Source organism: Protopterus annectens, chromosome 11.part0 (genome assembly GCF_019279795.1).
Source record: "Protopterus annectens isolate FY-2018-M chromosome 11.part0, PAN1.0, whole genome shotgun sequence".
NCBI classification, from domain to species: domain Eukaryota; kingdom Metazoa; phylum Chordata; order Ceratodontiformes; family Protopteridae; genus Protopterus; species Protopterus annectens.
The window spans coordinates 1,003,520,304-1,003,592,392 of NC_056745.1; the positions used below are offsets into that span (position 1 = coordinate 1,003,520,304).

The window sequence follows — 72,089 nt, forward strand, 5'->3', positions numbered from 1 at the left end:
CAAACACTCTAGCCCAAAGGTTCCTGGAGTTCATAAACTCAAATGCCATGGAACAACTAGTCACCATCCCCACAAGAGGAGAAAACATACTTGATCTCATCATCACGAACATGGGATCACAATGTTCAACACCGGAAGTATACCCCTCACTGGTGAGATCAGATCATAAACTAATCTCGCTGGAGGTCCTCATCCCACCCCACCTGAAATAAAAAGACCACAGTGAAAAACTTCTCAAAAGCCGACTTCACACTTCTAAAAACTAGTGTGGTCTCCTTTAAGGCCCCTGAGCCAGTGGTAAACATTGCTCAAACCGCTGAATCACTTACAAATGCCTTCTAACAGCACCTACAGGACTGCATGGATCAGGCAATCCCAAACAAAACTAAGACTCTTTGTACCAAAGGCAAGCGTCCAGTCTGGTGGACCCCAGCCATAAACAAGCTCTACAACAAAAGGAGGAAGCTACTACAAGATAGAGCAAAATCCTGGAAAGGTAAGACACCTTTGATCATTATAAGTAAAAAACTAAGAGCTCTCATAAAATCATCCAAGGCAAATTTTGAGAGAAAAATCGCCAAGGACTCAAAAGACAATCATAAGGCCTTCTTTAGCTATGTTAGAAACCTAGGAGGAAACTCCCAGATATGCTCAGAATTAGTTCAAAATGATGTGAAGATTACTGAACCTACACACATTGCCAACATACTGGCTGACAGGTTCAGTGCAAACTCCCCAAAAGGAGAGATATCTATACCAGAGGATTGTAGCCCCAAACATCTCCAACGCCCAGGTGAGAACTGCTCTCTCCAAAGCAAAAACACAGCATCCATGGGACCGGATGGTGTCCCGGCTGTGTGCTCCACGAACTCAATGAGGAATTAAACCCGCAGTTAGGACAGCTGTTTAATCTTAGCCTCACCTCAGGATACGTACCCAAGGAGTGGCGCCGCGACTGTGGTCCCACTTCACAAGGCGGTGCCTCCACCGACCCTGGTAATTACCGTCCCATTAACTTGACAAGCCTTATCTGCAAAGCCATGGAGAGGATCATAATGGAACTCATAAATAAAGACATAGGGAACTTGCAGACTTTGGATCCAACCCAGTTTGGCTTTGTCAAAGGCAGATCATGCCTTTTAAACTTGGTTGACTTTTTGAGACAGTCACCAAGGCCATTGATGAGGAAAGGCAGTCCATACAGCCTACCTTGACCTGGCAAAGGCCTTCGACACAATACCCCACTCAGGTATCATCGAAAAACTCATCAGCTTGAATGTAAACCCATACATCACAAGATGGGTTGCAAACTGGCTAAGTGACAGAACCCACAGGGTCAGAGTTGCTGGAGCCATGTCAGACTCAAAGCCTGTCACAAGTGGTGTCCCACAGGGCTCAGTCCTGGGTCCACTCTTGTTCAGCATCTACTTTTCTGAAGTACAAGCAAAGGGTTATGTCTGACAAAGTTTGCAGATGACTGCAAACTCCATAGTTGAAAACACATCTGACACAGATATCCTTCAGAAGGGCCTCACAGAAATGGATAACTGGTGCCAGAGCCATGGCCTAAAGTTAAATGCCAAGAAATGCATAGTTATACCCTTCGGGAAAAACAAGGTTACCCCTAGCTACCATATAGGTGGCAATCCACTGAGCACAGAAGAAGTCATTAGGGATCTGGGGACCCAGGTTGACAGTAGCCTTTCGTTTGACACTCATGTTGCTAAAGTAGTTAGGAAAACCTTCTACATTGCCCACCTGATCATGAAGGGATTCACATCTAGATCAAGGGAGGTCATCGTCCCCCTGTACTCATCACTCATTAGACCTATGATTGAGTACAATGTCCCATTCGGAATGTATCTGACCCGACACCTGCAGCAGCTGGAAAGGCCCCAAAAGTTCCTCACCAAAAGGATAAAGGGTCTCAAAAATATGTCTTATGCTGCCCGACTGAAAGAACTCCAGCTCTATTCAGTCTCATACCGCTTGCTCAGAGGTGACCTGTGCCTGACATATAAGGCCATGTCAAACCCTGATTTGATGAATATGCTTCACCTCAAAAAATCTAGATCCCTCAGAACCACAAGGGCGGGAGACTTGACACGGTTATTAATAGAACGTGCTGGAGAGACAGATTCATCACCCAGAGACTCCCTATGCTGTGGAACAAAATCCCGGTACATGTGAGGCAGAGCACCTCACTGGCTTGTTCAAGAGGAATCTTGACCAATGGATGGGAGATCGCAGATATACCCCAGGGATTACTTCAGTGTCACTGCTTGACAGAGGCACAGCAAAATAATAGGCATAGTTTTATTCAAACTAAAGGGGTGGCGAAAGCCAAATAACTATGGGCTAGGCTTATAAATGCCCTTGGGCAGATAGCCTAGTATGAACCTATGAACCTATGAACCTATGAGTCTGCTAATTGTCGAACAATCAAGTTTTGTGACAATGTGAAGAGGACACCAGCAGAGTTATGTTTCACCTCTAGCAGTTTCCATAGTTCACTGGCAACCTGATGTGCTGTTGCAACTGTCTGTGAGGTATGTTGAATGTTGTGATCTATGTACAAGGATTTGTTGCACAATGTTAAGTTTAGTAGTCATTTTCCAAAATGTTAACAAAGATCCATCTGATGTACAGTGTGTCATTCGTTTGTTAATTATGTATGTGCTGCAGCATGAGCTAATACACATGCAATGCGTACTTACATGCATGTGCCTTCTATTCTCCACTGGCATACTTTGAAGCAGTCCATGTAGCAGCAGTTAATACACAAAACTGCATTAATGCACACATCATGATTACTTCTCCTTGCAAGAAACTTCCATAGGTGGTCTCTTTATCACATTTTTAATTATGGCCATATTCAAATACAGACATATATAAAGTTGTTAATGAATTCTCTAAATATCACTGTTTTCTGGCAATATTTCAATCTTAGTACAGGTTTCCTGAAATGCCCCCCCATGTTCCATGTACATACATCTCACCTGTTATGGTTTACACATCTTTAGCAATTTTATGAATCCTAATAATTTATTTTCTGCTCCACATAGCATTTATTTTTCTGTGGCACTTATGATTTGGATGTACTCTGTTCTTCTTACCCTTCACTATTATTGTATCCACTTTTAGTACTTGTAGGTGCAGTATGTTCAGGTGCTCCTTTTTTTTTTTTGGCATTTCTTTACACATTTTTATACTTGTTTTTAAGCTTTCCTGCATTGGTAGTGTGATACTTGTGTAGCCTTTGGAAGTTCTAACCTTTTGTTGATTCATGTCTTTTCCTTCTGAAGATTTACTGACTGTTTTTTTTATTTATTTATTTTAACGTGAATGACAGAAGCGTAGCTGGTTCAACCAGTGCCCTGGGCTGGTAATATGAAACAGGGCCCTACCCCCCCCCCTAGCTTTTCAACTGAAGAGGAAAAAAAAGTACTTTATTCACCATAATAAGCCAACTGCTAAGCAATTGGCTTATTACTGTTAAATCTACCCCCCCATGCAACTCTTATATTCAAAAGCAAAAAACAAACAAACACCAACCAGGTGGCCAGATACATGACAAGCCCCACCCCTTCAAATCTAGCCATTCAGGTCCAGGTTATGTGTCCCTGCCCAAAACCCTCCTTTAACATCACCTGCCTTGTACAGAGTGCTACATAACTCATTCTTTAGTTAAAACAAATTCTCATTTTTATCTGTAGCAAACTGCTTGCTATAAATGTAGCAAACAGCTGCTATAGTTTATAGCCTGCCTGTACAAAGCACTATAGCACTCATACTTTACTTTCAAAAAAAAATCTCCTTTTAAAACTGTAGCAAACTGCTTGCTACAACTGTAGCAAACAGTTGCTACATAGGTTCATAAGTTCATCGCTGATTAATAGGCTAATAGCACAAGAGCCTTTATGAGCCTAGCCAATAATACCCAGGATATGAGAGTATTATATCTTAATTCCACAGATATAGGATGGGGAGGTATCAGAGCAGGGGGTCTTTTGGTATTGGAGACAAGAGTAATTTTTGCAGACTGCCTCTGTCCATAAGGGGCATAGGCAGCACTCCAGGAGTTAATTTTATTGTTCCCAATCCATTTATCAAAATCATTTTTGAAAGGAGTGAGGAACACAGTTTGTTTTATGAAGATGGAAAGTTTATTCCATAGATGAGGCATCATTTAGGTTGACAATCTGTCTCTCCAGCAAGTTCTGTCAGAGTCAGAAATAAGGTTCAGGTCCATGGAATGCATTACTCTTGTATAATTTGTCTTGTGAATATGTTACATTTTCATCAAGGCTGGATCAGAGAATGCCTTGTAGGTCAGGCATAAGTCCCATCTCTGTAAACGATATGAGATGGAATAAAGTGATAGGACCTTTAGTTGGTCTACATAAGAAATGTGTCTTACACTTCATATGTTTTAGTGAAAAACCTCCGAGGCTGCTCCAGTTGGTGTAAGTGCCTGGTTAGGTACTTGCAGAAGGGAACATTGTAATCGATTTTTGGGCCTGATGTGGGCCAAGTACAATGGCCCTATAACTTCCTTTGATCTCAATGCCATGCCTTTACTTATAAGTTGAGCCACACAGAAGGATTTCCTTACTACTGTAACTACATGGTGGATAAAGATTAGGTTAAAGATTAGGTTACTGTCTATCTAAGTTCCTAAGTCTCTCACCACTGGGTCTACTTTTAGAGGTGTGCTATCAATATTATTATTATTATTATTACTTTCAAATCTAGGTGCTTAGGATTTCCCTCTCTCTTCCCCCCTTGGCTGACCTAGTGTGACTCAGATTGAACTCTACAGTTCCCTACAAAACGGTGTCTACAGGACTGCAATCAGTTTCTCTCATCATTTAAACAGATTGAACTCTATGGTTCTTTACAAAACGGTGTATACAGGACTGCAATCAGTTTCTCTCATCATTTAAACAGATTGAACTCTACAGTTCCCTACAAAACGGTGTCTACAGGACTGCAATCAGTTTTTCTAATCATTTAAACAGAGTAGGTTGCACACACAAAAAGCATTTGTTAAGCTTTCACTTACAGTGCTGTGTAATTAAGCAGGTCACCATACTGGTCAGCCATAGGGCTCTTTTTTTCTACTTGAGTGTTTGCCTCCTTCCCCTGTAACTTAAGTAAATTAACTCTTACATAAAGAGCTATAATACTTACCTTATAGCTTTAGAACACCTTTGGAAACCTTGTAAACTGCAATAGCCCCGCTACGTTCACCCTCGCTACGCTTGGGCTCTCTTCGCTACCCTCCCTGTCCCCAATTACCTCCTGCCCCCAGAACCTCTAAATTTATAGTAATATAGCCACTCCTCCACTTTCTAGATCCTATCTGCTTTCATCTGGGATAATTCCACCCACCCCCATTCATCTAGCTACATTTTAATAGCACCTATTAGCTTTCATCTGGCATTCTCCCATCCCCCTTCCAGTACCTTTACCTCACCACTCTATCTTCTGGTGTTGCATCACCAGGTAAAACAGTTCCTTAACTCACTAGCTGAATCACAGATAATGATATACTCCTCTTTACTACCCCTCTTGTTCGCACCATACCTCCTTACCTTGTATGAAAACCAGTTTCTCACAGGATTTCAGGTCCCAAAAGGCCATACTATCACCCCAGCTGTAAATCCTTCCACCTTCAGCCATACTTACAGTACCAGATCCTATCCAACATCTTGTTCAGTCTATCAACATCTCAACCCCAGGCACATTAGCTCTAGATCCAAACACTACCACAAACTAATAAACAAATTCCTGAAGTTCATCACCAAGTATAGACTCAACCTAATACTTGGTGGTGATATTCACCCCAACCCTGGCCCACTCACTTCAGATACACATCCCCCCTCTACTTGCAATCTAAGCTACAAACCTACAATTAATAGGCCAACTAACTCTCCTAGCCTGTCATCTCAATATTAGAAGCATTAATAACAAGGTACATGAATTGCATGCACTTCTGGATGTCCACTCCCCTGAGATTCTCTGTTTATCTGTAACCTGGTTAAAACCTAACACTAAAGACAATGAAGTGTTACCACCTGGGTACAACATACACAGGCTGGATCGTGCTTCGAGGAAGGGGGTGGGGTAGCTGTACTCTATAAATCTGAGTTGAATGTCACCATAGATGTAATACAACCACCTCAGATTAATAACTCAGAGATTCTTGCCACCAAATTGCAACTTAATAAAAATAAATGCATTAATATCATCTGTATGTACATTCCCCTGGGTAACAATATATCTACATTTGAAGATATCCTGCACTGGCTATCATGTCACTACCCCCAAGAAACCCTACTACTTGGAGACTTTAACATAGACTGGGACACCTGTTCCTCAGAATCCCCAACCACCCATATTAACCTGCATGCATTTACACAAATTATATCCACCCCTACTAGGATAGGTAAACCCAACCAAAAAGAAAGCATACTTGACTGGGTACTCATAAATAGTCACCCCCAACTGTACACCTCTGGTACCCTCCTTGATGGCCTAAGCGATCACCTTCTCACATATGTAATTAAGCACAAAACCATTAATTCCCAACAACCCTTACTCAGAAAGGTTAGAAACAATAAAAACTTTGACTCTGCCAAATTCCAACAAGAACTAAACTCATGTAATTGGTCTATTCTAAAACACCTCCCCTTAGAGGAAGCAGTAGCATACTTTAACAACAAATGTCTTGAGATCCTTGATTTGCGTGCACCTGTTCGTTCAAAGAAAACCATAGCAAAAACTGCGCCATGGCTTTCTAAAGAGTCTAAACTCAAAATGACCCTTAGAAACAAAGCATGGGCTTTATGGTATTCTTCTAAAGACCCTCAAGATCACATTAAATACAGGCAATCCAGAAATGAAACCAAAAAATCAATTTTACAAGACAAAAAGCAATACTACTGTAATTTACAGACAGTAAATCAAAATAACCCTCAGAAGTTTTGGGCAGGTTTAAATAATCTACTACATCCTGGACAAACATCAACCCCAATCCCTGCTGCTACTATTGATAAAACCCCCAAAGATGTTTCTGACAGTTTTAACTGATTCTTTACTGAGACAATTCAAGCCCTAGATAGCCAACTACCTCCTAGCTCCCCTGGTCCTGAAAGTAGCACCCCTAGAAACCTACTCGCATTCAGCTTCCAAACAGTCGCCACTTCACTTATCCGTACCTTGATCAAAAAATTAAAACCCACTACACTTTCTGCTGATCGACTCCCTGCAGAGTACCTACAAAAATCAGCTGATGCTATTACTTACCCCATCTCAATACTAATCAATCGAACCATAGTAGAAGCTAAAATTCCCACCATCTGGAAAATATCCTATGTAATCCCACTTCACAAAGGAGGCAGCTCTACTGAATTCTCCAGTTATAGGCCAATAGCTATACTCTCTCCACTTGCAAAGATTATGGAAAAATGTATTCATAGACAACTCATGCACCACCTAATCCAGAATCACCTTATGGCAGACACTCAGCATGGCTTCCGTCCTCATCACAACACTACTTCAGCCCTCCTAGCCTTTACCAACACCATAAACCATAATCACAATAATAATTATATATCCTCAGCCCTCTTCTTGGATCTTTCCAAGGCATTCGATATGGTTGATCACCAACATTTAATCCACACCCTGCAAACATTCTGTCTAGATACTAGAGCCCTTCAGTGGTTTCAATCCTACCTGAATGGTTGACAGCAGGCTGTCCTCTGGCAGAAAAAACTCTCTAACCTTCTACCTAACACCCTTGGAGTAGCACAAGGCTCTATACTAGGACCCTTGCTGTTCTCCATCTTCATTAACGACCTTTATACTGTCATCCCAAAAGTCAGCTGTATCCAATATGCTGATGACTCTACTCTGATTTGCACAGCCACATCTCCAGTAGAGTTATGGTCAGCTACCCAGACCACCTTTAATATATTAGAAAACTGGCTTTCTGAACATCGTTTGATCCTAAATCCAAAAAAAACTAAAATGCTGTTATTTTCACCAACACGTAGGTCTACCACTTTCACCTTTACCACAAAATCAAATGATGGCACAATAATCTCCCTGACCCCTCTACAAAACTATAAGGTGTCATCATAGACAATAATCTAAATTTTGACCTACATGTTAACCAAACTATCAAAACCATCAATAAAAAACTAGGGTCACTTTACAGAACAAAAGCCTTCCTAACCCCTCCAGCTAAAATTGCCATAGCTCGCTCTCACCTTCTTTCAACCCTTCTGTATGCATCCCCTCTACTCTCGAATTTAAACAAGACTGTCCTTAACAAACTCTCAATTTGCTGCAACCACATTGCCAGGTTTGCCACTGGGCTGCCTTTTAGGACACATCATTGCATCAATCTAAATCAGCTTGGGTGGCTTGAACTACCCAGCCTAATCCAGTATAACCAACTGATTATGGCCTATAAAATCCTCTATAATCCGGACAATACTCCTGCATTTAAAAATATTATCACCCCCTATAACAATCCTAGACCACTTCGATCCTCTAACAAACTACTAATTCAGACTAGCAAAATTAATAACACAGCTGGTGATTCTTTCTTTGCAAACTCTGTAAGTAGATCCTGGAACTCTCTTCCAGCTGATATTACCTTACTTTTCACCTTAGGTCAATTTAAAACTAGACTCAAACAACATTTGTCACTTAACTGGCTATGTCAATGTATCAAGCCTGGCTAACTCTCTCTAGAATGTGTACAAATCTGCTAACCAGTTTACTGTGTAATTTAATTTAATCCTGACTTGCAGCTCAGGATTAACTGTAACCTGTGGAACTTGTTTAACTTGTTTACTTATGTAATCTCTGTAAATAGCCTGTAATATGTAATGCTGGTATTATGTAATGCTGTATCTGCTTACCCTTGGAGCTTTTCTCCCCGAGCCTCTGCTGAAAATGGACATGCATCCAGTCAGACTATCCCGGTCAACAAATGTAAAATAAAAATAAATAAAATACATTTGTATGGATTTCTGATTTACTGAAGGGCATGATTATTCAGACCCTGGTTTTGGCACCAGTCATTTGTCACTCTTAGGAGCATTTGTAGGATGTCAAAAATCATTTGGGGATTCAGAGATTGCTCCCAGGTTACAGTTGTAAGCAAAACTGGTGAATCAGAGGCTCCCAACATTGGCCTTCACTTCAAAGAAGTATATACCAAACAGGAGGGGGTCCCAAAACATAGCCCTGTGAGACACCTCTGGTGAAAGGTTTCTTATCTGAAGTGAATGCACCTATCCAGACAACATGTGTCCTTTAGAGAGCCAGCTGGGTATCTATCTGATGATGTAGGGGTTTATGCCTAACTCAGTAAGTTTGTCTATGATCCTTGAGTGGGGGGTTTTCACCAAAGCTTTGGCCAAGTCTAAATAGGGGATCTACCACTCCATAAACTGGATAGATTCTGTTTTACACCCTGTCTGCATGCACTGGGGTGTTAGTAAAAAAAACAAAAATATTTTTTTCGGTTTAAGTGTAGCAAATTGCTTACTATAATGTAGCAAGCAGTTGCTGCAGTTTAGATCACACATGGAGTGCTATACCACTCAGATTTGACTGCAAATGCAATACTGTCTTTTAAAAGCCAGTATTGTATTAAAGAAAGACCCAGATTGCCTGATCATGCCCCCAACATTTTATGTCGGTGGTAGTTGTCCCTCTAGCCCACCCTACCTATGCTACTGGTGAATTATAATGCTAGTGGTATTCCACATGCCCATCAATTCAATCAATGCAATGTACAACAGTATCAGCCTTCCTTGTACACTTGTCGGTAGGCTTTTCCTTGCTTTATGTATTCTTAACTTGCGTATCTGTTGTTGTGCCGTGCAGGCACATTCAATTCTAGAACTCAAGTTTTTTGTGTATACTCCCTTTTTAGGTAGCGATCTGGCTTAATGTCTAAAAAACACCATGGTAGCTGAAGATGAATGTCAACACTTTTCAAAATAATAAAATTTATTGCACCCTTTCCACCTTCACTGACATCTTCTTCAGAATAACTTTCACACACACCGGATATAGAGTTTAAATACAAAACATTCAATCACATGAGAAATCATATGATAAATCTCATGACTTAATTAATCACAGTCAATAAACACACTGAATCAAGTATGCTTATTGACATAAGCATAACATTCTGTTTTAAAACACATGTATAATTAATGGCCCCATTTAGACCAGGGGTATCCCTGTGCATTTAACAAAATTTGGTATCTCATTTCCCTAAAAGCCAGTTCATCTTCTTTATTACCATTAAATTTATCAGGTATATTATTTTCTATATGGGCCAGATTCATTAACACCTGCACTAACTGTATACTATGTGTACACTATTCTGAGTGAATAGAAAACATAAGAATAACACCCACCTTCTTCCTCCTAATTTTAGTTTTCTTACTGATTTTCTTGCAACCTTAAATATTGAGGGGGTCATAAAGGTTGCCACAATGTGTAGACTATATCCCATATGTCCGTTTGGTTGATACATAAAAATGGGATTGTCAGAAAACAAAATTAAAATTTGTAGGCTCCTTTCTTTCCATTAACTTCACTGTTTTTTTTTTCTTTCTAAAATGTCTATAATATTTCTTCCTATTCTGTTAATTAATACTGGTTTGTCTCCTACAATATTCAACACTTCTTCTCTACCTGCCATATGACCTGGCTTGACTCACCGTGGCCACAAACCTGTGTTTTGGGGTAAAGATGAGACTACCCATCGCGTTGTGTACTTTGGCATTTTGCATATTTTGCATATTTGATTAGCAATGCTGTTCTGTCTGCGCAGAGAGCCAATCATGTTAACTCCAGCACAAAGTACACACAATGTTATGAATCCCTTGGAATGTGTAGCACATGCAATAGCAAGTTCTGCTACTGATAGTTTATGCATAGCATGTATGGCTAGGATATTTTTTGTTTGTTTGTTTGTTTTGCCCTTTTCTGATACACCTACAGATTACTGTTATGGTTTCACAGTACCATGAGTTTGATGTAAAAGGCATTTTAACATATTTTAAATGATTATTACTCTATGGATGTTACATGACTGTTATAAATTGTCATGGTTCAAGTGTGATGCAGTACAAGTTCAAAGAGGAAGGTATTATCTAATGAACCTTATTTGAGTCTCCATTTAAAACTACTGCTGTTTAGTATGAGGCATAGTTTAACTAATTCCATGGAGAAAAAAACTTTGCTGTAAATATAGTTTGCTATCATACTATATAGGGTTTACGTAGAATTCCATATTGCATGCAGTTTAGGATTACAGCCATGTAATGTGTTTACAATGCATTGGATGATACTGGTATTTAAAAATTAAATGATCATTCCATCATTTAGAAATGTGGCATAATAAGAAACCAACCTTTTATGCTATGCTTATTCCAGAATATTATAACACGTCAAGCTAGATTTGCACTTTAGATGTGATTTTGGAATATGTTCCAAATAATGTTAGACTGCTTTCTGTTTTAATATACCGAATTATGCTGTATTTTGTATGTATTTTGTATGTATGTATTATGATGTATTCTTAGCCTAACGATTATGTTGTGTATGTCTGTGTTGTGTCTTTGGAACTTTTCTCCCTGGGCCTCCACTGAAAAATGGCTCTTCTTGGTCCAGTGGACTTCCTCGGTCATCAAACTGAGATAAATAAATCAATACATTTTGTATTATACAGCTACATGACATACTGTTTTATTTCCATGGTGCTCCAAGCCAGATACAGCCAAGTAGTAGATAATGCAAGCTGTATCACACTGCAAAAAGGAGAAGGTTAATTTGCTACAGATCTGCCAGCATGAATTACTTAGAAGCAATCAATTTTTTAATTCACTTTTTTATACATTTGTGATTTAAAAATTCATGGAACTTTTTAGTTCAATAATAGTTTAAGAATATTTTATGTGAAGGCATTTTTGATTCTGATTGTATTTGTTGATTTTTAAAAAAAATATACATAAGAAAATAAAATAAATACTGTTAGAGCACTTTAAAAATTTGATTATGAAATGATGTAATGAGTTAATTGAGTAATTAGTGCTGATTAATTTTTTTTTTGTATAAATAATAGTTAACAGCACTTTGTATCTGTGATCCTTTGAAGGCGAAAGGCCGAGGTACCAGATCGCAATAAACGCTTTACTGGCATGGTGTTGGCTGAACTTGTGTTCTTTATGGAAGTTGCTGCCAGGAGATGTATCTGGTCTCCTCACTGCAATAATAGCCAGCACTGAATAAATGCACAGATTTGATGGAGAAGAGGGAGTGCAGAGATTCTGTGCTGCAGTGCCTGGGTGAACACCATAAAATCAAAACATTTAGTCACACCAAGAGCTCTGTTACCACTTCCAATCAGGAATTACTTTTAAATGACATACAGCACAACAGAATTCATATCTGCATTTCATCATGCTGCAATTCAAGTGTTTTTTTCTCGTGATTGTGTACAAGCTAATATTATTGACTACATATCATTCATGAATCATGCTATCAGATCACCAATACAACTGTGTAGCATGAAACTGGTATATGGAAGTTTTACTGACTTACATTTTAATTTACTTTTTTATTATGAATCCCACCCTATGATGTCTTACTGTAGCCTCAAAACCTCAGGATTAACAACAGGCACAATATAGCATGCAAGTGGCACAACTATTCAACTGCTTCTGTGTTTTGGGAAGCCTTGACTGATGCTACATGAAATATTTCATAAGCAAATGAATAGCAATAAATATAGCATATAAATGGTTGCATTGAGGCAGACACAGAATGAAGCTTTAAAGCTGTATAAAATATTTGTATGCAGTCTTTGTACAGTACAACTCATTCCCTCCAGTACAGCTCTTTTGAGTGTGTACCTTTAACTCCTAGTGGGTGTGGCCTGAGCCTTTAAAAATTAAGTTATCACCTTACAATTCTAACAAATACTCATTGACAGAGGTCAGATATCAATATAGTTGTGTTTGCCATCATGTATGCTTCAAGATAAAATATTCTGATATCTTGTATGTAGCATGATTTTGGAATTATTAATGCAATATGAACAAGTAACATGTGACGCTTAGAGGAGCAGTAGGAGGTAAATGCATATGCACCTGGAGGCATCACTCGGATGCAATATTCTTAATATTGTAACTTTTAAGGAACAGACTGCATGCATGCATCATACCAGACATACATTAAAACACTGAGTTATAGGCGTACTTTTAGTTGGCTTTGTCATGTAGTGGCCAATTTCAAATTGCTTATTAGTGGCACATTGTCACCTCAAAAAAGTTTGTAAATTTAAGAAGATTCCCAACTGATTGCTGTGTTCCATCACCTCAGTCCTGACTGCAAGCATTGCCTACTATAGCTAACTACCCTGATTTCAGATATTCCTGCCAACCAATTAAGCTGACTTAAAATGCAAATGGGTGCTAACCACTGATGATGCGTAGAATTAACCTGATTCCAATATTTACTAATCCAACAGAGCAGTTTGCCTGTTACAGCCAATGTCCCTGGCTTTCAGATATACTAGCCAAGCAGCTAGGTTTACTCAAACAGTGAATGGGTGCTGACCACAACTCATGCAAAGAATCAACCTGACTACAATTTCAGCTAATCCAACAGACCAGTGTATGTCATTTATTGTGCTAATAAGCATTTTAACTTCTGTGATGTAAACACTAGCAGGCTTGCAGTCATCACTGACATACACCAATACAATATCAAATTTGAACCCAAACTGAAAAGTAAAAGTTACAAAAAATGCTCTGGAAAAGGACTTTTATTTAAATTAGTAAACTTTCCAAGCAAACTGAAGCAACAGAAAAATTAAAACAAACTGAAATAAATAAAACAAAATACACATCAGCAGAACCAGCAGCAAACAATCCAATGTTAAGTGTTTTATTAACATCCACTTTTCGTTCAAAAAGACTGAACTTCTTCAGACAGACATCAAAAGGTAGCAAATGTAAAAAAACTCCTTAAATACACAATTAACAACACATGATACATTTGAATGGACCAACCAACTGGTTAAAACTCACTGACATCAATGTGTGGGAAAAAGCTGATCTCAAAACTTCTTAAAGTACTACTGCATACAAAAGTCGAATCTATGAAAAATGTGTTTTAAAAAAAAAAACAAAATGGAAATATATATAAACATAAAATGTTTAAAATGTTTGAAACCAAAAAACATAGTATATAAAACCTTTTTAATGACAAAAGGTAAAAAGTAAAAAAATAATAAATGAAAAGTAGTAATAATAAAATTACTTCTGCATACTTCTAAGTTTCAAAATGCAAGCTAAACTTACTCTGTCATTGAGACCTGGAAGTCTATATGAACAGAGTTTCAGCTTCCAAATCACTTCTAGGTGCTCTAATAATAGTTGAAAAGGACTCCCCCTGATGTCAAAGGAAACCTGTCCTAACACCCTAAAAGTAAAACTGTGCTGAGGGTGGTCATCAACATGTTTCGCCAAAGCATTTTCACACTTGTTTTTCCTAATACAGTATAAATGCTCATAGATTATTTCATTATAACCTCTGTCAGTCTTGCCCACATAAAATGCTGGGCAAGATTGGCAGCAAGCCAAATAAACAACCGATCGAGATTTACAGTTAAATCTACCAACAGTGGAGAAAGAAGACCCAGCAATTTTAAAGCTCGAACCAGTGGCAATATGCCTACACATGTTACAACTCTCACATTTGAAAGTGCCCTCTATTCTAACACGAGTGTCCTTTTTTGTTTCTAATATCCATTTGAGGTTGTCACCCCTCCTATATATAAACCTAGGCAAAGTACCAAACCTGGCTTGTAAGGCATCATCACACAAGAAAATACTCCAGTTCTTGACAACCACCGCCTTAATTAGGTGAATCTCAGCACTGTAATTGGTGATGAAAGAGATAGAAGTGTCAACTTTCTTGCTGTCTAAAAGACTTCAGGCATAACTGGAGATAGATGTTCTAGTGAACAACTTGTGAACGAACTGCTTTGTAAAATAGGTTTATAAACACCCCCATACCTTTTAGTCTGGACCTCAGTAACCAGGTCATGAATAAACTTGTCTGGGTAACCTCTGTGTAGAAACAATCCCTTAATAAACTCACATTCTTCTAAAAAGGATTCATCATCAGTTACCATTCGAGCAGCGCGCACAAGTTGCCCCTTGACTACCCCTCTTTTCTGGTGCCCAGGATGGGCACTGGTGAAGTGTAACATGGTGTTAGATTAGGAACTCTTCCGAAATATTTTAGCCTTAAAGCTACCATCAGAAATGTCTTTCTATAAGTCTACATCCAGATAAGAAATTCTAGAATCAGACTCTACAGATGTGAAGTTCAAAAAAGACGTGTTGGAGTTGAGATAGTCCATGAAGATTCTCACATCATTAATTGAACCTTCCGTCAGTATAAAGATGTCATCCAAAAATCTGGTGTAAAAATCGATTTTGAACTGACCGTTGTAATTGCCAAGCACATATCTGTGTTCCCATTCAGCCATAACAATGTTGGCAAAACTGGCCCCTACTGGTGAGCCCATGGCTACACCAGTCTTCTGTAAATATATCTCTCCCCCAAATGTTACAAAGTTGTACCTCAAAATGACATCTAACAGTTCCTGCACCAATCTGATTTCTACACTGCTACCATTGTGATGTAATAAACGGTCAGTGACCCAGTCTATCCCTGTGGCATGAGGAATAGACGTATAGAGGTCTTTTACATCTATTGTCAAAAATCTATGATCTCTCTTGAATTCTAAAGCACCTATGCCTTTCAAAAATGCCCAAGAATCTTTACAAATGTGTGTTTCCTTTTCAACATATTTTTTCAATATGTTGTCCACATACTTGGCTATTGGGTAAGTGATTGAACCCCTAGCGTTAACCAATAGCCTCATGGGGGGGGGTTGTACACGTCTTTATGGATCTTGGGCAATCCGAAAACTGTTGGAATCTTAGGAAACAAAACAGTCAAATATTTCAACACATCTTGTTCTATAACATTTTCTAAAAACAAATAATTCAAGAAAACATGGATGCACCTATACGCTGCATTCAATTCATTAATGCTAGATAGTGTATAAGCATCCTGCAATAACATGTGGATGAGGCAGTTCTCATAATGACAAGTGTCCATTAGTACTAAACCATCCCCCTTGTCCGCTTTAAGGATCCTGACAGGTAAACTTTTTAAAGTGTCCAACAAGTCTACTTCGTCATCAGTCAAGTTTTTGTTCAAAAGTGTCCTAGAACAGTTGACCAAGTTTCTAATTTCAATTTCACACAAATGTTCAAATAAAAAAAGTAAAGGGTGGATAGGGTGTTGAATGTACTTGGGACTCTCAAAGTTTTTTTGTCTAAAGCAGTGTTACCAAAAATTAACAATAAATTCAACCTGCGTATAAACAACTTCAAATCAAGTAGTGTGTATGCTAGGTTAAAATGTCTCCATGGAACAAAAGTAAGACCTTTTGAAAATAAATCAGACATCTCCATAGTGATTGTAAAACTCGAATAGTTATAAACAAAAAAGTCTCCAAAACTGATACTGATAATGTCAGGATTTGTCCTTCTTGTTACTTCTGAAAAGGCTTCTTGCTGTTGTTCCTGTAATGGCTCCTCATGTTGTAAAACCTCTGGTGGTTCTGTCCCCGGTTCGAGGAAAAAGACGGTGTAGGACGAGAAATCTCCTCATCCCTACCACCATCAGTTACAAAATTTTCTGTAGGAACAACATCCTCCACACCCTCTCCAGTGGCTGGCCTACTGGAACTAGCTGTCTGCCTCATAACCCCATTAGTTAGGTTAATAGGAGCACATAGACTATCGCCAACACTCTGAGAATGGGGGGGGGGTGATATGCAGTTAGTTTGTTATATGCATCTATGTCTCTTTTCAGTTTTTTAATTTTCATCTCCATGTTACGAGATATCTGTTGGTCTATAGTCAAGAAAATTCGTTTATACTCATAATTATACCTGTTGAAATCTACATGTGACTTGATATTAGTGTCCAAAATTTCAATTTCAGCACTCAACTGATCTATAAATTTCTGATAAAATTTCGCCATTAAGTCCATTAACTCATGTCCATGTCTATCAAACAAACTGATCAGCTCACTGTGGAACTCTGAACCAGCTATCAGTCCAGTGGGGTACTGCCAAGAGTGCAAGCCCTTTGGCACAACCCCCACTTTTTTTACATTCATTAAAATAGGAAATCTCTAACTGAAGCTTCTTTACCTTTAAAGATTTGTGGTCCAAGGTCTTCAAAAAGTCCACTAAAGGAGTTTCTGGTGTTCCTGTGTCACTGGACACAAACCCGTTCCTGTTCTCAAAAACTGGGAGTTGCTCATTCAACCAAGATGTAACATTAAGTGGGTCTCCAGTTCGGCTCAGAGATGAACTGGTCCTGGAACATTTACCAGTAGGTCTAGGATGTACAGGAACTCTTGAAACAGTTGAGGTGGAACTTCCACTATCCTCGCGGCCATTCGATCCATCACTGGTGTCAGCTGTCACCACAGCAGCCGAACCAGCTCCAAGAACATCTTCTGCCAATTTGTCAGCACTTCCCTTGACTGCTACTAGCCCATCCAAACATTGAGAAAGCACATCCATCCTTTCATTAAGCTTTTTGACCATATTAGTGAAAGAAACCAGTGCAGAATTGTCCAAACAAGCACCTTCTTCCAATTCCATAATTGCTACCAGTTAAAACTGCTGGTAGTGGATGCAAAACAAACAAACTGAAGCAACAGAAAAATTAAAACAAACTGAAATAAATAAAACAAAATCCATGTCAGCAGAACCAGCAGCAAAATATCCAATGTTGTGTTTTATTAACATCCACTTTTCATTCAAAAAGACTGAACTTCTAAGTTTCCTAAGATTCCAACAGTTTTCAGATTGCCCAAGATCCATAAAGATGTGTACAACCCCCCCATGAGGCTATTGGTTAACGCTAGGGGTTCAATCACTTACTCGATAGCCAAGTATGTGGACAACATATTGAAAAAAATATGTTGAAAAGGAAACACACATTTGTAAAGATTCTTGGGCTTTTTTGCAAGCCATAGGTGCTTTAGAATTCAAGAGAGGTCATAGATTTTTGACAATAGATGTAAAAGACCTCTATACGTCTATTCCTCATGCCACAGGGATAGACTGGGTCACTGACCGTTTATTGCATCACAATGCTAGCAGTGTAGAAACCAGATTGATGCAGGAACTGTTAGATGTCATTTTGAGGTACAACTTTGTAACATTTGGGGGAGAGATATATTTACAGAAGACTGGTGTAGCCATGGGCTCACCAGTAGGGGCCAGTTTTGCCAACATTGTTATGGCTGAATGGGAACACAGATATGTGCTTGGCAATTACAACGGTCAGTTCAAAATCGATTTTTACACCAGATTTTTGGATGACATCTTTATACTGATGGAAGGTTCAATTAATGATGTGAGAACCTTCATGGACTATCTCAACTCCAGCACGTCTTTTTTGAACTTCACATTTGTAGAGTCTGATTCTAGAATTTCTTATCTGGATGTAGACTTATATAAAGACATTTCTGCTGGTAGCTTTAAGGCTAAAATATTTCAGAAGAGTTCCTACTCTAACACCATGTTACACTTCACCAGTGCCCATCCTGGGCACCAGAAAAGAGGGCTAGTCAAGGGGCAACTTGTGCGCGCTGCTCGAATGGTGACTGACGAATCCTTTTAAGAAGAATGTGAGTTTATTAAGGGATTGTTTCTACACAGAGGTTACCCAGACAAGTTTATTCATGACCTGGTTACTGAGGTCCAGACTAAAAGGTATGGGGGTGTTTATAAACCTATTTTACAAAGCAGTTCGTTCACAAGTCGTTAACTAGAACATCTATCTCCAGTTATGCCTGAAGTCTTTTTAGACAGCAAGAAAGTTGACACTTCTATCTCTTTCATCACCAATTACAGTGCTGAGATTCACCTAATTAAGGAGGTGGTTGTCAAGAACTGGAGTATTTTCTTGTGTGATGATGCCTTACAAGCCAGGTTTGGTACTTTGCCTAGGTTTATATATAGGAAGGGTGACAACCTCAAATGGATATTAGAAACAAAAAAGGACACTCGTGTTAGAATAGAGGGCACTTTCAAATGTGAGAGTTGTAACATGTGTAGGCATATTGCCACTGGTTCGAGCTTTAAAATTGCTGGGTCTTCTTTCTCCACTGTTGGTAGATTCACCTGTAAATCTTGATTGGTTGTTTATTTGGCTTGCTGCCAATCTTGCCCAGCATTTTATGTGGGCAAGACTGACAGAGGTTTTAATGAAAGAATCTATGAGCATTTATACTCTATTAGGAAAAACAAGTGAGAAAATGCTTTGGCGAAACATGTTAATTACCACCCTCAGCACAGTTTTACTTTTAGGGTGTTAGGACAGGTTTCCTTTGACATCGGGGGGGTCCTTTCCCACTATTATTAGAACGCCTAGAAGTGATTTGGCAGCTGAAACTCTGTTCATATAGACTTTCAGGTCTCAATGACAGAGTAAGTTTAGCTTGCATTTTGAAACTTAGAAGTGTGCAGAGGTAATTTTATTATTACTACTTTTCATTTATTATCTTTTACCTTTTGTCATTAAAAAGGTCTTATATACTATGTTTTTTGGGTTCAAACATTTTAAACATTTTATGTTTATATATATTTCCATTTTGTTTTGTTTTACACATTTTTCATAGATTTGACTTTTGTATGCAGTAGTACTTTAAGAAGTTTTGTGATTAGCTTTTTCCCACACATTGATGTCAGTGAGTTTTAACCAGTTGGTTGGTCCATTCAAATGTATCATGTGTTGTTAATTGTGTATTTAAGGAGTTTTTTTACATTTGCTACCTTTTGATGTCTGTCTGAAGAAGTTCAGTCATTTTGAACGAAAAGTGGATGTTAATAAATCACTTAACATTGGATTTTTTGCTGTTGGTTCTGCTGACGTAAACTTTCCAAGCAGCAATACAATATTTTATTTTTACAAAGTCTCCAGTTCAGTTGTCCCATGTATGTATCTATCCACAATGTAATTACCTGAAAGTGGCTATACTTTAACTAAAATAAATGCAGGCTCACACTGATTGTTTTTCTTCAGCCCTTCTACACCACGGTTTCAGCCAACTCCATTTGCCATTGCTAACACTTGGGCTCACTCTGCTCCTCTACCCTACCCCCCCCCATCTTCTCTACTCTACTCGTCATCCATCCCCTCCCACTCACATCAGCAACCAACTGAATTACCCAAAACATCCCCTCACCCACCAACTTCCTGCCGTACTACTCCCTTAAATTTCTCCTTTTACACTCCTTTCTCAACCTCACTTAAAGACATTGTTCCAAACCCAAATCCTTGCATCAATTTCAGCAAACCAGCATTTTTACTGCACAAATGATGACCCTCAACTAATTCATTTAAATATGATGTACTCTCTACCAACAGAATTACAATATATGTAAAAGTACTACAAAATTCTCCATGTTCATTTCTAAGGCATTCTCATTTAAAAAAATCTACTTACCATGACAATACTTTCACTGCTACACATACTATTGCCTCTAATACCACTAGCCCATATTGCCTCTTATAAGCAATCTGCATTTAGCAATTTTAAACATAACCAGTAATTAGATTTTCAGCTACCTAATATACCATATTCTGACTTTATCTCCATCTCTCTTTACAGCACAAACCATGTAGTTTTTATGAATCTTTACTTTTTGCCATATACTTCCACCAAACAAACTAAGCCTAGGCCCAAAATCCAAATATAAATGGTCCAACTCACACTTCTTATAAACTTCACTACCTACACCTTAGTTGCAACATATATCCTAACCCTGGCCCCTCAAATATTTCCACCATCCCACATGAATCCTTAAAAATGGCTTATACTTATATGCAGCCAACCTTAGAAGCATTTGCAATAAATTACAAGATGTCCATACTTGAATAGTTCAATACTAAAAAATAAACTGTAAAAGCAGAACCAACAATAGAAAAAACACACATACATTAGAGCCACAGTTACTATCCAAGCTTTACTGTGCTTCCTAGTACTTCAGCTAACTTGCCTTCCAGGGAATAATTAGCATCAAGGATAGTATGATTTTTATACAAACCCATCAATTAAACAATTAAACAATTAAATAATTTACCAATGAGTGAGTCGTGGTGACTAAAAATCAAATCTAAACAATTATCAGCCACCATACTACAGATGCAGGCTGAACTATTTATAAATTCTTAAATTCTAAATTGAAAACCCATTTAATATATAAATGTCAAAATGCACCATACTGAAAATGTATGCATGTTAAAAGAACACATTGTATATGTATAATAAACTTATACAAAAAAAATGTATACAGCCCAATATATAACAGCATATTGAAATCTGCCAATGCAAAAGTTACTGAAAAAATGCTGAAAAATTACACAGGAACAGTGCAAAATGTACAATGTATATAACAAGAGAATGCAGGCAGGAATATAAAAATATCAAAATATCTTATAAAAAATCACTACCAATACAGATAATTATTCAGAAAAAAAAAATTATTTATTATATATTCTAGTGTATGTGTGTTTTTCAATATTTCAATACTGCCCTAATATTCTAGTCCTAACCAAAACATGGTTAATCAAGAAACCAAGGATGAGGAAATTATTCCTCCAGGATATAGTTTAATAAGACTAGACATGACTAGGAAAAGTGGAGCATAGCCATCACCTGTAAAAAAAAAATCTGTCTCTCTTCTCAATACCCCAAAAATTAAAAAGCAGAGATTCTAATAACATCACTCAAACTAAATACACATAAAAGCCTGTGTATAATAGCATTATACAGTACATGGCCCTTGGTGACAATATTGACATAACAGAAAATGTTCTGTCCTGGGTCTCATCATACATCATAATGGGAAAAAAAACATAATGGGTGATCTCAACCTTGATTTTCTAACCACAGACAATGAAACCCCTAAAAATCCCACAAATCTGTACAACTTCACTCAGCTCACCTCTACCCCTACCAGATCCAACAAACTGATAAACAGAGCAACAATTGATTGGATGCTGACAACCCCCCCCCCCAAAAAAAAAGCATTACTAAAGCTGCTACCATCTCAGATGTCCTAAGTGATCATCTCACTATCTATGCTATAAGGGACAACACACCTCTAAAAAGCATCAGTATAATAATGCTCACAGTTTCTCCTTCTTCAAGCCCAACTCATTTATTTCCCACCCAAAAGCAGTCAACTGGAAGGTATTAACTTTACACTTGGATGAAGCTGTCACCCTGTTTAATGTTACATTCACAAATATACTAATTAGCCATGCTCCCAATACAACTAAAAGGGTTAAGACCAACCCTGCTACCTGTTTGTCTAAAGGTACTAATCAATTAATGAAAGAAATGGGACAATGCATGAAAAATATGGAGGAAATACAGTAGTATATTCAGTCTTCAGTTATACAAAGAACAAAAAAATGCTATGAAAAAACAAGATCAGAAGTGAAAAAAAATAACTACCATAGTAGACTACAAAATGAGAACCAAAATGACCCCAAAACCTTCTGGTCTCCTAAATCTAAGTAATTTAACAAATAGTATTGCTAACAAATTCAACACTCATTTTATAAAGCCATCTCTCTTATTAACACTACACCCACCCCTATTGCCACTCCCCAACAAATCAATAAAGTAACCAAAAGCTGTTTACCTTCCAACCAGTACTTATTGCTATGCTCAACAAGCTCTTCCTTAAACTCAAACCTACCACCCTGAACCCAGATAAAATACCAGTAGAAAATAACCCAGCAGCAGAAGGCTTATTGTACCCCATGTCAGTCCTAATAAGTAGGTCAATTAAGAAGGATATGTTCTCACACTTTGGGAAAAAATCATAAATCTTACCGCTGTAAAATTCAACTACATTTCTAGTTACAGTACTATAGCCATCTTATCCCCCCTGTCAAAGATATAGTCAACATTTATACTAGACAAAAATGAAATTATTCTCCCAAGATGTACAACAATTATTAAAAAAAAAAATAGTACAACCCGAGTAGCAAAGATACATTTTTCACATTTGACTTGAAAAACCTGTAAAGCAAAGAAAAAACACAAGGTGCTTATTGAATCTACTTTGTGCTACTGAATGGGTAACTGCAGTATATTGTTCTATTTGTATATTGTTTTGATTATTAGTTGTGCAGGGGAGATTTAGTTTGCTTCCAACAGTGCAGGAGCTACTCTGTACGCACTGCAAGTTAATATATTAGCTCTAAAGTCTTACTTCATTAGGGGCAAATGTAGTACATACTCAGAGTTAATATTTTTAGTTACAGGGGGTGAGATTAGTTGATCCATCCCAGCAAGGGTCGCAAGTGACAACAATTTCTTATATGCCTATACATTTTATGTTGTAAGTGCTGTACTGCATTTCATAGTTTGAGTTAATCATACATATCTTTTTAGACATTGCTAGTCTTTTTTTTTTTGCTTACAGCTAGCTTTTTAAATTTCACCTACCCAATAAATACATCAGTTTCTACTATCTTAAAGTAAAACTCCACCCTAGAACTAAAAAAAAAGTTTTTTTTCACTCTATCTTTATTTCCCAACCTATTTTAACACCTCAGAATCACTCTAGGTGCTTTATTTGTAATTTTAGCCTGTTTTCCACAACATGGCTACCAAAGGGCTTGATGTATTGGCGTGATCTTGCACTCCCTCAAACCTTTCTCTTTCCCATAATGCTTTGTATGACTGATGCCAGACATAAGGAAGTAACTCTGAATTCCCATGCCATTGACATATAATGGGATTTGGGAGGGTCACTGTTATTTTCTTTACCTTCTGTAAAAGGACGGATTCTTTTCTGTCTCTAGTCAGCCTCATTTATGTTTGGCTCAGACATTGAGTTACACTATACTTAGAAGTTATCCAACTATAGCCAGAAAAGTAACTCAATTGCAGGTCTTTGTTCAGTGTTTTCTTTTGTAGTTCAAGTGGAACTGAGAGTTCCCTCCCCCCACACTACTGCAGAGGTGTTAAAACTGTCACTGCACTGACAGACCCTTGCAGAATAAAGCAGGTGTTAAAATAGGTCAGGAAACAAAGATAGAGTGAAAAAAAAAAAAACATTTTTTTTAGTTCTAGGGTGGAGTTTCCCTTTAATTCTATAAAGGAGGCAAGCATTTATTTTCAAAGTATCAAGTGTGTCATTCTTGTATATTTACCATTACCATTCTGTATTTCACTGCACATGGTTGTGAAGGAACACTTTGCTTCACAGAATTTCTTGTCATTCTGTTTAATGTTCCAGTGATAATAATGTAGCTGCTGGTTCTGATATATACCTGGCTCTCAGAATGGTATGCAGTTGTCAATGCATGACACTTCTCTACTGGAAGGCAGGCTGCTGTAAGTATAACATGGCTGACTAGGTATCTGCAAATATCATCTTTATTGTATGTTGTGTGTTAAAAGATTTTTCTGGCCTGCATTTCTTCATCTGTGAACATCACAGAGTGCTAAAATTTCATGGTTAAATATCTAGTGGGATAGTAAAAGACACATTCAGTTTGAAGTGCATACATCTTTTGAGTACCTGTATTATCTGCTTAGATGTCAGGTGAGAAATACATATACATTTAGCAGGTCCACTGTTGCAGAGGATATGGTTCAATATCTAGACACCAATGACCCAGTCCTGGCTAATACTTTTAATATCAAGGTGGTGGCAAGGGGGGATGGTATAATAGACTTGATTGACCATTTGTAAGCTCACCTATCCTGACTAGGAGGGATGTCAAAAATCCAGAGTTAGATCACTTGCTGGGAGAGGCAAGGAGGAATCTTTCTGGGCTATTAAACATTACATGAATGCAGGCAAGCAATTTACAATGCTTACAAGGAAAACCATGATAAACTCAAAATTATGCCAGTGCACACCTACATACTATGTGCTTGGGACAAACAAAATAAAGATGGACATATTAAAAAGAGCATATAAAAAATCATTTACCTGCAAAATAAGTGATGTGATTTAATTGTCAGATGATGAGCAGTAATAGGCTGATGTGTGTGCATGTGAGCATATGTGTGTGTGTGTGTGTGTGTGTGTGTGTGTGTGTGTGTGTGTGTGTATATATATGTGCGTGCACATGGTGTGTGTGTGTGTGTGTGTGTGTGTGTGTGTGTGTGTGTGTGTGTGTGTGTGTGTGTGTATGTGCACGCACGTGGTGTGTGTATGTGTGCATGTATTTGGGAAAACAAAAGTATACAAAATGCTGTCCTACTTACCAATCTAGGAAGTGAAATGTTGAGTTGTTTGGTAGTTACTTGAACTACTTAAAATTAGACATCTCAGGGAGAGTGCATTTCCTGATGACAATGAGCAGTAGCAGGAAAACCAAGGGACTCTTCCTAGTCTGCACAGACAATAGGCATACGGTATATAGTGAAATTATAGCTTATGTAATATCATTACTGATTATCAGAAGGAAGATGAAAAGCTTTCATTTTGTGTGTTGTTTCATGCTCATCTGCAATACATAGATTTCATAAGAAAATAAGATATCTAACACAAAAACATTTGGTGATCAGGAATGCTGACATTGGTTTAGTTCACTTGTGAAGAATTTCCTTGAAACACATTATATAAAAACAAAATGCTGCATGCTAAAGTACTAGTTAAGGAATATAAGGTCCTTACTTCTCATTTCTTTATAAAATAAAGTTCTGATTAGTTTTAATGAAACTTTTTTCTAGTTACCCTAAAATTAAAATATTATAGATCCAGCCATATGCTCTAATTTGAAATAATTTCTGCTGTGTTTTACAGAAAAACAAAGGTGACCTGTCAAGGATCATTATCATATGGTGAGTTCTGATGGCGGCTTCACTGGCAGCATGAAGAAAAGTAAATGTTACTGGAATAACATCAATATTCCCATTCTCAACTGGAATAACCTCAATATTCCCATTCTCAGCTGGAATAACCTCAATATTCCCATTCTCAGCAGTGACTTTGTAGGGGTCTGCCATGGGAATGCACTATTAAAAGTGTGTTTAAAGTTACATAACATTTTTGCTAACTGAAAATATCGAAATTGTTGATATTTAGTCAACAATGGATGATGTCTGATAAATGTAAATTATAACTATACTAAGACTGGTCAATGTTGTTCCATACAAGCTTTATTGCCTTATGCATCTTTATGGAATTATTTGTCTTATTTTCAAAAAAAAAAAAATCTTACTGTTGTGGGCAAACATTTCTTTAATACTGCCTGGGACATTTATCAAGTGATGTAATTGATAGTGACAATAATAAAATATTATTTTGGTGTATGGAATAAATATACATGTATCCATTCATCCTGACTGACAGCTGGACTTCATTTCAGACAAGTCTGACGTAATTGTCTTATGGATACAACCCACAAATGCCAAGCTGTCAGTGTGATTATTTCCCTTTTGTCATGTTTAGTAATAGTCTGTTGCTTAAATGCAGCAGTGGTATACTGAAAATTCAAAAGAGTGCATATTATATGCTAAATATAGCACTATGAAAGTAGTTTCTATGATTCTGAGAAAGGGCAGGCATGACCAAGACATCAGGATGAATGACAAAAGGTGACAGAATTACAGCAATCCTAAGAACAGGATATGTGGGGGATCTGAATAAGTTGCATTACGCCTTCTGAATCTGCAGCTTCAGATTGTGTATGATACTGATAGCACAGAATGCTCCAAATCAATGCTTTCTGATGCAAATACCAAACCGGAAAACAAAATGGTAAGCCTGCTGTCACATCTCAGTAAATGTATTGCAGCATTAGTTCAGTTTGCTCCTTAATGGCACTATACAAAAAGATAAATAATAAACATGAGCCCCTTAAAAAAATCGTTTAGCTAAAGCTTGCTCACTCATAAATGGTTCCTTTTTAAAGAAATGTTCTTTTCTGTACTACAATAATGTCCATGTTAATGAATAACATCATTTTGCAATGCCAGTCTTTAAAAATATGAAACAAATGCTGGCCTGACATTATGACATCTATAGTAATTATAGCAGTACTTCATTAATATAAGCATAATTAATATTTATCTACACCATCAGATATAATTTGTCTAGCAGTCACATATTCTTGTGCAATGTATATATATATATATATATATATATATATATATATATATATTTTTTTTTTTTTTTACTGTATGTGGTTCTATCATGTGTATCACCAGGAATTAGTGCCCAAGCACAATGAGACATAGAAAGAAATGGTATAAATATTGGGAAATGCTAGAATACTTTGTTCATTATGCATGCTCCTATGCATTTTATTTCTGAAGAAGCAACAAACCTGAACCAATACTAAAAATGTTAATACTGTATGTATTTTAAGCAACTGTAGTTCTTAGCCCATATCACTGTTCAAAGTGTACAGCAAATGGGGCCAGATTCCAAAAGAGATGTTCTCAGTGTAAGCAATTTACTCTGGTGTAAGGCTGCCCTTTGCTCTCACTAGAAGTGACTTACTTTGGTGTACCTATCTATAAATAGTCTTATACAGGGAGCAAGATTCCACTCCAACAGACATACTCTCAGTGTAGGTGACTTATTGTAATACACTGTACTACATAACTTACACCGTCAGCAACTATTTTCTAATTGGGTCCCTGATCTGGCATCCTGTATGTCCGCCATCCTCTATGTGGTGAATACAGCTTCACAAATCGGTCAACTTCATCTGACTAAAGGAGTTTTTTCTTCAGGGTAATTTGCCCGAGACATGGAAATTGCAGATACATTATTTTATGTTTCAGATGCACTGACTGTATTTTTTATATGTATGCTACCATTGCATTCATGTCTTGTTGCCAAGGTCATGGCTGAAAATAGTCTTTGGACCAGTTCACTTACTTTGCTAACAAATGTAAAATTAATAAATAAATAAGCAAGTGAAATGTAGCAGAGAAATCTCATGGAGAGGCTGCGAGTCTAAGCATGGTAAATGAAGTTCGGACTCAAACTAATCTGTCCAAAGATGGCTGTCAGGTGGGGGTGGGTGGTTAGGAGAGATATGGTTAGGCAGAGGAATTTGAAAAAGGAAGGTGGATAAGGGAGTTGTTGCAATGTTGCAGATGAGGAAGGATTAAGGTTACGGGGAAGAGTTGGTTGGAGAGGATGTGAGGTAATGGCAGGGCAGAGTTAGCTTAGTTTTCTGCAGTAGCTGTGGTTTGGGGATATCAGAATTAGGCATGAACTTGCTGCCTACCCTCCCTGCCCCTTTTATGTCAGTTGTCCTGCTGTGGAATTATGTATGAGTGTGCGATGACAGTGCAGAGAAGAGGGTCTGGGATATCCCTCTTCTGTTTCCCCTCTGGTGTTTATGTTTTAGATCTTACAAGGTGGTTGGTTGGTTATTGAAGTAATTGGGGTCATGCTGCTTTTAGTGGGAAGTGTGAGTAAGCAATTGGGTTTACGCTGCTTACATCATGGTCAGAGGTGAGCAAGTGATGCTGCCTACTGTGTTGTGTTATGTTGAGGTTTATGTATTATCTTCAATTAGTCAAAGTTATTTTGTCATTAATAAATTGTGATTCGTAAAGGGTTGTCATGCCAAAATGGTGTAATGTTGTTTCTTGAGAGGATCTGGACAAAAAGAAATTGTTCTTTTACTAACCAAGAATTTACAACTTGTAGAAAAATCAGCATTTGCATAAAGTATATAAAAGACTTTATGTGAATTTCTTGCATAAAAGATGACATGCATTAAGGAAGAGACATGAGAATTAGCAATCTGCAGTAATAGTACACTGAGAATGTACAGATTGTTAACAGAAACAAAAAGTAGAGCAAAGTTTTGGACAGAAAAGCAGATGGAAATCTGAGAAGAAAAGCTCTTAATTTTTAATTTGTGATACGTGTTTGGCAGTGTAGCAGATAACACACTCCTTTATGAACTTCATGCATATGATGTGGATTCTCAGACATGGGAGGTCATAACAGCCAGTCCAGACAGTGAGATGCCCAGTGGGAGACTCTTTCATGCAGCAGCCATCATCTCAGATGCGCAGTACATCTTTGGTGGAACTATGGATAACAATGTCAGAAGTGGGGAAATGTACAGATTTCAGTTTTCCCGATACCCAAAATGTACTTTACATGAGGATTATGGAAAGTTTTGGGAGAAGAGACAATTCTTTGACTTGGAATTCATTTTTGGAGAGGAAGAAGAGTGAGTTAAAGGTCACATAGCAACTGTTACAGCCCGATGCAGGTGGCTGAGGAAGAAAATCACACAAGTGCGGGAGCAACTGCTGCAGAAACTAAGATAGGAAATTGAGGAAGAAGACTGTCAGCATGGAGCGCAAAATAATTCAGCATACACTAACATTAAGCTCAGCCATTTGTTGCTAGTATTACAAGTGACTATTAGGGAGGCTGAAGCCCAGCCATTTGAGGTACTTATGCAGTTCTTGTACACAGATAAGATTAAATATCCACGCAAAGGTCATGTTCAGGATGTACTTGTAATTATGGATGTCTACAAACTGACTCTCAGTTTTAAGTTGTCTCGCCTTGAGAAGTTGTGTGCCCAGTACATTGAGGCCTCTGTGGACCTTCAGAATGTTCTAATAGTATGTGAAAATGCAAATAAGTTACAGCTGGATCACTTAAAGGAACACTGCCTTAACTTTGTAGTGAAAGAGTCGCACTTCAATCAGGTGCTTATGACAAAATAATTTGAGCACCTTTCTCCTCCTTTAATAGTGGAAATTATATTAAGGAAGCAGCAATCCCAGCCCATGTGCATTCTGACCAACCTGTTGATATACGTATTAAATGCCCAAAGCACCCAAAATAAGAATAACTTTGTAAACAAGTAGACCAGGCTGTATTGCAAACTAGGGTTTTTATTCTTAATGACCAGAATTAAGTGCTTTCGGCTATGCACAGCGTAGCCTTCAGAATGATGAAGGCTATGCTGTGCATAGCCAAAAGCACTTAATTCTGGTCATTGAGAATAAAAACCCTAGTTTGCAATACAACCTGTTGATATAGGCATTTCCTTGATACAGGATATGAAGGCATACCTGCAAGGTGCAGGGTATGAGTTCTGCGATATCATGCTATTTCTTATAGGTTCATAGGTTCATACTAGGCTATCTGCCCTAGGGCATTTATAAGACTAGCCAGAGTGTGTGTGGCTTTCACCACCCCTTGGGATGAGATTACTACACCCATTTAGGGTTTAGTTTACTGTGCCTCTGTCTAATAGTGACACAGAGATGACCCCCGGGGTAAACCTACGATCTCCCATCCACTCGTCAAGATTTCTCTTGAAGAGAGTTAGTGAGGGGCTCTGCCTAACACGGACTGGGATTCTGTTCCAGAGTGTAGGGAGCCTCTGGGTTATGAATCTGTCCCTCCAGCACATCCTATTTATTTCTGTGTTGAGGTTCAAATCTCTTGCTCTCATGGCTCTGATGGATTTGGATTTTCTGAGGTGGAGCATGTCCATTAATTCCGGATTGGACATGGCCTTGTACGTCAGGCATAGATCACCTCTGAGTAGGCGGTATGCGACTGAATAGTGCTGGAGTTTCTTCAGCCGGGCAGCATATGACATATGTTTGAGACCCTTTATCCTCTTGGTGAGGAACTTTTGGGGTCTTTCCAACTGCTGCAGGTGTCGGGTAAGACACATCCCAAATGGGGCATTGTACTCAATCATGGGCCTGATAAGAGAAGAGTACAGGGGCACAATGACCTCTCTTGATCTAGATGTGAATCCCTTCATGATAAGGAGGGCAATATAGAAGGTCTTCCTAACCACCTTGGCAATGTGAGTGTCAAATGAGTGGTTACTGTCAACTTGGGTCCCTAGGTCCCTGATTACCTCTTCCGTACTTAATGGATTACCACCTATGTGGTAATTTGTGGGTACCTTGTTTTTCCCAAAGGGTATGACTATACATTTTTTGGTGTTCAGTTTAAGGCCATGGCTCTGGCACCAATTATCCATTTCTATGAGGTCTCTCTGAAGGATGCTTGTGTCCACTGGAGTATCAATTATGGCGCGCAGTTTGCAGTCATCTGCGAACTTTGTCAGCCACAATCCTCCTATGTTTGCTTGCACCTCGGAAAAATAAATGCCGAACAAGAGGGGTCCCAGGACTGAGCCCTGTGGGACACCGCTTGTGACTGGCTTAGAGTCTGACATGGCTCCAGCAATTCTGACCTTGTGGGTTCTGTCCTTGAGCCAGTTTGCAACCCATCTTGTGACATATGGCTTTACATTTAAGCTGGTGAGTTTGTCTATGATGCCCGAGTGGGGTATTGTGTCGAAGGCTTTTGCAAGGTCAAGGTAGGCTATGTGAACTGCCTAACCCTCATCAAGGGCCTTAGTGACTGTTTCAAAAAAGTCGACCAAGTTCAAAAGGCAGGATCTGCCCTTGACAAAGCCAAATTGGGTAGGATCCAATGTCTGTAGGTCCCCAATGTCTTTGTTTATGAGTTCCATAATGATCCTTTCCATAGCTTTGCAGACCAGGCTTGTCAAGCTTATGGGGCGGTAATTTCCAGGGTCCTTAGAAGCACCGGCTTTGTGGAGTGGGACCACTGTTGCTGCACGCCACTCTTTGGGTACGTATCCTGTAGTAAGGCTAAGATTAAACAGCAGCCTTATGTGCGGGTTTAGTTCCTCTTGGAGTTCATATAACATGCAGCCCGGGACACCGTCCGGTCCCATTGATGCTGTGTTTTTAGCTTTGGTGAGGGCGGCTCTCACCTGGGCATCTGAGATGTTAGGGAGGCTACACTCTGCTGGGATAGATATTTCTCCTTTTGGGGGGAGGGGGCGGAGTAATTTGCACTGAACCTGTCTGCCAGAATGTTGGCAATGTCTGTGGGTTCAGTGTATTTTGTGTCATTTTGGACTAACTCTGAGCATATCTGGGAGTTTCCACCCAGGTTTCTAACATAGCTAAAGAAGGCCTTATGATTGTCTTTTGTGATTTTTCTCTCAAAGTTGGCCTTGGATGATTTTATGAGTGATCGTAGTTTTTTGCTAGTACTGATCAGAGATGCCTTCCCTTTTAGGGATTTTGCTCTGTCATGTAGTAGCTTCCTCCTCCTGTTGTAAAGTTTGTTAATGGCTGGGGTCCACCAGACAGGGCGCCTGCCTTTGGGGGAATGGGTCTTGGTTTTATTAGGGATTGCATGATCCATGCATTCTTGAAGGTGCCCGTAGAAGGCATTTATAAAGGATTCAGCGGTGTGGGTTGTGGTTTCCATTGGCCCAGGGGCCTTGAAGGATACCACTTCAGTCTTAAGAAGTGTAAATTCGGCTTTTGAGAAGTTCTTCACTGTGGTCTTTTGTGCAGGGGGTGGGGGCGGAATGTGGATTTCCAGTGAGATTAATTTATGGTCTGATCTCACCAATGAGGGGTATACTTCCAGTGTGGAGCATTTTGTCCCCATGTTTGTCATGATCAGGTCTAGTATATTATCTCCTCTTGTGGGAGTGGTGACTAGTTGTTCCATCGCATTTGAGTTTATGAATTCTAGGAACCTTTGGGCTAGGGTGTTGGGGCTTGAGTAATGTTCCCAGTCTATGTTTGGGTAGTTGAAGTCTCCCAATATGATGGTATTTGGGGAGACATTCATACTCTCCAGTGTCTTCAGGAAGGCTGAGTGGGGTTCCTGAGTTTGAGAGGGTGGTCTGTAGCATGCTACAAACTGTAGGGCAGTTTTGCCTATGGTTAGTTGCACCTGGATGGTCTCCGATGCTTCGTGCATTGCCACTAACCTGGAGGTGTGTGTATCTTTGATGAATATGGATACTCCCCCTCCTTTTGTGGTTCGGTCCCAGTTTTGGGGCCGGAAAGCATGATATGAGGTAAAACCTGGTAGTGTTGGGGTGCTCTCAGGAGCCTTGAACCAGGTTTCAGTCACTGCACAACCATCAATGTTCTCCATACTGTGGAGGGTTTCGAGAGCTTGCATCTTGAGGTTTAGACTTCTGGCATTGAGCAGCATTACCCTTAGTTTTTTTTCACTTGTGTTTTCTTGATGGTCATCCCAAGCCAGCTCATAAAGCCATTCTTGCAGCACACTCCAGCTATTTTGAAGCTATGTTCTGTTCATTTATGCCAGAAGATGGACAGGTGAATATCTCAATAGGAGAAATGGTTCCCAGCAAGCAAGCCTTTGAGTCATTGCTATGTTATGTTTACTATGGAGATGTAAACATGCCTCCAGAAGTCTCTGTATTTGTTTTCAGCACCTTATTATTATGGATTTTCTAACAACAGATTGCAGGCTTACTGCAAGCAGAACGTGGAGATGAATGTCACAGTGGAAAATGTACTGCAGATTTTGGAAGCGGCTGATAAAACACATGCTCTAGATATGAAAAAGCACTACCTGCAAATCATTGTTCAACAGTTCACTAAGGTGTCCAAATTATCAAACCTACGATCACCAAATCGACCACTTCTTTTTGACATCATCGAATCATTAGCCAATCACATATCAGACAAACAGTGTGCAGAACTAGGTTTTGACATATAAACTTTGTGTTATCCTTAATTAAATAGCTGTCACTTCTGAGAAGTTGAAAAGTGCTCAATGACGGACTCTTTTGTGAATATGTGATGGCTGTAGTTTCCATACTTCATATTCTGCTGTATCAAGACAATGGATTTAGAATGGTATAAAGTTAATTACAGCAGAACATTGGCTTAAAATGAGAAAATCCAACACTGGCAAAAAAGCACTGCATAACTCTCTTGTTAAAATATTGTGTTGTATCATGGTATCTTTTTTTGAGGAGGGCAATGGTTACGGTAAGTCATAACATTTTGGTTAATCTACCTTTGTTTTCCAGTGATCAGTCTGTAGTTTTCCAATAGTAGTTCTGTTCCCTGCAAGGATTATTGCAGATCTCTTGTATTTGCAATTACTGATAAAGGTGGTGTGAGGCTCCCAAGGTAAATATTTTGTTCCAAAAAACACCAAAGCTCATTTTGTTTAGGATAGAAAAGCTTGAATCTTAAGCACCTCACATTAAATAAAACACAGAGTTTTAAAAGTTTTGTTTTTCATTCATGGCTTATAGAGAAATGCTTAAACTTTGGAGAAAAGTGTTATTAAAGTCCTAAACAGAGGAAATCCATTAAGTCAGTAGAAATGAAGAAATCTCATAAGTAAGAACATTGTATCCAAGACTAAGGATGCTATAACTCCTCTGTACTCGACCCTCATCAGACCACTAATAGAGTACAATGCTCCCTTTTGCATGTACCTCACCAGACACCTGCAGCAGCTGGAGAAACCATAGAGGTTGCTTACCAAGAAAATTCAGGACCTCCAAAACATAACCTACATGGAAAGACTGAAAGCCCTGTCACTGTACTCTGTATCCTACAAGCTGTTGACAGGCAACTTGTGCCTGGCCTACAGAGTAGTCTCTGACCCTCCCCTAATGGAAATGCTGCACATCCGCAAATCAAATGGGACAAGAGTCACTCGCTGCAGGGATCTCAACCTAGCCTGTAACATTAACAGAACATGCTAGAAACACAGAGATATCTCCCAGAGATTGCCAGTCCTCTGGAATAAAACTTCCAAGTCACATGAAGCATAGCTCCTCAATAACCCTATCCAAGCACAACCTAGACAATTAGATGGGAGACCCTAAATTCATGCTGGGGGTGGCACCTATGTCCCTCATGGACAGGAGCAGTTGGTGCTGTTCATAGACACTCTCTGCAAATAGTGACTATCCAACCAATGTCAGTTAGAGAACATGGGTATAACATGGCTAGGCTTGTAAAGGCCCTAGGGTCATTAGCCTAGTAACGTCCTATGAACCTATGAACCTATGATACACTTAGATTAGACAAAGGTACTAAAGTACTGATGTAATGCAATATCTGTTAAGACATTTTAGCACGCTTACTCTTTGTAGTCATCATGTCTATACAATGAATGACATAATGCGTATGCATAAATGTAAGTGAATACGCCTTCTAAATGGGTCTTTTGAGTTGTGAAGGGATAACAATTTTAAAAAGATTTCACAGTATGAATGCACTATTCAGATATATATAAACAACAATTCTGCAGGTCTGTTTAAAGGGTATCAAGATATATTTACTGCTTTTGGATGTTTACCAGGACTTTATTATATTTAACTATTTATATTTAGCTACATTATACAATGTTGCCTATAGTGCATACTATAATGATATTTCCAGTAGATTTCTGGGCTGCAATCTAGAAAGAGATGAAATGCTCATTAAAATGTATGTGGTCCAGGAACAGATAGTACCTACTGAATATGGCAACAGTAAGGTTAAAATGCTACAGTCATAATCGTATGAATGACCTTAGCTCTGGGACACAGAGACACGAAGCCTTGACTATGGCCAGATGGACTTAGATTAGTGGTTCAGTAGGAATTGGGCTTGCAGAGTGAAGAAGTGTCTTTTTCTGCTCACCTACTTTATTGTTGGCAGTGGGGTTACTGTGATCTGGCATGCTCATGGGGACAGTACATTAGCTATATGGCATATCACTGTTAAAAACTCAACACAGTGAATGGGCTGGTACTAAATGATGCTGCATGTTGTAACTCTCGTGATACTGGTAGATTTGCCTAGTTAGGGCTTTGCAAGTGTAGATGTGTAAGTGTTGCAGAGGAATATGGGCAAATGACTTTCAAACAATAAAGACAAATGAAGCATTTAAATAGTGAATACAGAATTAACATCACTTCCTGTTTCATTAATTAAAGGTGTACTATATACAATATAATGAATATATATATATATATATATATATATATATATATATATATATATATATATATATATATTCTGAATAGTTCATGTATCTAAAGCTTTCAAACTCAATAAACATTTTACATTGCAGTTGTCATTAAGGCCAGGAAAATTAAAAGAATTAAGGCGCAATTGCCAAAGTAATTCTTTTTCTTCCAAAACCAAAGACCATGGACCACCCCTCTTGTCAAGAACAACTTTGTCTAAAATGGAAAATAAAAAGGGATGATTATTGTTCTCAATGATGTGCTTAGCTAAAGCATTATTGGAGTTGTTTTTACTGATGTTATACATGTGTTCATATATGCGCTGTTTCAAAGGTCTTGTCAGTTTTTCCTACGTAGAAACAATCGCATTTGTCACATGAAGCCAAATAAACCACCCCTTTAGTTTCACAATTATATTTGTCCAAAATGAGAAAATGTCCAGTTATATTTAAATTCTTGCCCACTTTTATATATTTACAAACATTGCACCTACCACATTTGTACATGCCAGGGTTAATGACTGGTTTCTGAAAGGTCTCTCCAACAGGGCTTTCAAGTTCTGTCCTCTTTTGAAAGTAAAAGTGGGTCTATTGCCTAATTTGTGGCATATAAGGTTAGTTTGAATTAAGACCCAGTTTATAGTTAAAACCTTTTTTAAAAACCCAGTGGTATTTGAAAAAAGTGATAAAAGAGGTGTTTTGTTCAAATGTTGGGCAAGAATTGTTAACAATATAAGTTCAATTCTGAGATTTTTCAATAGGTGTGTCACCAGGGGAATTAATTTCTTCTATAAATCTGTCTAAAATGGGTTTAAAGACACCATTTCTCATTTTATAAGTTACTTCCTGCATTACATTATTTATTAGTTCTAAGGAATAAGATCTTTTTAGAAACATGTCTTTTAATGTGTTAACTTCCATCAAAAAATAAGTATAAAGAGATGACATTCTTGCTGCACGGGCAAGTTTTCCTTTTGCCACTGCTTTCTTTTGATGGAAGGGCTGGGAGCTTTCATAGTGAAGGAAGCCGTTAGAATAAGTAGGCTTCCTGTACATGCTGGCCAGATATCTTCTATTTGGGATGTCATTGACTAGTGAAACATCTAAAAAGGCTATATGATGTTTGTTAAATTCAAAAGTAAAGTTTAAAAATTCCGTAATGGAAAATAAATGTTTAACAAAGGTTTCAGCCATTGTTTCACTGCCGTCAAATAAAATGAAGATATCATCCAAATAGCATGTATACCATTTGACATGTGTTTTGAATAGGTTGTCCTTAAATAAAAAATTCCTTTCCCAAAAAGACAAGACACTGTTGGCAAAACTCCCCCCACATGGGGAGCCCATGTCAACTCCTGAGTTTTGCTTATAAAAGGTCTCTTTAAATTGGAAGAATTTGTTGTGTAGGACGATTTCTAAAAGTGTTTCAACCAAATGAACCTCGTCATTATTGGCTCCTTTTTCTACTAAAAATTCCCTTTTCCATTCCAAACCCAAATCCTGGGGAATCACTGTGTAAAGATCTTTAATGTCTATGGTGAGAAAGTTTAAAGACTCATCATAGACAAAAAGGTTGAGTTGTTCCAAAAACTGCCAAGAGTCATGACAAATTTGTGACTCAGTCTCCAAATATGTTTTCAACTTTTGATCGACAAATTTCACACAAGCAAAAGTAATAGAACCCCGTCCACTAAATAATGGGACGAAGAGGTGGATTTGAAATACTTTTGTGTATTTTAGGAAGTGCGAAAAAAGTTGGTATTTTAGGAGCTGGCATACACAAGTAGTTATAAATTTCTAGGGAAATGGTTCTTTCTATAAATAAATCATTGAGTAAAGACCTAATGTGTTGAAAGGCTCCTTTAATCTCATTTAAAGACACTTTAATGTATGTATCAGCCTCCAACAATGTTCTAACTCGCTCTAAATAGTTAGTTTCCTCCATAAAAGCCAAACCCCCTCCTTTATCAGGTTTAATGACTCGTATGTGATGTGCCCTCAAATTTTCCAAAGCAAATCTTTCATTTTGTGTGATGTTGTTCTTTGGATTAAATGACTTGTTAAATGAATGTCTTAAATCTAATTCACAAATTTTTTCATATAATGTTAAAGTGGATGCAAAGGGGGTTTAAAAAAGCTAGATATTCTAGGTTCATTGTTACTAACTAAACATCCATTTCCAAGATTAGTCTAAAATTCAACTTGCGTAAATAAAGTTTAAAGTCAATAAGGGTCCTAGCCAGGTCTGCTTGTTTACTTGGAACAAAGGTCAAACCTTTGGCTAGGAGGTTTGCAAGTTCCTACATGACAGTGTAGTTTGAAAAGTTATAAATATTGAAGTCCCCAGAAGAATTAGTTGTAACTTCAATATTTACTTTGGAAATCAATGTTGTTGTTTCAGTCTGTTTTGTCATCTCCGTCTGCGATTTTGACCTCTTTGTCTGTAATTCTGGCACTGTCCTCCACCCCTCCCCATGTTCTGCTTGTTCTGATTGGTACAGTGAAAATCCTGAGAAGTGGAAGAACTGGATGAAGTTTGTTGCTTCTCTTTGATTCTTTCACTTCATCTAGGGGGTGTACCATATGATGTCGAAGGGCCCTGGGTATCAGTTGATGGATCAAGTTCACCCTGATTGTTTTGGGTATCAAGTTCGTTAATATTATTAGAGATGTTATTTTGAGAGTGAGGTGGTGATGGATACGCCATACCTCTCTCGTAATCTCATTTGTCATGAGCCAGTTTTTTTTTTTTGTTTCTCTCAACTTCAGTAAACTATGATCGATGCTGGTAAAAATACGTCCAAAGTCATATTTGTATCTGAAAAATTCAGAATTAGATTTGATAGATTTGTCCAAGGTATCTAACTCCTTGGTTAAATTGTCAATCTGGTTCTGGTAATTCTTAATCAAAAGATCTAAAAATTGACAGCCCTGTTCATCAAATAAATGCAAAAGCTCACAATGAAATGAAGAGTTCCTAATCAGTCCTGTAGGATACCTCCATTGTCTTAATCCTTTAGGGATTTGTTTCGTGCAAAGACATTCCCCCCAAATAAACAACCTCCAGTTGTAATTTTTTGCATTTAAAAAGCTTAGTATCAAAAATTTTTAAAAGGTCAGCAATGGAATTATTAGTTTCAACAGTACCGGTTTCGTTGTTCTCAGTGTTGTGAGGGTTTCCCAGACTGTTACTGGTAGTTAACTCCATGGGTTTTTGAAGCATGCCCTTCAAGGACGGAACATGAAAGCCAAAATTAGAATTGTGATTCATTGAGGACATCTCGGTGTTTTGTCTCTCCTGTGTGTTCTGAATGTTATTGTTAGCAGTTGCAGAATCCAAAACCTCACCCGAAGATGCCACTTGTTGTTGAGGCATGAAAATGACAGAACCGTTAGTATTTGATGTGTTTTTACTAACGATAGTGGGGTTTAGAAATTCTCTTGAAGAAACTGCTTGCTGTGGAAGTGGGGAAGTGCCCGAACCACAAATCTCCATATTAGAAGTCAGACGTGATGTAGAAGGCAGTCCGTTTACAAAATCTTCTGGACTGCCAGACTTGTTATGGTGACCGGGACTCCTGGAACAGTTGTGATGTAGATTTTTCGCCAAAACATCAACCCGGTCAGACAAACATTTGATGAGTGGGTTAACATATCCAAACTCATCTCACCATTCTCCTGAGATGTAAGTGGAGAAAAAAGTAATTGTGAAGTGGAAATAGCCTCCTCTGCCATCAAAAACAAACCACTGTATTAAAAAAGAAAAAGAAACAAACTCAAATAAACTTAAAAGACAAGGTCGGCTATTCACTCCAAAACTGAAATAAAAAGTTTTAAAAGGTTTTATTAGCGCTTTCGTTTGGCAATGTTGTCAAATTTCATCAGATACAAAGAAATAAAGACAAATGAATCATTTAAATAGTGAATACAGAATTAACATCACTTCCTGTTTCATTAATTAAAGGTGTACTATATAAATTTATAGTGAATAAATGTTATCAAACTATAATATTTTATATATATATATATATTATATATATATATATATATATATATATATATATATATATATATATATATATATATATATATTCTGAATAGTTCATCTATCTAAAGCTTTCAAATTCAATAAAAATTTTACATTGCAGTTGTCATTAAGGCCAGGAAAATTAAAAGAACTAAGGCGCAATTGCCAAAGTAATTCTTTTTCTTCCAAAATCAAAGACCATGGACCACCCCTCTTGTCAAGAACAACTTTGTCTAAAATGAAAAATAAAAAGGAATGATTGTTGTTCTCAATGATGTGCTTAGCTAAAGCATTATTGGAGTTGTTTTTATGGATGTTATGCATGTGTTCATATGTGTGCTGTTTCAAATATTTTTGGAGGCTGAGTCACAAATTTGTCGTGACTCTTGGCAGTTTTTGGAACAACTCAACCTTTTTGTCTATGATGAGTCTTTAAACTTTCTCACCATAGACATTAAAGATCTTTACACAGTGATTCCCCAGGATTTGGGTTTGGAATGGATAAGGGAATTTTTAGTAGAAAAAGGAGCCAATAATGACGAGGTTCATTTGGCAGAATCACTTTTAGAAATTGTCCTATACAACAACTTCTTTCTATTTAAAGAGACCTTTTATAAGCAAAACTCAGGAGTTGACATGGGCTCCCCATGTGGGGGGAGTTTTGCCAACAGTGTCTTGTCTTTTTGGGAAAGGAATTTTTATTTAAGGACAACCTATTCAAAACACATGTCAAATGGTATACACTCTATTTGGATGATATCTTCATTTTACTTGATGGCAGTGAAACAATGGCTGAAACCTTTGTTAAACATTTATCTTCCATTACGGAATTTTTGAAGTTTACTTTTGAATTTAACAAACATCAAATAGCCTTTTTAGATGTTTCACTAGTCAATGACATCCCAAATAGAAGATATCTGGCCAGCGTGTACAGGAGGCCTACTTATTCTAACAGCTTCCTTCACTATGAAAGCTCCCATCCCTTCCATCAAAAGAAAGCAGTGGTAAAAGTACAACTTGTCCATGTGGCAAGAATGTCATCTCTTTATACTTCTTTTTTGATGGAAGTTAGCACATTAAAATACATGTTTCTAAAAAGATGTTATCCTTTAGAACTAATAGATAATGTCATGCAGGAAGTAACTTATAAAAGGAGAAATGGTGTCTTTAAACCCATTTTAGACAGATCTATAGAAGAAATTAATTCCCCTGGTGACACACCTATTGAAAAATCTCAGAATTTAACTTATATTGTTAACAATTCTTGCCCAACATTTGAACAAAACACCACCTTTATCACTTCTTTTTCAAATACCACTGGGTTTTTAAAAAAAGTTTTAACTAAAAACTGGGTCTTAAGTCAAACTGACCTTACTATACTCCACAAATTAGGCGATAGACCCACTTTTACTTTCAAAGGAGGACACAACTTGAAAGCCCTGTTGTACAGACCTTTCAGAAAGCCAGTAATTAACCCTGGTATGTACAAATGTGGTAGGTGCAATTTTTGTAAATATATAAAAGTGGGCAAGAATTTAAATGTAACTGGACAACATTTTCACACTTTGGACAAATATAATTGTGAAACTAAAGGGGTGGTTTGTATGGCTTCATATGACAAATGCGATTGCTTCTACGTAGCAAAAACTGAGAGACCTTTAAAACAACGCATATATGAACACATGTATAACATCCGTAAAACAACTCCAATAATGCTTTAGCTAAGCACATCATTGAGAACAATAATTATTCCTTTTTATTTTCCATTGTAGACAAAGTTATTCTTGATAAGAGGGGTGGTCCATCGTCTTTGATTTTGGAAGAAAAAGAATTACTTTGGCAATTGTGCCTTAATTCTTTTAATTTTCCTGGCCTTAATGACAACTGTAATGTAAAATGTTTATTGAATTTGAAAGCTTTAGATAGATGAACTATTCAGAATATATATATATATATATATATATATATATATATATATATATATATATATATATATATATAATAGTATATTGTTTGATAACATTTATTCACTATAAATTTATATAGTACACCTTTAATTAATGAAAGAGGAAGTGATGTTAATTCTGTATTCACTATTTAAATGATTCATTTGTCTTTATTTCTTTGTATCTGATGAAGTTTGACAACATTGCCAAACGAAAGCGCTAATAAAACCTTTTAAAACTTTTTATTTCAGTTTTGGAGTGAATAGCCGACCTTGTCTTTTAAGTTTATTTGAGTTTGTTTCTTTTTCTTTTTTAATACAGACTTTCAAACAATGCTAACCATCTCCTGGTATGTAGGTCAGTGCATGTGATAGTGCCTGCTCCTCTTACCTGATCCTAAAGAATTCCCAACCACCTCATTGAGTTCTGCTGGCCCTGGGATTAATAATATGGTTACTTAGGTAAAAAAGAATAGTTGGAACAGACCTAGGTGAGCTGTTGGTCAACCAGAGGGCATGCAATGTAGAAGCAAAAATAATAGATTTAGGAACCAAACACACAACAAATGGAGAGTCGGTGTCCTAAAAAGTATGTTATATATATATATATATATATATATATATATATATATATATATATATATATATATGTGGGTTCACTACATAATCTCGAAATTTTGAAATACTGAATTTCAAAATCTCAAGACCATATAGCTGAAACCCCTAAATACCATAAAACCAGAAGCGCGAATTTCAAAATCCCGAACACTACACAAAACATGCACCACACACATACACATACACACACCTTCACCCAAAACACAAACACACAAACCTACACTACATACAAGCCCCCCCTGCACCCTCCATGTGAGAGGCTGTGCCCCCCAGACCCTCCCCTACATAAATATTCTAACTCCAAGGTCGCACTACACAGACAAACACACGAAAACACCACCACACACCTACGTTCCCCTTACACACACACACACACACACACACACACACACACACACACACACACACACACACATATCACAGTCATAACACACACTTACACACACATTAAAGCCCCTAACCAACACACTCAAACCTAGATACTTACCTGCATACCTCCAAACTGTCCCGAATTACTCAGGTTTTACCGAGTTTTGGTGTCCAAATAATGGGGTGCCATGATTCTCGTGTGGCACCCATTCATTTCCGATTTTTGCTTCTTTAGTTTTTATTTTTTCACTTGTCTTTTTTTTTATTTTTCGGGCTTTAGCTGATGTCATTGCATGTACGATGACATCATCTCATCAGGGCTACCATCCAGTCAGAATGGAGCTCGCCGCACACGTATTTCCGGGTTTCCAGCTGGTTCAAATGCTTTTGCGAGTAGGAACAAACCAGCTTGATTTAAGGCTTCATTTTCGACAAGGCTTTATTGTTATTTAGGTCTCGCTTCATTTTCAGCAAGGATGTTATTTTTGGCAAGGATTTTATTTAGAAGGTCTCGCTGCAAGGCTCGAATGGAGGGTTGGTGAGTAAGCTGAAATAATGTTATGTTCAGAAAGGGTGCGTGTGTGTGTGTATGACAAAGCAAGAGAGAGAGAGAGAGAGAGAGTGGAATGGGAGAAGGCAGTAAGGAAGGAACATGGTAAGCCACAAGAAATATAAGCAAGAATATGTGAAAGTCCAGCACTGAGTTGCACTTGACTGTAGAAGTCAGACAAGAGGTTGAGACAGAGAAGAGGGCGATGGTGTTTACTCATATGACAAACTGTTAATTTAAAAAGTCATTTGAATTCCCATAAAGCAGTACTACAGAAGTTGGCGAAATGTATGTTAAGAAGAAATGTGCTTTTTATTTATTTATTTTTTAAGATAGCTTCACATCTCTCTGTATCTCTCAAGTTAACCACCAATATATGTTTTTGTCCCCTCTTTATTAATAAAGAAGTATATATTATATTAGAGCACATACCCATTATTTTCCCTTCCTACTTGTGAAGGTTAATCAATTTCTGTAGTAACTGCTTGAAGTTCAGGAAGGGCTGTATTGTTAATTGAAATAGTGGGTTCTATCGCGTTTTGTAAGAAAAATGTAAAGCTAGGTCTTTATTTTATAACTGGTTTTCTGTACGGTTGTGCGTTGCATTTGCTGTCGCAACTATGAGTATTACATACGAAGTGTTTTTTCTTAAGTATTTCTTAAGGCTTTGTAGCTGTTCATTTGCATGCTGCTACAGTTGTTACACAGTAGTGGTGCTGTTCTAACCATGAGTATTACCAAGGGAGAAGAAGGCGGCACAGCAAAGTAATTTGATAGTTATGTGGTGCTGCCCTAACCATGCAAGCTCATTATTTTCAGTAATACCTGGTAATTTAGGTTAGGGTGTACAACGCACCAGCTGAAGATACATGTTCAGGGCTTACCACTCAGCACTGTATGACTGGTTCACAATTTGGGCTTTCTGCCTAACGTTATATTTTAATTCTGCCATCCAGTAAAATGATAATGCACTAGGCAAAATAAACAGCTGCTGATCAGTTGAACTTTGAAGCACTTGAATACTTTGCTATGTCATCAAAATCTAGATGCAGGCATTTTCTGTAGCTATTTTGCAGTTTTTACTAGAGAGGCAGTATTAGTAGCCATCAGTTTATCACTAGTACTGACACTGCTGCAATATCTATCACTGTTGTGCAGCTGCCATTAATGGAGTGCCTATGCAACAAAGGAAAGTTTTGGGGAGCTGACTTTACATCAAGCTCCAACTCAAGCAGACTAGGAGCAAGCAAAACAGGCACAACCAAGAATGTCATGACATCAGCATTTAAAAAAGTATTTTTAAAGTGTTTAAAAAGTATTTGTGAACATCTTATCACCTCCAGGCCTATTTGTGTTATGCTTGCCTTTCAAAAACAGAATTTCAGGATGAGGTAAAAAAAAGTAACAAAGAAAAAAGTGGTGGGGTCCATATTTTATATTTACTGATGCCTGCACATTACTCACAGATTTAGCTGCATGTGCAAACATAATTTAATTGTCCTTTTAGCTCCTTTCAGCACATCAATTCATGGTACCAATGATTACTCTAACACTGCCTCTTACACAGACATGCTGCACAACATAATTTTTAGTGATTAGTATTATTTTGTAATTAGTTTTATCCTAAAAAATGACATGACTACACCACTAATGAATACAACTAAATAAAAACACAAATCAGGTGAACTAAAAGAAAACTTTATTGAGCAACTAAAGTGAAAAGATAAGCACTTTCTTCTACTAAAGTATTTTCAAAATCTCTAGACTTCAAGAAGATGCATAATGCTTGAGCAACCTGTACAAAACAAGGTGCCCACCATAACCAAGAGCTGCTAGCCTGAGGTTGCTCTTTGTCTGAGCTATTTTTTGCAAAGGGTTTATACCGCTGACCACACAGGCATCTGTTTTTCAATTTGCATTTGAAAGTTGGTATCCCACAATCCCATTGGGGTGGGCAAGGTTACATAATTATGTATGCAAATTTTATGTTAGTCAGCGTACAGATTTGTACCTATTTTTCATGGGCCTTGTCCAGATTTTTGATGTTTCCAGGTTGAGAAGTATGCTTACCTGACCTTCCACCTATTCATTCATAAACTGCAACACTAGAAGCGCTACTTTAACATCTATGAACGTCGGGATTTTGAAATTTGCGCTGCTGGTCTTACGGTATTTAAGGGTTTCAGCTATATGGTTTCAAGATTTTGAAATTCGATATTTCAAAATTTTGAGATTATGTAGTGAACCCATAAATATATATATATATATATATATATATATATATATATATATATCCAAACCCAAGACGACCTTGTTGTAATTTAAGGATTTTAATGTCTTAGCCTCTCTCAAACTCAGTAGGATCTGATTACAAATGGGAAGAAAATCAATGTGAAAATATTTATTTTGACATGTATTGTATTCTTGATAATAATCACATAGTTATGATTTCTAATTAAAAGGGAATTAAAAGTAGAATATATTCCAAAGGTATTTAACAGTAACTCATTAATGACACATTTATTATTTAGAAGTAAGTCACAGCTTTATAATATATAGTTTACCAGGTGAAGTTGGAAACAGCTCACAGTTATCCATGAGGTTTCATTTGAACAGATGGCATATTTCTTATAAAATGTGACTGCACTCTTTTGTCCTCTATTTTATACATGGAAGATGATTGCACTGTAATCAGCATATGGATGGATGAATGACTTAAATAATGGCAGAATAACAGCTGGAGTTACAGCACTAATACTTACCTAAAAATAAATTTACCTGCATCTTTGTTAATATTCAAGAAAATATATTTTAGTGCCTGGCTCAACAGTGACTTTTTTCTCCTGAATTTATTTTCAGAATCAAGTACCTTGAAAACTATTGCCATATGTCCAAGAGATTTTTGTGTCTTCTAGCAATCAGACTTTTCTATACCTCATAAAAAATATTTTTGAGTCTTAGTCACTCAAAATATGCACACTTAAAAAAAATCAAAATACTTAGTAAATGCAATGGTTTCCTTTTGCTCTATAGTTTGATAAATGTATTCACTATATTTTTATAGTTCTAACACAAGTGCACAATATTTTAGAGCTAAAAGCATTTGCTAGCAAGCAGATTGAGGGTAAAACAACAAAGCAGACTGCATCTTGCAAAATGCCAAACTATGTAGCATGCAAAACAACCCATGTAACAAAGGGTTTTAATTAATGTCATGTGTCATCTTTATGGCATTCTAATAAGTTCAGATTTGGTCTTGCAAGATTTTACCATCCATTTTAATAGGCAAGTGCATAATACATTTTGCACTATCTTATAACAGTTAGATTTCACCTCTGAGTGGCATTTAGCTATTTTAGAAATTTCCATCATCATAGGTAATGTGAGTGGTATCTAAGATCAATATAGTAAAATCCCACCTGTAAAGATAATTGCATAATACCAATCAACTCTAAATGCAACACTCATAAAGGACCCCCTAATTCTAAATTTCGCATGTCATATTAGCTCTTTTTTGTAGCAGACTGGAGCTGTCATAATGAAATAAAATGGGAAAGCATTAGGTACCTGAGCTATGTTGCCCATTGTTAAGAATACTTTCTAGACATCGATTTTCTTTTACATGAGTAACTAGCGCATGTAAAAATGTGGAAGCCAGTTGATACCATCAAATATTGGACTTGCAACTCATTTAAGGTTACGTAGATCATAATGCAGTTGTCTGCTGAAACACAAGAGATGATAAGACCTTTTCCTAAGTGATCGAGACACTGGAAGTGAAGATCTGTCCATACACTGAGACTGCTAATCTCACACTGAAAAATCCTGGATTGCTGAGTAAGGACATCTGTCTTTGACTGAGATAGCTGACCTTTATATTTCTGATAAGGCTTTGATAGTTGCTTCTAATGGTGTGGTGCATTTCTATATAGGCTTATTGGTTCATAGTACATTAATAAGTTGATTGACAGTTCATTTTCATCCTAGCTTATTCAGATCCAATTACTTATTACCCCTTTCCACTAGGATTATTGGGCAGATCTAGGGTGTATTTAGAGTTACCAATCTATTCTTCTGCATTTGAAGATGACTAGGAATTTACTTGGTTTTATATGATGAAAAGTCTGTTCCAGAAGAGATGAATTCTTTAGGAGGGGAATCTCTGCACCAGCAAGCTATATTTATGTTGCTGTGGTGGTGGTTTAGGTCTTTTGTACATATGCTAATGGTGTATTGCTTATGTGTATATATAAGAAGTAGTGCAAGGCAGAGTCTTTTCAGGCTTTGTAGGCAAGGTAGAAGTCACCATGTAAGACTTTGAATCAGGTACGCAGTAAAGAGATTGTTAAGGCATACTGTTTAGGTCAAATAACTCAGGTCTTAGATTTTTAGTGTGAAAAATTTGCATGCATTCAGTTTAGAATCTGTGTCTGAAAAGGCAACATTATTTTCTATTATAAACCTGAAGAGGAAAGAGTAGAGAGGAAAGATAGTATCATTAAACCATAAAGATGTGCCATTTGGGTCACAGTCATGAACAGAGTATGTGTTTCAAATGAGATCACTAGTAGAAAAGACAATCTTAAAGTAGTGTCTTGCCCATTGTCAGATTATAATGAAATAATATTTGAAGTTATAACGAATTCTTGTAATAACATCATAAATAAAAGGATTCCTGCATATATAACAATATGAAATACTTTGAGGAGTTTTTTTAATAAAGAAATTCTAACTTTTATTGAAATTAATCATACCCCTAGATTTAATAAAATCTGTGTAGGCACAGTGTAGAGCCTACATGGAATGTTACCATGTCCGTATACACAGTTCCCTCTTGGCAGCACGCCATGCATATTAATCATGGTGTGTTGCTGAGGGAGAGCCATGGGACATGGTTATTGAATCAGTGTAAGGACTATAGTGTTAACTGTGCACGTAGATGAATAACACACTCCCTGCATTGTCCAGTTGTATTGTATCAATTTAATGTCAATTTTTTTAAAATTCTTTAAACAGCATGTTTGCATGACAGTGCAGAGCACAGCAGTGCTAAGCAGTGCTAAGACACCTGCCAGAGAAGTAAAAATAGAAACCGGATGTATTTAATTATTTAGTTAAAGGTCAAGTTTAAGCATAACTGAGCAGGTTTGCACGGCATGGTGCTCAGCACTTCTTAAAGTTAGCTCAGAGGTATATGTAAAGCTATAGCAAGATTCCACATATCCATGTAGCTAAATGAGAAGAGTTGCAGCCTCATGTGCAATAGGTTCAGGATTTGATTACATGGAAGGGCAAGTAAGCCTTTTTGTTCAAAATAACAAATTATGCAAATGATTTTTAAATATGGGCCTGCTGCACTCAGCTGAACTCTACTAAGACCTGCTAAGATCTGCTAAGCACTGCATAAACAAAATAACAGCTAATAATGTTTATGCACTGCTTGGCACTGCTTGGTTGATTTGCACACCATGAAGCACTGCTAAGCACTGCTTGGTTGAGCTGAGCTGGCCTTCATGGTCCTTAGCGATGCACCACATTTTTAAATGTTGCCCAGTGGTGTTTAAGAGCAGAAAAACAGTCTATATTAAGATCACTAGGTGGGAATGCAGTATAATCCTTTGAAGTTCTGTCTCTGAAGGATACAATGGCAGGTGTTGGTGAAAGTTCTCACTTTCAGGCACTGCATTGGGGCATCCTGGAGTCCAGGCCAGCATCTCCAGGGAGGTTACCAGAGCTCAAAGTGCATGATGGAGGTCTGAGACCAGCTGGCATGGCATCTCAAACAGTGCAACTGGTATTCCCCATACATGTGAGCAGTGTTGACACCACTACAGTGACCTGAAGAGACATAAGAGGGATCTCTTGGACACCTGGGTCCAATAATTTTGGTCAGGGGATATTCTACATGTATGTAAATACTTTCACCTCTGTACCACCAATATCTAATCTGAATGTCTGCTAAACTGGTATGCATAATGGTGTTCTTCTCTCCCAACAGCTGCAGAGGAGAGGGCTCACAACCTCAAGGTGCATGCAGGGTGATTGGCCAGGTTGTGCCATGACTGTGGTGAGTACAGATGTATTTTGCTATCTATAGTCAAATAAGCAAGAAAGAGTAAACCATTAACTGCGATTAGGTATATATAATAAAGTTTGTATTGCAATGAATATAGACTTACAGCTATACTGCAATAAGTGCATACTGCCAACTATAGTGCCATAAGCATTAAATGTAATACATTATATGCAACAAAGTTTGTTGTGCAATATCTGAGGAATTACAGCTGTATTACAACACCTGCATAATGACAACTGCTGTGCAATAAAAACTCAAAAGTTTACCAGCAGCTGTATGAAGGTATCATTAATAAAATATGTTGTGCAATAAATGTGGAATTAGAGCTGTTTTGCAGTAAATCAATTATGACAAATGTTCTGCAATAAAAACACAAAATAATATCAGTACCTGCATGAAGGTATATCTAATAAAGTCTGTTGCTCAATAAGTGTAGATTCAGAGCTGTTTTGTAAGAAATGAATTATGACAACTGTTCTGCAACAACACATGGACCAATAGCAATAAAACCAAGGTAAATTGCGTACTTCAGGAATGTGTGTTTTCACCATTGCATGCCAGCTATATGCATTCAAGCTGTGAGGTACATTGCTGCATTCAGGTATAACAGTGTAATAGTTGTAGACTGCAAATAATAACCCATAATCAGATATTGTTTGTTGACTTCACAGATATTTCAACACGCTAACAATATATTGTGTACATCTGCATTTTATGTAGTAATGTATAGGTTACCTAGTATCTCTGTCATGCTTGAATTTCATGCATGTGTGTTCAATTGCCAGTGCAGTCTTGTTTAAAACTGTACTACTATTACCAGGTCATATTTTGATGCCAGGTGAGCTCTAGGCAAATATCAGTCAGTCAGTAATCAGCAGTAACTCAATAACTTGGTTTGCTAAATGCCCTGTATGAAGTACATTTTGCCACACACAGACCAGGGTTTGAATCCAGTATGTATTACAGTATCAGTCACACAATGTTTACAGATATTCTTTCCACAGGAACTACAGGTAAATGGGTGAGATAGCCCATATTATGAGTAAATAATTGTGTGTTGTAGATGTCACAAACTGTTACAATCATTACCAGGAATGTAAAATGCAGCATAAAATAAAGGACATAAGTATAATAATAATAATAATAATAATAATAATAATACTAATAAAATAAAATAAATTAAAAGTAAGTTCTTTGGTATGGTTGCAAGCCTGGAGTGTCTGTTGAAGCTTGCTGTAGTCAATTAATAAATTCAATGCAGATGTCTTCTGTAGTCAGTGCTATTGGGTTCTATCCCCATGCCTGCCAAGCAAGGCATGATTGTTGTTTACTCTCTGTGCTGTACACATACATGTCTTTCAAGTGTCACGCTGTCATGTAATGTATTTACTAGTGCATAATCCCTCTATCATAGATGTATCATTGATAAGATTATGTAAATAGCAAAGTATCACTACATCAGCTGACAGTACACCCTGGTAGTTATATAAGTACACCTGATGTGCAAGTGTTCTGTGTAAATGTGTACCTGCAGTTGTTACTGTTGGCCCATACTGTCTCATGCAGCTAGTCTGAGAGGTATGTACATACTAAAGAGCTATAGGGCACTTTTACACATAAAGAGAGGAAAGACCTGTAGAGTAGATAGCAGTACTGTTGTCAACTATATAGCCTACAATGGTATTAATGGGCTGTATTTATCTCTCTCTCTCCACCCCTTATCTTCATATATTTATTATTGTTATTCATTGGTTATGGTTTACTATTAACATATGTTGTTACATTAAACTTTATTTTGGGGCATGTGTTATATTATTGTTATGTATTAAAATGGTGGCATATTAACATATCTTGTTGAATTACCTATTGTGTTGGCTTTATGCTGTAACTGTTACTGGTATGCTGTTTATATACTGACTGTTCTGTCATTTACTGTTGCTTTTCACATAATATGTATTGAATTGTAATGGGGTTATTTCCAATGTTCTAGCATTACTAATAATGGTTTTGTTCAAGACTAACCTATACATTTTGCTATACCTCCATAACCACAGCATGGCAGGGTAGGCCAGTTCCTGCTGATCTGCCAACCCTACCTCAGCAAGCCATGGTACCAGGTCTTGGCACATCTGAGAACAAGGCCGGTGGTGCCCCATCTGCTGGGCCTGCACCACCTTGTAGTGGAACCACCTCAGGGGACAGGGCCCAGACCCCCCATGGGAGTGGTGGCAGAGCGGTCGTAGTCACCCAGGATCAACTATCCGCCATGGTGTGCAGGATTGTTCATAAGAGTTATGAACAATCCTGCACTGGATTGAGGACTGACTGGACAACCTGGTGGGCCAGCTGGTTGGTGCTCAGCCTCCAGCACAGCCACCTTTGGGGCACTGAAGGAGCAGTGTCGGCTGCCCATGGGTGGAGATGTCAGTCATACTGCTGCCATGTTGCGGGCCACAATAGGTACTGTATGTTGGCATGTGTGTTGACTACACATCAAAATCTGTGTATCTCTGTTGCCTGTTGGTACGCTGGCAATAGTGTTACAGAATAGATGGATGGTTCATGGACCTGTGTATGTTTGTGTCCCAGGAGTCTGAGTGGTTCAACTACGGACACATGGTGATGCTGGCATGTGTCTTGACTACACATCACATTTTGTGTATCTTTGTTGCCTGTTGGTACACTGGTGGTAGTGCTACAAAATGACAGATGTGTTATGTACCTGTGTATGTTTGTGTCCCAGGAGTCTGAGTGGTTCAACTATGGACAAATGGCGGCAATACAGCAGCACAAGATGGTAGGGCAGCAGAGCAGAAATATGGCATCAGTAAGGTATGCCAGTATATGTGCATGGTTGCCTAGGTGCATATGTGTAGAACAGTGTGTCAGGGACAATGGGAAAAGTGTCATCATGCGTTCATACCCTGTGACAAGGTCTGCTACCCTTGATATGTGTCACCTGGGTATGCTGCATGTACAAATGTAGATGTTGGCGGATATCAATTATGCTTCTGTAGTTGAGGATGATTTAGGGCCAACAGCTACCTACAGGGCCATAAATGCACAACAAATACACAGATATACGCTGGATAGCCATGTCTCTAGTGCTTCAAGGGGATATGTTTATACACACCCTGGATAATGTGAGATTAGAATCCTTACCTCTCTAGTAATACACACTATAGCTTGCAGTATGCATCACATGCACCACAAACTTTTTCTGATATCAGAGTGTCAGCCAATGCTCTTAAGATAGATGACAACAGCAGGCCTTGCAAAGCAGGCCAATGTTGAGGCCAGCAGCTAGTCACAGCACCTTAAACTCCATAACCATTTCACAGAAGTAAGCCAGATAGGCATGTCTGCAGTGTTGCAAAGGGATGTATTTACAGATACATACACACAAAAGTTGGCTGATGTGCAAATAGAACCCCTACCAATCTACCATTACACACTACAGCTTACAGTGTTTATCACATGTGCCACAGAGTTTATATGTTATTAGACTGTCAGCCAGCACTCTTAAGGTGGATGACATCAGCAGGCCTTATAAAGGAGGCCAATGTTGAGGCAAGCAGTTAGTCACAGGGAATAAAATGCACAACCATTACACAGAGACAGCCCAAATGGGCTTGTCTGAAGTATTGCATGGGGATATGCAAGGTGAGATTAGAATCCCTACCAAACCTAGAACCGCTACCAATCTAGTAGTACATACTATAGCTTATAGTACTTATTGCATGCGCCACAGTATTTATCTGTTATTAGATTATCAGTCAGCACACTTAAGGTGGATGACATCAGCAGGCCTTGTAAAGGATGCCAATGTTGAGGCCAGCAGCTAGTCACAGAGCATAAAATGCATAACCGTTGCACTGAGATAGCCCGCATGAGCTTGTCTGAAATGCTGCATGGGGATATATTTACACACATGGACACAAGTTGAATGATGAGAGATTATCTAGTAGTACACACTATAGCTTGCAGTACCTATTGCATGAGACACAGTGTTTATCTGTTCTTAGATTGCCAGCCAGTGCTCTTAAGGTGGATGTCAGCAGCAGGTCTTGTGGAGGAGGAACTTTAGAGGCCAGCAGTCAGTCACACTGCCTCCCATCCCCTCCTCCTAGACATAATTTCTCACTTAAGATTCTCTCCTCCCACCATATCCTGGTTTTCCAGCTATCTGTCTAACCACCAACAAACTGTTAAATGGTACTCTGCTCTTTCTCCCTCCCTAAGCCTCCCAATGGGTGTCCCCCAAGGATCCATATTGGGGCCACTGCTCTTCAATATTTTCAGCACTCTACCTTGCACTTCTTGTCCCACCTCCACACTTGTACAATATGCTAATGATTCTACAGTCATCACCATTGCTGACAATCCATCTGACCTCCAGTCTACTACCCAAGCATCATTCAACACCATAGAGACATGGCTTTATGACAACAAATTAATCCTCAACCCTAAGAAAACTAACCTACACTTCCTCCCAAAAAACTAATCAATCTCAAAACAACATTTTCCATTCTATCTAGCAAGGACACTGTCATTACCTCAGACTCTAGCACTCAACTGATAATAGTCAAAATAGATGATCAGCTTAAATTTGATCTCCAAATCACCACCTCTATCAAAATGACTCACTAGAAACTCGGACTCCTTTACCAAAACAAAAGACATTTAACCAACTCAGCCAGAATAACTCTCTCCCATGCATTTCTTCTTCCCACCCTCCTTTATAGCTCTCAAGTATACACAAATCTTAACACCACACTCATAACCAGACTTGAAACTATGTATAATAAAGTTGCCAGACTTGCTGCAAACCAAACCTACAAATCGCACCATTGCCTATCTCTTAAACAGTTGCAGTGGCTTGAATTCCCTCATTTGCTGCTACTACAGCAACTGTTAATTATCCACTCCATCCTCTATCTACCATCTTTCTGCCCTAGCCTTCAATCAATTATAACTGAATATTCTCCAACCAGGACATTACGTAGCTCAGAGCAAGACTTCCTACAGATCTATAAACCCAATACCAAATCAGGGTGTTTACTTTATAACTATAACCCTGCTACAACTTGGAACCAACTACCTCTAGAAATTAGGTCCCTTAACCAAACCAAACATTTCAAACTAGCCACTCATGAATATCTAATAAATAAATGGTCCTGCCATTGTAGTCATCCTCCCTGAAACTACCTAATCCTAGCTTGTCCCTCATCCCTCCTTTCTCTTCCACTGTCTGCCTTAATATCCATCTACCTCTCTGTCTTGTTGCTTAACCTCTACATTACCTTACTACTCCATCTGTACCTATACTGTACATAACTACTTAGAAATAATGAACACTGTTTTCCCTACATTGACATTATACCTAAGTTTTTGTTGCAAGCATTCTGACATTGTACTCTACTGCTTTTCTGCATGATTTGTTATAAATGCTTTTTGCAGTTTGATCTCTAACATTTGTATCCAACTGTTTTCTGTAAAATTTTATTGTAAAATGTTATTTCTCTAATTGTTTTAGCTGCCAATGGAATTTTCGTGCTGACTTCATGTAAAATGTTAATACTGATTGCGGAGCTTTTCTCCTCAGGTCTCCACTGAAAACGAGCTAATGCTCAGTTGGACTAACCCGGTTAATAAATGTAAAATAAATAAATAAATACAAATAAATAAAATTCATACCATTGTATGGGGATAGCCGATATGGGCATGTCCATACTGTTGTGAAGGGATATATTGATACACACAAACACACACACACACACACAGTGCTGGATGATGTGAGATTAGAACTCCTACCTATCTAGTATTACACACTACAACTCACAGTACTTATCATAAGCACCACAGATTATGTTTCTTGTATATGTTGCTGCAGGCACAGTACTTGTGGAGTACACAAAGTGGCCTTGTGTTAGACAGCATGTGTGGCTGGCAGAGTGATACTGCTTGGTACTGTTATTGTATCTAGTGTCCTAGGGGTGGGAAACTTGGTAATATCCCTGCTATGTGTGTACACTAATCTGTCTGGCCATATGTGGCTGTTTGCAGTTTGATAGGCAGACATGTGACTAGGGACAATATGGTCTCTCCAAGGCATGGGTTGCACCCATTGCAGATTACACCACCTGCATTCCTGTGTCTGTCTACAGGATGACAGTCTGCAGGCACAGGAGTCTGTGGGTGAGTGGATTATGTACTGTTGCAGCCTTGGTCTGGTTCTATCAGACAACTATTGTGATGTGTAAGTGCAGATAACCCCAGCATTCTGGGGTATGTGGGGACATTTGTACATCCCTGCCTATCATATGTATATAAAAGTGTATAAACAGGGGTGTCTCTTTGAATGTGTGTGTACATTATGCAAATGTGTTATGTAGATAAATGTGGGGAGTCTATATATCATTGTACTTTATATAGCTATATGTACCTCTTGTTATCAAATATATATATATATATATATATATATATATATATATATGCAACATACTGTTAGAGACACTAATCAAGCATGAGGTGGATAGGGAGAGAAGATATGTATACGTAGATGTATCTATGTACAGACATATCTCCACATAGCAGGTCATTGTGTTGTAGAGGCTACAGACTTGGGCTCAGGTTAGCTAAGTGTAGGAGCATGCACAGTGTGATTGTCAGTACTGACAAGGTAACCCCAGGTCAGAGCTACCTGTACTCCAGTCCAGAATTATGTGTGCTGCAGGCTATTGGCTACTGCACTGTTACCACAGTACTGCAGTTCCCCTGGTATTGTCCAAGGCATTCCCCATCTGTTTGCTGACCTTAATATGTAACTCATACCTCACAACTGTGTAGAACTTCGCAGACTGTCCAGATGTTTGCCTCATATTTTTGGTCCATTTCACATAACACTGTAGTTTTCTGGAAAATAGTGGCAGATCAGTGCAGATTGAAGTCAGTAATTAATGACAGACATTTGAGTTTCATACTCCATACACATCAGAAGATTCATGTTAATGCAAGACTTGTTGTTCTCTCAACATTCTACATTTATAGGGGTGACTATTTAAAAATCTGTCCCTAGTTGTGGGACTTGGTCCCACTTTTATTCATGGATTTTGCCAGATTTCCTGTTAAAAGAGGTTGAGAGATATGATGTGACTGGAGCACATGATGTAGCACTACACACAGGGTGACAGTCTGCACACCTCTCCCTGTACAAGTTTTTACAGAATGTCAAGCATTTTGCCCCATATGTCTGCTGTGTTCCTCATACATTTGTGGTTTTCTGGTACTATAATGTAATCAGTGGTCACTGACTTGTTGTAACTACTGATAGATTGAAGTGATGGTCTTTAAATCCTGCAGATAATCTGACCTATTGCAGCCTGCTGTTATACTAGCCACATGCTAGATTATTCACAGCATGTATAATGCCTGTCTGTAGGTATGGCCCTTTGTGTCCCATACACTTTAGCTTTGTCCAGCTTTTTTGCAGTAGCAGATAGAGGGGTTATGACAGTCTGTCGGAATACCACCATATGAGTACATGATATGCAAAAGATGCTGGATGCTGCCATATTCGAACCATCAGCACCATCCCCCCATGCTACTGTCCCTGACCCAGTGAGCCACCAGACAGAGAGGTTTCATTCCTCACATTATCAACAATATACAGTAATTGTCTGGTCTGCTGGTATGTCATTGCAGACTTAATGTTACAGCAGTTGTATGAGGACACTAATGCATTTGCGATAGGGGACATTGCATAGACAGTGGTGTGACTGTGCTGTGACCCCACTATTTGGCATCTCCCTGGAATAATGCTGTGGAGTTTCCAGCCATGTGGCCTAGTGGATAGTATGGGACACATACTAGTGAACAGTGTACTTGTTGTCCCAAGTGGCTGTTAGAGCTGTAAAAGTAACCCAGTAGCTCACTATATATCTCTGCAAGTAGCCCAGTAGCACACTATATATAGCCCACAATATTTCCTTGCATACATATGCTACCATAGTGTAGTACCCATTAAAAGTGGTGTATAGGAGAGTGACTTACCTTGCAAATGCAGCAGTTGCCAGACCTGTAGTTTGGGGCTAACTCTGTCTGCTGCATGCAGTCTACAGCCTATACATGGAGAAGTACAGGTTTTGTGGTCTGGCTGTCACCATTTTTACTACTATGTATGCAAGCCAGAGTAAGGTGTCAGTCCCTAGGGCCCTAGGTTGTCAGTGCATGTGCTATGTGTTGCCTCTTTGCCAAGGCCAAGGCATATTGGGCATGCCTATGTCTGACTAGAGGGGCAGCCTCACATGTAGCTGTAGAGTACTGCAGAGATCCACAAGATATATCAAGGCATCGGAACCATGATTTCAACAACCCAAACACACGGTCTATGATGTTCCTAGTTTGTGCATGTGCCTCATTATGGCATTCTTCGGTGGATGTGTGTGCATTTCTGATGGGTGTTATCATCCATGGTTCCAGTGCATAGCCAGCATTCCTAAGTAAATGGCGATGTGAGATGCCCCCCCAGCAAACATCTGGTACAGCTGTGATGCATGCCAGATATGGGAGTTGTGATAACTTCCAGGGTGCCAGCACACACATTCATGATAATGCTCTGGGAATTGTACATGAGCTGGCAGTTGATGGAGTGGTGCCCTTGCAGTTGACGTAGATTCTACCCTCTTTACCAGGTGGTGCCTTGATGTGTACATGAGTGAAGTCTATGGCACCCAGTACCTCAGGTTAGTGTGCTACATGGTAGAAGAGTCAAACACTGCTGGGCCTCTCCTCAGGAGGTGTGGGAAAAATAAATGTGCTCACTGGCATGTGGTAGCATGGCATCCAGAAAGTGGTGGAGCACCCTGGAATCAGATACCTGTGAGACCCCCATCATGTCCCCAGTTGGTCTTTGGAAAGTACCTGCAGCTAGAAATATAAGGGCTACACATACCTTTGTTTACACTGGGATGGGCTCCCCTCTGTTGGCCCTGGGTCTGAGTTAATGTCTGCAGAGCTCAGTGAGTTCCTTTAGTATGTCCCTGTCCACCCTGTGCTCTGCTGTAGGTGTACCCTGTATGGTTGGCTACTTATGATGCATTCCACCTGTCAAGTACATCATTAATGGGTTTAATGGCTCGAGTTTAAGTGAAACAAGGCTTATCAGTAATTATATCATTGGCTTTCTCAGACAATTTTTTTTGACAGCCTTCCTTGCTGAGCAGTATGGTGCACAGCGCAAACCCACGTAGCAAAGGGAAACAAAGCTTAGCAGTCAGTAGACACACCCCCATGGAAGGTCATCCTTAGCATGGCAGCTCACCATGCAAACATGCACAAACAATTTAAAACATGTGCATTAGAAGTAAACACAGTTTAGCAATCAGTGTACATACCCCTCCTGCTCAGCTCAGTGGTGCAGCATGCAAACAGGTGCCACTGAGCTCCAATGAGCTTAAAAGTTTGCAGACACACCCCCTTTTGATGTCAGCTACCTCTTCTGTGGACATCAACATGGTTCTGTGTCTATATAGATGGGATCTGCGGACACAGATACCCATTTGTGCTATTCAGTAACCCAAGTCGTTTTCATACAGATCTGTGCACAGTACCTGGAAACTACATGGTATCAGGCCCTGCCTCATTAGCAACCACAGTAGTCTGACATTGTACATACTCCACACAGTGTATTATAATGCATTACTGTTACACACTCATAAATTCTGTTTTTTACAATCTTTTTTATATATTTGTTTTCCATAACGGCATGTTTGTGTACTGCAGCACACCAGGCAAACATACCTAGGGTATTAACAAATATTTTACATTATTTTCCATACAGTTTTGGACACTTGGTTAGTTTTGCACATACCTGTGTCCTCTATGCCATTTCCACCACTGTCAGTACACTTTTACATCCCCTGGTGTCATGTTTACATTCTGAACAGGGAATTTTTCTGGGTACATTATGGACACCAACACAGGATCTGCACTACTGCCTATCTGCTTGCTAGATCACTCTACTTGCCTCATTTGCATGCATTTCACCTGCTTATATAGTGTTTTGCATGCCACAGACACTTCTGTGTTCACACACTCATGCACGCTCCTCAACTCAGTTTACTGGATTGCACATCTGCTTACTTCCATGTAAGCACCGGGCTACTAGGCCTACATGGCAAATAAGTCCATCTAGGCTTTATTGAATTCCTCCCATACAGGTAACACCTCAGAGATTTTTGTATGGGATTCTTTAAAAGCATACCTTTTTGGCAAAATTGCAAGTTGGTATGCACAAACAATGAAATAATGGGACAAGGAATTAATAGATTTACAGGAGAAAATTGATATGTTAAAATTAGACAGTCAAAAAGAAAATAGAAGAAATAAATAGCTTGAACAGTAAATATTTAATAGTTTTACAACATAAAACAATGCTAAATTTAGAAAATATTAAAATAACTGATTATTCCATAAATCATAAATCCATGCTTAAATTGGCTACTAGAACAAAAATTATTGTTAAATCTTACCACATCTAAGAATTATACTCCTCTATTATTAAAAAAGAAGGTTACTGAAATAGAAGACATTCTGGATGTTTTCAGATCTCATTTTAATAAGATTAATCAATGCAAACCAACAATGGATATACAAGATCTAATTAAAACTTGCATAAAGAATATACTGAAGATAGACTGTCAGGGGATCAAATAAAAATAATTGGCAAGTCTATATCAATGCCTGAACTCAAATTCAAATTGATAAATTAAAACCTAATAACGTAACTGGAAATCACGGTATAATACCTGGTGGGGGGGGTGTAATAAAGCCTACACAGACTTATTTTCCATGTAGGCATAATGTCACTGCTTACATGAAAGTAAGCAAGTTTGCAATCCAGGAAACAGAGCTATGGGGCATGCATGACTGCGCCAACATGGAAGTTTCCATGGCTTGCAAATAACTTCATAAGTAGATGAATTGCATACAAATGCGGGTGGTAGAGCTATCCAGCAAACAGATAATCAGACTTGCAGACCTTGTGTTGGTGCCTACAATGTACATGGAAAAATTCCATGTACAGGATGTAAAACAGAGAACAGGGTCAGCAAAAGTGCAGTAAGAAAGACAGAAATAGCACGGCAGACACAGATATGTGCAAAACTATCCACTGTGTGTCCAAACCGTAATGGAAAATAATTTAAAATAATTTCTTTTAATAATCAGAGTATGTTTGTGAAGCCCACCGCAGTGAACAAACATGCTAAGAAAAAAAAATTAAAAAGTGTAAAAATGAAAATTAGTAGTATGTGACAGTAATGCATTATAGGACCCTACATGGAGTATGTACAATGGCAGAATTCTGTGGCTGCTAATGAGGGATGGCCTGGAATCATGTAGTTCCCAGGCTGTGTGCACGGATCTCTATGCAAAAGAGCCGAAGTTACTGAATAGCACAAATGGGTATCTATGTCCGCAGATTCCATTCTTGTAGGCACAGTACCATGTTGGTGTCCACAGAAGAGGTAGCTGAGATCAAAAGGAGGTGTGTCCATGTCCTTTTAAGCTCATTGGAGCACAGTGGTTCTTGTTTGCTTGTTGTGCTCAGCAAGGGGGTGTGTACACTGAGTGCTAAGCTTTTTTTACCTTCGAGGTATATGCTTTAGTGGGTTTGAACATGTTTGCATGGTGCACAGCTGTGCTGAGTATGACCTTTCTTGGGGGCATGTACAATGACTGCTGAGCATTGTTTTCCTTTTTGCAGTGAGTGTTTGTGTGGTGTGCCACACTGCTGAGCGAGGAAGGCTGTTAAAAAATTGGCTTATAAAGTCAATGAGATCTTAATTACTGATGACCCCTGTGCCACTTGGACAAGGGCTATTAACAGTTCTTAATGATGTACTTGGCAGGTGGAATGCATCATAGGTAGCCAATCAGAAAGGCTGCTCCCACATCAGAGCATTATAAAGGTTGCAGAAACTTTACAATCTGATTTCACTCCCATACTCTGCACCACTGGAGTACAGACTGAAGACTTTTAACTGAAGAAATGTGAGGGGCCGCTGCAGGTCTGCTACATTATGTATGTGTTAGAGGCTGAGGTCAATGCTGCTGCTGCTGACCATAGGCCTAGGTTAAGAAAGAGAAGAGTGTTCAGACCCAGTGTAACCATCCAGGGGCTACATGAGCTGGAAATCGTAGAGCACTACAGGGTGGACAGTGATGTACTACAAGAACTCACTGAGCTCCGCCGACCTCAACTCAGAACCAGCGCCAACAGAGAGGAACACATCCCAGTAGAAACTAAGGTATGTGTAGCTCTTAGGAGACTAGCTACAGGTACATTGCAAAGATCAACTGGGGACATGATGGGGGTCTCACAGGCTTCAGCATCCAAGGTACTCCACCAGTTCCTGGATGCCATGCTACCACATGCCAGTGAGCAAATTTATTTCCCCTCACCCCTGAGGTGAGGGCCAGCAGCATTCAACACTTCTACTGTGTAGCACACTATCCTGAGGTACTGAGTGCCATAGACTGCATTCATGTACATGCCAAGGCACCAACCAGTGAGGAGGGTAGTATCTTCATCAACCACAAGGGGTACTGCTCCATCAACTGCCAGGTTGTGTGCAATGCCCAGGGCATTATCATGAATTTGTGTGCTTCCAGCCCTGGCAGTTATCACAGCTCCCATATCTGACATGCATCACAGCTGTACTAGATGTTTGCTAGGGGGGGATATCCCACAAGGCCATTTACTGGGGGATTCTGGTTATGCACTGGAAACATGGATGATAACACCATTCAGAAATGTGCAAACACCATCTGAAGAATGCCATAATGAGGTACACTCACAAACTAAGAACATCATAGAGAATGTGCTTGGGCTGTTGAAGTCATGGTTCTGGTGCCTGAATATATCTAGTGGAGTCCTGCAGTACTCCCCAGCCACATGTGCACACATGTTCACGGTACATGCCATGCTACATAATATGATCCTGAGGAAACAGCTGCAGCAGGATCAGCAAAGGAAAGGGATACACAACCCCCCCACCAGTACCTAGTTCACCACAGCCACACCCACAGGTGGATTCTGAGGAGGAAAATATTGAGGTTGTCCCAGTAGGTAGACGTAGTTCTGCCCAGTAAGCCCTGGCCTTGACCAAGAGACAATGCATAGCACATGCACTGAGAACCTATGGCCTTAGGGACTGACACCTTACTCCAGCTCACACACATATTAGTAACAATAATGCTAGCCAAGCCACACAACCGCTACCTCACCATGTATTGGCTGTGGACTGCATGCATCAGACAGAGGCAGCCCCAAACTACAGGTGTGTCAGCTGGTGCATTCACAGGATAATTCACACAACTACTCACCACTTATAAGGGGTACTAGAATATGGTAGCATATGTATGGACCAGCCATGGTATGCAAGGGAATATAGTGGGGCTACTGGGCTACTTGCAGAGATCTAACAGCCACTTGGGACAACAGGTACTCTGTCCAGTAGTATGTGCCCCATGATATTCACTAGGCCACATGGATGAAAACGCTACTACATTATTCTAGGGAGATGCCAAACAGTGGAGTCAGAGAAGAGTTGCACAACTTTGTATACCAGCAGAGCATGAGCTGCTCATCCCCCACCCCAACTCATCACTGTACCCATATAACTGCTCTAGCAGTATATTTGCAATGATATCTCAAAAAACCAACCAATTCCAAGGCTGTGACATAGAGACAGAACCTGGCAACATCTTCTATGTCTCACGTAACACAGGAGTGGCAATGTATATGTCTGCCTGCTGTTGATTGTGTGATGAATGACACATCCCTGCCTGGCAGCCTGTGTGGCTCAGTAGGCTAGGGGCATCAACATGGGTGATGGTGTTGCTGGTTTGAATCTGGCTGTAGCCACATCTTTTGCATTTGAGGTAGTCATATGTTGGTATTCCTACACATTCGCATAAACCCTCAATCTGTTATTGTAAGAAAGCTGGACAAAGCCAGAGTGAATGGGGGGATAAAGGGGCAAACCTACAGACAGACATTATACATGCTCTGAGTAATGTAGAAGGTGGCTAGTATAACAGCAAGTTGCAACAAGTCAGATTAGCTGCAGTATGTAGTTACAACAATCCAGTGACTGCATTTTCAGTATATTACCAGAAAACCACAAATGCATGAGGAAGAGAGTAGATACATGGGGCAAAATTCTGGACATACTGCAAGAAATTATACAGGGAGAGGTATGCAGACTGTCACCCTGTGTTTGGTGTTACATCATGTACCCCAGTCACATCATACCTCTCAACTTTTTAGAGCAAGAAATCTGGGCAAAGCCATGAATAAAAGATGGGCAAAGGCCCACAAACAGAGCCAAGTTATAAATATTGCTCTTACAAATGTAGAATGTTGATAGAATAACAGGTCTTGCATTAGCATGAATCTTCTGATGTGTATGGAGTCTGAAACTCAAATGTCTGTCATTATTTATTAACTTCAATCTTCAATGATTTGCTACTAATTTGACAGAAAACCACAATGTTATGTAAATTGGACCAAAAATATGAGGCAAAATTCCTGACATTCTGTGAAGCTGTGTACAGCTGTGAGGTATGAGTCACATATTAATGTCAGCAAACAGCCAGGGAATGCCTTGGACAATATCAGAGAAGTGCACTACTGGAAAACAGGTGCAGCAGCCACTAGCCTGCAGAACACATAATCCCAGACTGAAGTACAGGTAGCTCTGGCCTGAAATCAATTTGTCAGTACTGACAGCCACACTGGTCGTGCATGCTCCTACATGTAGCTAACTTGAACCCAAGTCTGTTGCCTCTTCTGCCCAAAGACCTGCTATGTGGAAATATGTCTGTACATACATAGAGCTATGTATACATATCTGTCTCTCTCCACCCCCCTCACGCTTGATTAGTGTATCTATCAGTATATAGCATATATATATATATATATATATATATATATATATATATATATATAGTTATATAATTTCAATGATAAATAGACTCTTCACATAAATCTACAAAACGCATTTACATAACGTGCACAACAGTTAAGGAGACATCCCAGTTATACACATTTATACAGATATATATATATATATATATATATATATATAAATATCTGTGGGGATGTACGAATGTATGAATGTCCCCACATACTCCAGAATGCTGGAGTTATCTGTACTTACACATCACAACAGTTGCCTGATGGAACCAGACCAAGGCCGCAACAGTACATAACCCACTCATCCACAGACCCCTGTGCCTGTGGACTGTCATCCTATATATATATATATATATATATATATATATATATATATATATATATATGTACGCAGGTATGCAGGTGGTGTAATGTACAATAGGTGCAATACATGTCTTGGACAGGCCATATTGTCTATAGCCACATATCTGCCTATCAAATTATAACAGCCACATATGGCCATACTGGTAACTGTACACACATAGCAGGGATATTACCAGTTGTTCCACTCCTAGGACAGTAGATACAATAACAGTACCAAGCAGTATCACTCTGCAGGCCACACATGCTAACACAAGGCCACTTTCCACACTCGACAAGTACTGTGCCTGCATCCACATATACATCAGACATAACCTGTAGTGTGTGTGGTAAGTACTGTGAGCTCGAGTGTGTAATACTAGATAGATAGGGGTTTGGGAGGGTGGCTCAATAGCTAAGGTGTTTGCCTTACAAACACAAGGTGCAGGGTTTGAGTCTCACAAGGGATAACTGGCTAGGCTTAAAATGGCTCGCAAGGGCAGTTAGCTTAGTACTAAACTATAAACCTATAAACCTAAGTGTGTATATATAACATTATTTCCTTACAGTGCTATTGACATGCCCATATTCATCATCTTCATGCAATGGTATGCATTTTATGGCCCTGTGACTGGCTGCTCGCCTCAAAATTGCACTCATCTACAAGGCCTGCTGATGTTATCTTCTTTAAGAACAGTGGTTGACAATCTAATATTAGAAAAACTCCTTGGTGCATGCAATAAATACTGTGCACTGTAGTGTGCAATAGTAGATAGGCGGGATCTAATCTCACATCATCCAACTTGTGTGTATGTAAATATATCCTCTTGTGGCACTACAGACCTGCCTATCTGGCCTATCTCTGTGCATTGCTTAGGCATTTTAAGGCCATGTCACTAGCTGCTGGTCTCTACATCAGTCTTCTTTACAAGGCCTGCTGATATCATCCAACATAAGGGTGCTGGCTGACAGTGTAATGTCAGATAAAATCCATGGCACATGCGATAAATACTGCAAGCTATACTGTATAATAGTAAATAGGTATGGTTTCTAATCTTATATCATCCAGTGTGCGTGTGTGTGTGTGTGGGTGTGTGTGGGTGTGTGTGTGTGTGTGTGTGTGTGTGTGTGTGTGTGTGTGTGTGTGTGTGTGTGTGTGTGTGTGTGTGTGTGTGTGTGCAAATATATCCCCTTACAATACTACGAACATGCCCATATGGGTTATCTCCATGCAATACTTATGCATTTTATGGGCATATGACTAGCTGCTGGCTTCTACATTGCCCTCCTCTACATAAGCATAACTGATGTCTGCCACCTTCTAGACTTGTACTTTCAGAAAATCCAGGTGACACATATCGAGGGTAGCTGACCTTGTCACAAAGTATGAATGTATGATTATGCTGATTGCCTCCATTGTCCCTGATACACTGTTATACACATATGCACCTAAGGAGCCATGTAAGTATACTGCCTTAGCCTGCTGACAACAGATGTCTTCTGTGGTGTCATGCCATCCTGTGCCACTGTGTTGCCACCATGTGTCCATTGTTTAACCCCTCAGATACTTGGAATGGATGCATACACAGGTCCATGGCACACCTGCCATTCTGTAACTCTAGCTTCTAACATCATGCAACAAAGTTATGCAAATTTTGATGTGTACTCATGACACATGCCTCCATACAACACTTGTAGTGGCTCACAACAAGGGCCATGGCAAAACAATATTGCACTACACAAGTACATATAAGGTAATATATTCACCCTGTGCATAAGACACATATTTGCATTTTCCTGTATTGATGTCACAGATGACAGGGATGTGGCACAGGTACCATCCCATGCACAGGGTGTGGAGTGGAGATGTCAGGGTCCTAGGCTCTGCCAAACAGTTGACAGAAAGTGTGTAAGTCAGGAAGGGATGTGGGTTAGATGAGCCATGGAGAGGTACTGTATGTGTCTGCTGGTGCCTTGCATGTGACAGTGATGTTTCAATGTGTGTGTGCACACAGTTAAGTCCAGTGCTAGTCCTACACATGTGTATGTTGGACAGCTGTGAACCGTACATGTTACAGTGGACAGTTCACCATCTCTGGCCAAGAACATGTGAGCTGGCTCTGTCAGGAGTAGCACTGGCACCTACATGCCCAAGGTCAGATGCAGTGCCAGTACCTGATGGTGACTGCAAAATAGTGGGGCTTTGCCCCACATGGGATAGCCCACGACTACGTGCCCATGGCCTTCCACATCATGGTGTGGACTGCACACTTCCATCTGTAGTGCTGTAGGTACTGCCACTATGGTAGTGTGACTATGCATGTCAAGTGGACTCTCAGCAGATGGTACTGCTGACCTTCATCCATGTGTCTGATGCCCAACTCTAACCAGATCTTCCAGCACAAACATCATGTGGTCAAAGACAGACACTGTCTCAGCCCACTGTCTATCCACAACAGCAGGGAACTGATCCAGAGTATCCCCAGTGTGGCAGAGGCAGTCACAGATGTTAGACTGTGCGGCATACATAACTCTAAGCATCCGTGTGATGTTGTGTTCAGAACATGCCTGTGCCTCCATGATGGACTGAAACATGTGGCGAGTGACCCTTGATGTGACACCTGCAACAGTTGGTGGATGGACAGCAGTTCTCCTATGAGCACCCCTGTCAATCTGCCTGTGTGGGACCTTGCCAGCTCTCAGACTATGGCCAGTGTCTGCACTCACTGAAGGCATAGTTGTCACACTGCCATGTTCAAAGTCATCACCCTCTAACTGTCCACTATCTGTGGCATCTGGGGGCTGGGTATGTGTGAGCATACTGTCTATTTTCAGTGACAATGGGGGCAGAAGATGCATGTCAACCTCTGGGACAGATTCATCCACTGACAACCCTGTCAGTGCCTCATTATGGCCACCATCATCAGCGGCATCTGATGACACACTGACATCAGGTTGTGACAGGACAGACTCCAACTCCCCAGGTCACCTGTGAGAAGCAAAACAACAGCAGTACATTATTACCTGCACTAATATGTACAGTAATCCACACAGACTCATACAAATGAGGATCCACAACTGCAGTACAAGTCCCAGATCTTTACATCTCTGCTCCCATGCACAACAGACAAACTCACAGCATACACAGACAAGTCAGTTCTAACATGCACAACAGCTACATCCAGTTAATATTGCCACTACAATACACCTGTAAGGTATGCAATATGACAGGGTATGTGATAGACCTAAACATAACACCCAGTTCACCTATATTGAGAATGATATGCCAGTAGGACTATCACTGCCTCAAGTTCGTACCATGAGTTTGGGCCTTGACCCCCCCCCCCATTAATTATGACTTTGTCCTGAATTCTTACTGTAGGAGGTTGACAGGTATGTTAGGCATAGCTCTCAACCAAACAGGGACACATTTCAACAGACACAGGGACTTAGCCAGAGTACATCAGGAACATTCAAGGTCAGTTTTACAATGTTAGAACTAATTATGTAAGACATGGACAGAATGAGAGGAGGTGAATTACAGTACATTATTTTATGTTACAGGGGTGTACACCATCCTTACTGTCACTAATGTATTATGTGCAATCTAATAGCTTTCCTACAACAGCTGATCATTGTACGTGGGATTGACAGGGACAGAGCTGAGATGTAATTGAAATCAGGGACAGTTGAGAGGCATGCTTGTAGGTGTAGGACAGATGAGTATCAATGACATGTCATCACTATAGGTCTAAGACAGGCTTACTGCTGTAATCCCTATTCCCCATACTTCTATCCTCCCATCTGCATCCTGTTTTATGTAGAAATCTATTATGTACCTGGTGGAGTGCAGTACTCCTTTGTTGAACTTTGCTTCAAGTAATCTTTTGATAATATACTATGTGTGTGTGTGTTAAGTCTCATACAGATCCATAACAAGCTGCTTGATTTTGCAAGGTACTGCTCATTAGCAGGTAATTGCCCCTGTACCGTTCTGTGCCTCAGAATTGCTAATTGCAGCCAAAGAAGCTGCAGTACACTATCATTAGCCAATGACATGCCACCACTTTGCTATATATAAGGCCTTCATGTAGGCCTTGGCCCAGTCTTAGTTTATGAGATGGACATTACTGAGGTGTGGAGGCTACATCATCGCAGAGGGTAGGTACAAACACCATCCATTGTAGAAGTTTATGACGTATGTCCACAGTTTTGACTCATACGTGTGGTCAATGTCCCATACCATTGTGGTCATCTGGCAGTGCACTGTCAATCATTGTGGTCTGAGGTAAGTAAGGGAAGACGCACATGTGTGTCACAATGCATAACCATCAGATTATGTATGCTACTGCAATAGCTGTTACTCTTTACAATCTTTGTAGGGGCAAACTGTTACACATGTCCCTATCTGAGGGCCTTTGCTCCCCCATTAAGTATGGCTGTGTCTGGATCCCTTGTTCTAGGGGGTTGGGAGGTATGGTAGGTTTGTAGCAGTTACTTTTACATACAGCTGTGTATGCTACAACACATAGGGGGGAGTGTGAACACTTTGGTGGACAGCAAACTGTACATGTAACTGTGTCAGCTGTGTCAGGCCTGTCATTACTGCAGAGCCAGTGCAAGTGTAATCAATAGAGTTCAATCAGACCATGTGCTTAAGGTACGTCTGTTATGCAACAGTGCAACAAACAGAGGAGTAGGTGACATGTAGTTAGGCTATATGGATATGTGCATCATGTCTCCTCTGTAGGCCTTTCTCTTGCAAAACTGTGTAGCAGTTAGTTAAGTAGCAGTAACCTGTGTGGAGTAAGAATGCATAACTCAGTCATTACTTGCTGTCTTCACAATAATGTAATTGAAGTACAACACAACGCTGGATTCGAACTCAGACTGTATGTGGCAAAATGTACTACATACAAGGCATTTAACAGACTGAACTACTGAGACTCTACAAAAACATGTGTATTTGCAGGATATATGTGCACATATACAGGCTGTGAAAAACATTTCCACATCCATGAGTATGTGCGTGGCTTTATATGGTTGTATTTCTGCACCATGGTCCCAGTTGTACATTTACTTTGCCATTGCTGCCTTAGCAGGTGTCTTATCACAAGTTGCTAATAAAAGGGCACATATACCTGCTATCACAGGCCTCACCTACTTCCATTAGTTTGTCTTTATTATTATTTATTATTGCACCAGAGTCAAGGGTACACTCCCAGGTTTAACATTACTTGTGTATTTCAGTTACATGCATAATATCTGTAAGTAGCAAGCAGTACGTTTTGCTGGAAATACCTATTTTTCCTGAAGCCAGTGTAGTGTGGTAGCTTAATGCAGTGTGCAAAAGTTGAGAGGGGCCTGGGTTTGACACTTGACAGAGGTGTTTATTTTCTACATGTGAGTAACACTGTCATAGACACATATAGATATTAAAGTGCTTTGAAGCTCATTTAAGCTGAGCTAAGCAAACCATTACTTCCCAACGCTCAGGGTAAACCCACACAAAGAAATATAAATAAAAGAAAATGAGGGTGATAGGAAAGTGGTGAAATGGGGGCAAGCAGGGGAAAAACAATGTTAAAGGAATGTAGGGATGTGCAAGATGGGTGTAGGGAAGAATTATAGCTATCAATTTCTTGTATAGCAATAGCTGTGCATTTTGGCAGGTTTTGTAGATGAATTTGGACTCTCAAACCGCAGACAGAGGGGTGAGGACAACATAAATGTGTTGCCAAGCCGATCGGAACAAATTAGTTGTGTCCAGTGGACACATGTACGAAATGTAGAGCTATGTATTGGTGATATATTTTTTTTTTTTTTAGAGACAGTGGAATGTTGGGGAATGGACATACTGTAGGTATGCATGGGGAGGTAAGATGGGTAGGACAGGATGCAACAACAGACAGACAATACAGACAAGACAACAGACAAGGGTGGTGTGTGACACATGGGGGGTAAACATCTTGGTCCTAGAGGGTGTTGTTGAATTGGACTCGCACATGTCTCAAAAGAGCAGCAACATGACTGACATCCCCACCCATGGGCGGTCAACACTGCTGCTTCAGTGCCCCAAAGGTGGTAGTGCTGGAGGCTGGGTGCCAGTGCCAGCTTGCCCCACCAGGTTGGCCAGTGTGCCCTCAATCTGGCACAGGTGAAGTTTATAGTTCCAATAAATGATCCTGCACACCATGGCTGGCAGTTCCTGTTGGATGACAGCAGCCCTCCACCACCAATCCCAGGGTAGGCCAGGCCCCATCTCCTGATATGGTTCCACTTGACGCCACAGGTGGTGCAGGGTGCAGCAGAGGGGGCACCACTGGCCTGGGTCCCTGATGTCTTAGGAACCGATGCCATGGCCAGTTGAGGCAAGATCGATGGATCACCAGGAACTGGCCTACCTTGACATGCTGTGGTGATGGAGGTATAGCAATAAGTATAGGTTAGCTATGAACAAAACATAGTTAGTAATGACAGAATGTCAGAACAGTGGAAATAACCCAATTAGATGTCAATGCATATTATGTGAAACACAACAATACATGCCAGAACAGTCAGTATGTTAACAGCATGCCAGTAACAGTTACAGCATAAGGCCAACAAAATATATATGTTAATATGCAACCATTATAATACATAACAATAATAATGCACATGCCCAAAATACAGCTAATTTAACAACATATGTGAAAAATAAACCATAACCAATGGATAATAATAACAATGAAATTAAGATATGGGGTGAGGAGAGAGAGAGAAAAACAGTCCATTAGTACCATTATAGGCTATTTGCTTCACCACAGTACTACTATCTACTCTACTGGTCTGTCCTTTATTTATGTGTGCAAGTCTCCTCTAGCTGGTGTTGCACATGCATACCTATCAAGCTATTTGCATGGAACAGTATGGGCGAAGCAGGAACAACTGCGGGTACACCACTACACAGAACAGTGGCACATCAGGTGGACCTATATAAGTACCACGGTGTACTGTGGGCTGATGTAGTGATAGGAAATCATGCCAATGGTAATCCGGTGACAGATGGATTATGCACTACTAATTACATTACGTGACAGCATGGCACTTGAGAGACATGTACATGTACAGTACAGACCCTAAACAACTATCATGCCTTACTTGGCAGGCAAGGGGATAGAACCCAATAGCAGTGACTGGAGAGAACA

General features: G+C 39.1%; 1 pseudogene; it reads left to right on the forward strand.

Moving 5' to 3' along the window:
* The first annotated feature begins 29,079 nt into the window (after positions 1-29,079).
* On the forward strand, positions 29,080-33,736 carry LOC122815011 (annotated as a pseudogene).
* Positions 33,737-72,089: the final 38,353 nt, after the last annotated feature.